General features: G+C 36.0%; 3 protein-coding genes across 10 annotated transcripts; 2 read left to right on the forward strand and 1 right to left on the reverse strand.

Moving 5' to 3' along the window:
- The first annotated feature begins 13,769 nt into the window (after positions 1-13,769).
- On the forward strand, positions 13,770-42,638 carry LOC104605886 (transcription factor TGA1-like). 8 transcript variants are annotated; one of them, XM_088892260.1, is made up of 10 exons: positions 13,770-14,278; positions 17,258-17,318; positions 17,470-17,632; positions 17,731-17,805; positions 30,149-30,208; positions 30,292-30,366; positions 30,469-30,535; positions 31,327-31,598; positions 33,490-33,717; positions 42,052-42,638. In XM_088892260.1, exons 3-10 carry the CDS (start codon positions 17,480-17,482, stop codon positions 42,202-42,204), a joined length of 1,083 nt encoding a protein of 360 aa, XP_088748386.1. In that variant the 5' UTR covers positions 13,770-14,278; positions 17,258-17,318; positions 17,470-17,479; the 3' UTR covers positions 42,205-42,638. The 8 variants fall into 8 exon arrangements, with proteins under 8 accessions (XP_088748386.1, XP_088748390.1, XP_088748382.1 ...); XM_088892264.1 differs by having other exon boundaries at positions 13,770-14,026; XM_088892256.1 differs by having other exon boundaries at positions 17,258-17,632.
- Positions 22,477-27,480, forward strand: LOC148803690 (uncharacterized). Its single transcript, XM_088892267.1, has 2 exons — positions 22,477-23,566; positions 23,856-27,480. Exon 1 carries the CDS (start codon positions 22,477-22,479, stop codon positions 23,461-23,463), a length of 987 nt encoding a protein of 328 aa, XP_088748393.1. The 3' UTR covers positions 23,464-23,566; positions 23,856-27,480.
- Positions 42,639-59,454: 16,816 nt separating the features above from the next.
- Positions 59,455-67,651, reverse strand: AGT2 (alanine:glyoxylate aminotransferase 2). Its single transcript, XM_010270820.3, has 9 exons — positions 67,326-67,651; positions 66,426-66,656; positions 65,109-65,279; positions 62,980-63,123; positions 62,688-62,867; positions 62,358-62,583; positions 59,918-60,031; positions 59,745-59,831; positions 59,455-59,613 (listed from the first exon to the last, which is right to left on the reverse strand). The coding sequence occupies exons 1-9, from the start codon at positions 67,536-67,538 to the stop codon at positions 59,570-59,572; spliced, it is 1,410 nt and encodes a 469-aa protein (XP_010269122.1). The 5' UTR covers positions 67,539-67,651; the 3' UTR covers positions 59,455-59,569.
- Between the last annotated feature and the right edge of the window lie 4,438 nt (positions 67,652-72,089).

Consider the following 72,089-nt stretch of genomic DNA (forward strand, 5'->3'; position numbering starts at 1 on the left):
CTGCATAGAAGACCACTAAGACTGCAATTTCTCAGAGTACCACTTGATTCCATTAATATCAAGTACCTATTTTTGTTTTACCAAAAAAGACGTTCCTCTTACTTGATGAAAGTTTGTAAAGTGTTTTGTGGTGGGCCTGTTTATTAAGTGTGTTTGATGATCAAGGACCAGCTTTAATTTATGCTTTTCTTGCCACTGATTATAATTCTATTAACCGTATTGAGTACTGTTCTCTTTCTCTCTAATAGTTGTCTAATGAAATGTTATTCTATGATTCTATCTATGCGCTTAGAGGCAGTGATTGATGCAGCCATGGGGTGTTCAGAGGAGCTTTAAATGGTCCTCTCCATATATCACCAAACAATGATTTATATTTTCCCAACCCAAAAATAGGGTTCCTATAAATGAGGCTTCTTAGACCAAGCCAGAGGTAGCTGAAGGCTACCACATAATGATAAGGTGAAGCAACAAAAACTTGGAGCTTTCATGGACCAGCAAACTCGTTCAACATGTTAATAACAATGAAAAATCGGAGTTTATAATTTTTGTTCTTTTTGGGCCTATTTTGAATAAAATTTGATATTATTGACTTTTCTTATATTGCTTTGCAGTCAGCTGCTCACCTGGAAGACAATACATATGATTGAGCTGAAGAGATTAACATCATAGAGCATACTGGATGGTACTGGAACTTGTCCTAGCATATGAACGGTGATGGCTTCTTTGAACTACCACAACCTTTTATTGATGTTAGGTTAATTTATGGAATTTGTTGTTTCTTTTTTCCCGTCCAGTAATTAATGGAATTTGTTCATTTTTATTCGATTGAACTTCCCATTTGAGTTATGGATATCGGAAAGTTCATTTTTTCCTTGATGTTAGCAGTGAACGGTTCCTTAAATCTGATAAATAAGATGAATAAAGATAAATGATTTTTTTTACTAATTGGTAAAAATTAGGAAAAATAATTGTGATTGAGTTTATGCTATTTTCTTTACTGAACTTGTAATGTTATTTTCTTTACTGAACTTGTAATGTTATTCTTTTCTTTTTTTTTATTGATCTCGATCTTTTATATCAGACAATGCCGATGGATTATTCCATTTTATCTAATTTGGTTGGTCGACTTTGTTTCTTACATTTATGTCGTTATTTGTATATAATTAAGACACCATGTCCAAATAAAATTATTATTTTAAACTTTTTCTGTCTTCTTTACCCATGCTTAGCCAAATTGGTATTGGCTGCCTATTCATTAGCTAATCTTCTTTTTTATTTCATTGGATATGTAGCAAGTTAAAATTTGTACTCATTTCCTATGACTTAATGCACTTTTTTTTGTGTTTTTTCTTCTTCTACTACTAGATTTTACAAAAGAGGTTCAATGTGTGGAGAAGGGTAAGGATCAAAAGGTCAGTTGTATACCCTGTGCATTATGAAGAGAAAGGAGATAGAATTTGGGTAAGGGAAGAGAAAAAAGAGGGAATAGAAAAGGCATGGTATAATGAGAGACTTTGTAGGAACGAAAAGAGGGTAGGGAGAGAAAAATTGAAAGGGATGGACAAAAGAAAAAAGAGAAAATTGGATAGGCTGAGTGAACTTAAATTAAGTTCAAATTAGATGGGTTTTTTTTTGTATAAAAAGACAGGGCTTTATTATCATTGATGTTTCTTTCTAATTGTATAGGATATAACTCTGTTTTCATAAAATTTGGTAAGTGTTCCCTTTAGAATAGTTTCAAGTGTTGAAGGCATTGTTACACAAACAATTGGTTGGTTTACAAGATAAATAGCATGTTATTTTGGGAAGTGTATGTTTAATAATTTTGTTGTAAGATAGTTTTTTTCTGATGCACATAAAATTTGTATTTTTTTGGAAATTATATGTTTAATGACTTTGTAAGATGGGCCTGTTCTCATACATATAAAACTTGTATTTATTTCCTTTTATGTAATATACTAGTGAGTGACTCCGTATTAAGTACGTGAAATCAATAATGTTAAATTTACATTATGGAATCAATAATGTTAAATTTATATTTATTAATATTTTTAAATAATTAAAATTTCAAGAAATATTTATTTCAAAAAATATGTTTTCAATAATTATTAGAATATGGATAGTTTTCTTTTGTTATAATACGTAGAGGGTTAATGATTAACTGAGATCGATAGAATGTAGGCAGAAGTGGTTGTGGATAACCACTTTTGCATTTTCTGCAGTTTTTAGGAATATATTGAAAATGATGGTAGTGGGTTGTGGGTTTTAATAGCAACTTCTCAAAAAATACCACTTGTCTAGCTTTCCAAAAAAATGAGGGCATGTATTTGAATGGTGGGGGGCTATAGCCTGGTAGTGGGTTGTGGGTTTTAGCAGGAACTTCTTAGAAATTTCCACGTGTCTAGCTATCTAGAAAATGAGAAGGCCACTTGTCTGAATGGTGATACTGGGTTATGTGCTTTAACAACTTCTTAGAAAATGCTATGTGTCTAAATTTGAAAAAGCCATGTGTCCGAATGGTGGAGGTTGTAGCCTAAAAACCTTCCTTTAAGTGATTGGTATGATATATTTGCATCCCTACCAAACCACTTTCCCATTTCTATCATTGATGAAAATAATTCTCATTAATCACACTTTTTTATATGATGAATATATAATATTATAGAATGTACCCAAAATTATTGACAACTTTCTACATTTTCTAGAATTTTATGTATTTTATTATTTAATAATAACATTCATTTGACATGGATAGTTTAACCACTAACACACCACTTGGATTAAAAAACCATTTTGCTTTTCTAGTTGATTTAAATCATGTATTCCATTTTCATCATCAATAAAAGTAATTCCTATTTTTGCATTTATTTTTGTTTAATATGGTAAATATATAACAATAGAGTTGTATCGAAATGCTTTATACAAAGCTTATATTTTTGTTTGAGTTTATATGTATGTATGTATGTATATTTAATATTCGTTACTTAGTTATGACATCATAGATTGAGCCATTTGACCCGGAATGTTAGATCATTGACTTACCTACCATCTAGATATAGAAATTGTTTCATTTTCAAACTAGTTTTAAATTTTATTTATATCATTGATAAAATAATTATTATTTATCATACTTATTTTTGTTTATATTATTAGTATACAATATTATAGATGTGCCCAAAATTGTTTTCATATTTTTTTGTACTATTCTATTTTAAAAAAATTATTTTTAATTATACATCATGGGTTAATCTATCTGACCCGAAAGATTAAACCACTAACTCACCCCCTAGATAGGAAGATGGTTTAATTTTCCATCGATTTTAAGTTGTATATTTGATGTCCATCATTAATAAAATTGTCTATTTTATTATAGTTATTTTTTAATATGACAAATATTTAATAATAGAAATGTGTTCAATTTTTTTTTTCAAAATTTATTTTTTATTCTATATTTTTTTGTATTTATTATATTTCTAAATTTGTATTATTTATTTATGACATCATGAAATCATCTATTTGACCTAAATGGTTGAAGTACTTACTCACGACCTAGATGAAAAATATGATTTCATTTTTAGGTTTATTTTAAAAATATAAAATTTCATTTTATTAGTAATTATTGTGTATGGATTAGTGGAATTTAATGATGACAAACAAAATTATTATTTTTTATTTATAAATTTATATTATTTATTTATGATATCATGAAATTATCCATTTGACCCAAATGGTTGAACTACTTACCCACCACCTAGATGAAAATATGACTTCATTTCTATGTTTATTTAAAAAATATAAAATTTCATTATATTAATAATTATTGTGTATGGATTTATTTGTGGAATTTAATGATGATAAATAAAAGTATAAATATTGGATTCAATGAGAGAGAATGTGATTTATTTAATGACTTAAATGTGAGACTAAATGAAAGGTAATTGAATGTACTTAATGGCATTCTCTTAATTACATTTTCTACCCTTTCAATGGAGATGAACTAAATTCAAGAGAAGGGGTATTTTAGTAAAGAAAAATTCCATAAGCCAATACCTCCTCATTCACACTTTTATAAGTAGTATAGATTTCATATATATTTATGTATATTATATATTTTATATTTTTTGTATATTATAAATTAATAAATATGTATTATGTATATAAATATATTTATAATATGTGATATATTATTTATTATATATTTATATATTTTTATAATATATATTGTAAAAATTAAAAAACTGAAAAACCGACGGTTAACTGAACCAGTCAATCGGTTAACCGATTGGCTTTTGTTCAGTTTCAGTTATTGATTTTTCAAAAACTGATAGTACTAGTTCGTTACAAAAAAAAAGGCTCACAGTTCAATTAACCAAACCGTGAATACCCCTACTTACAATTATCAAACCACTTAATCATCAAACATAGCCTAAAAGGGAAAATTGCTCTTAAAAACTAAAAAGTGATTATCTGACAACTTTGTAAAGATCTTTTTTTCTGACCACTAAAGCTAGCCACGTGTGGATTGGAGAACTGTTCGAGCCTTAACCAAAAAGATACCTCTCATACCCATTGATTTGGAGAACCCCGTGAGTCATATACGTGGTCTGGTCCTCTCCAAGTTCTCTGGTCCTCTCCAAGTTCTCTGTAACGACACTATATGTGGCTGGCCACTTTGAACCGCACCAGCACCAAATAAAAGAGAAACCATGCGTACGTGTCAGTTGCTGGCCGACGAGTACCACTCCCTTGGCCCCCTCCATCTTTCTTACTCCCCATCAAACGCACTCGTACCGAGTGGACAAGCCAAAGTTAGAGAAAGAGTAAGAAAAAAAAAAGGACCAACCAAACAACTTGACTTTTATTAAATTCATTAATTCCAGAATAGATTTCTCTTATAGGCACTAATTAGGTTATTATAATAAATCCATGTCTTAAATAAAATAACCAAAACTAATCTCATCTTATTTTTGGGCTGAAATTGTATAGTTTTGGCAATTTAGTATATTTCTCTCTTGCTGAGTTTAGAAGTTTCCAGTTCAGAATTTCATTAATCCGAAACCTACTTATTTGCAGAATACAGAAGCTTCTTTAGGCATTTGGGTGATTAAAATGTCTACCAAATACTACTAATATCCTTACGTGGCGACGTTTAAGTTGTTTTTGAGTTCAGAATCTTTTGCTAATTTGCTTTTGCATACCTCAGCAGTTATCAAACACCACTTTAACCAAATTAATCCTCTATTATTAGCTGATTAGCAATTAAATATTGAAAAAGTGATCATCTGTGTAAACATCATCAGAGACTCATTTCTCGCTCTATCACTAGCTACTTGCCATGTTCAATGCTCGTAGAGTATAATTTCTCAAGTCAAAGTGCTCTCTCTCTCTGTGTTTTATCCCAGGTACATGTGGGTGTCCTGTGTAGTGTGTACTGATCCATTCCTCTCGTTGTCCACGGGCTCCTACTCCTATCTACTTTAACATTCACAAATACTAAAGTATCCCCCTAACTCCATATCAGAAAAGGGAAGGGATAGCTTTCCCTTTAGGCTCAGTTTGGAAGGAGTACAAATACAAATAATGTATAGGTACAAAATATAGGGTTTTGCATATACATATTTGTATTTGTATTCCTTCCAAACTGAGCTTTAACATCTTTCTTCGAATCAATCAATTTACGGCTGCATATGGTATCTAATTATCCAAATTTAAATCAATGGATGCACCCCATCTGATGTATATGATCCAATTCAATTTGATTATATATATATATTAGGGGTGCAATTTTTGTGGGTTAGGATTGAGATTTTATTAAAATTTTAATGGACCCGATCTGAAGCACGAAGTCCAAGCCAATTGACTCAGGCCAACCCGACTTGCACCCGTAGTTAAAATTTATATCGTATTTATTAATAAAGTTGGTTTGAATGTTGCGCAAATCTATCATGAGTACATGTACTAGAAATTGTGGAACAACCACTATGTAAATCTATGATGCAATTAATATGCCTATGGGCTTTCAGAAAATTTTGCATAAATCTATGATGCCACAAAGGTATGATAGAACTTTAATCAATCAAAGCCTCCCATGAAGGTCCAAGAATACCACCTACTTGGTTACCATTTTTATGATGTCAGTTAATTGGTTAGACATTTTTCTGGTGTCATATCCATGTTTTTTTTATATGGCTATGTTTGGTTTGAAGGAAAAAATAGGAAATGGAAGGGGAAGGTAAGAAAACCTATATAAGATTTTAAAGATTTACATTTTCTTACTTTTTTCTTTAAACCAAATACAGCCTAAAATTGTCAGAGGCTTCATTATGTTAACGAAATACAGTTTTAAAGTCATTTTTATTTAATTAATTAATAATGTAAGATATTTTTTTTCATCTTTAGTTTAATTTATTTATATCATTTAATATTCTATTGCTGGAAGCAAAATAGCAAATCCTGCTGGACGAGGGTTGAGGATCAACTAATCTCCATTGTGTAGCCCCATGATACCTAGATATTACAATCCCAATTCAATTTGAATCCGATGTATATACAATTTTCTTTTTGGAAAATATGATTTAAATACATTTGATAAGATTTGATTCGAATTCAAATTTTGATTTAGATCTACCTACATACGATTAGATTCAATCCTTTTATAGCCCTAAGCCAATCAACCCAAACGAGGAGGTCATGGTCCTGGTTTCATTGGTTGAACCAACAATTCAATCATCACCAGTCACCACTTGAACGATTTGTTGGCCCATAATTTACAGCTTGCCAAAGCCACCACCTCTGAATGATGGGATTCTATACACACTGTGAAAGCATGGGAATCTCACCATAAATTAGGAACATCTACGTATGAATTCAGATATTCCCAATGCTCGGTTGGATGCTGTGTGAGTGGAACTTTTACTTGGAGGAGATCAAGGCTCCCTCTAAATGCAACCAAATTTGCTGCCAGTAAAAGCATGCTAACATGTTGACAGCACCGCAGTCCAGCTACACATCATGAATATCTTCCATGCTGTCTGCATTAATTTTAACACACATTTTTGTTGGTAATAGATCCCCTCTTAGTAGACAAAGGAAATTGGAACTAAAAGCAATCCTTCCCAAAATGAGCCACCCACAAGTAGCGGTGCAAATTGGTACCCAACTTTAAGATCTTACATTGCATTGAACTTGTGTTTTCTAGGCTAGGTGCATTCAAGTTTTGACTACCCACACATTTGGAATATCATTAGGGTGGAGCCAGGATATTTTAGGAGAGGGGGGGTGGAAGGGGGAGGGGAGCTAATAAACATCAATTAAGGGGGACAATAGTATTAATATTAATAAACATGGATGGGGCCAACATATAAGTGAAATATAAATAGGATTGTAGGAATTTGGCTCTACTCTACCACCCCTGAATATCTACCCGTGAACAACAACATACATTTATGTTCCCAATATGCAATTGTAGTGTCCTGTTCGAGTCTAGATCTGTTCTTCATAGACGGCTCCTCACACCAACCTCAAAGTATGTCTCAGTCACACATCATTAACATCTCTCATACTTGTATGTAGAGGTGGCTACGAACCAAGCCTTTCACGAGCTATTCGAGTTTGGCTCGTAAAAAGTTTGGTTTGGCTCGGTTTAAACCGAGCTTCGAGCTGAATTTGATTTTGATATATATGTTCGTTTACTAATCGAGCCTAGTGAAGCTCAGTTCGTGAAGCTTGCGAGCCTAGTATTAAATAAATAATATTTTTTTTACATACATACATACAAATATATATATAATAGATAATTTTATTAATATAATATTTTTATTTTTAATGTATAATAGTAAATAATTTTTATAATTCTTAATTTTTTGTCTAAAAAATTAAAAAAATTATACATATAATTTTTATTTTTCAAAAAAAACTTGTCTTATAGTTGAGCTCGAGCTCGAGCTCAAGCTTGAACCTGATACTATTCCTACGAGCCGAGCTCGAATAACCAAGTATTCGGCTCAGCTTGGCTCGAATCCACCCCTACTTGCATGTTGTTATTCATTGGGAGACATTCTCAATACATAGTGGAATGGGATGTGCTGAGAGGTTGGTATGACCATGTGCACAACATATCCACGGTAATGGGATTACTTACTGAGAGGAAACATGATCTCCTCCCAACAAGCCACTATAGCCGTCTATATTGGTTTGATCCGATGTGCGACTCTAATGGCTTCTTGGGAGCTTTGTTAGGAGCGGATCCAAGCTCACCAAAAAGACACTACATATGCTTCACAGAAAAGGACACTACCATGGTGTTTAGTTCTGTGGCTCTTTATTTGAGAAAAGGAGACGGGATCTGCTCCTCACAAATGGGCGCCTCACATGCACATCCATCGTGCATTGAGAACATCTCCCGTGAAAATAATTGATAAGTACGGGAGATGTTCCTAATGCATGATAGGATGTGCATTCGAGGTGCCTGTGAGGCACTAGGTGTGAGGAGTAGATCCGGTCTCTGAGAAAAGGTGTCAGTTCATCGCCATGTAAGCATTTATTGCAAAATGCTATTTGATAAGACTGTTTATTAAATAAGTGTTTTCTTGGTTTGTGTGAGAGCCAGCCATTGGAGATCAGATTCAATCCTCATAAGACCATTTATTAAATAAGTGTTTTCTTGGTTTGTGTGAGAGCCAACCATTGGAGATCGGATTCAATCCTCATAAGACCGTGTTCACAACCACTTGCAACTGTGTATTAGAAATATCTTTGTGCTTGTATGTTTTTAATCATGAGGAGATATTCCCAATACATGGTTGCAAGTGGTTGTGAGTACAGTGTGAGCATAGTCTTGTGAGGATTGAATTTGAGTTCCAGCCATTAAATGGTGTTTCCCCAAACACCTAGTCATTTATTTAATATTCAGCTTATTATCGACCACTATTTTTGTTTTTCAGGATAAATACAATACAAAACATTTGTTAAATAAAGTTCATAGTACTAAACAACACCCACATATGAAGTTGCGGTGGCTTGTTAGATAGGGTTGTCAATGGGTTGGCTTGTCGGGTTTGCCTAACAAAATCAAGTTGAGCGAACCAACCAATTTGATTATATCGGTTATGGTTTTAAAGTTTTGTTCATATTAATAATTGGGCCAGAATCTGTCATTACTATTGTTTCAAATTGATTATATAGCTAATTAAGACTAACAACCCGTTTGGTTTGTAGGAATAGGGATCTGTAATTGGAATGGGAATGAGAATGGTCACTCGAGATTTCCTACTCACTTTTCCTACCCACTCTCTATCCATGTGAATTGGAGCCACACATCTCTATTATGATTTGAGAGATGTGTGGCTGCAATTCACGGTGGGTAAAGAGTGGGTAGGAAAAGTGGGCTCTGGAATGGGGACCATTTTGATTCCAACTTTTGATTGGACAAAATCTGAATCTCATTTCCATTCTTGGTGGAATGGCATTCCCCAATTGAGGGAATGGTCATTTCCTCCCTCTCCTTTGGGAATGAAATCCCATTCCAGCTACTTCCAATTCCTATTGGAACCAAAATAGACTATGAGACCAGACCATTCTAATTCCAATCCCAAAGGATTGTGGTTCCAACTCCGATTTCAACTATGAACCAAATGGATCATAAATATAATTGGTTTGGGTTAGACACAATTGTTTTTGGGTCTATCTTATAATAGCCCCCATTAATAATTGAAACCATGGTTTTCAAATCTGGACTGGACCGGAAAAACCAAGAACTAGTCACTTGATCAATTCTGTTTTACCCTAAAACCACTTTTTGGCAAAAAATCATTAATTTGGTTAGTGAATCATTGACCCAGGTGGTTGAACCATCAACTCAGACAATGGTTTTTGGCTATTTTTTTGTTTTTTATTTTTTCTATCAGATTAGGCCACCCATTCAGATCTGACGGTTGGACCACTTGACTTGGGAACTGGATCCAGAACAGTTCTCTGCCAGTCTAGTTTTAAAAACCTTGATTGAAACAGTACCGATACATACTATCCTGAACCAGACCCAATTGGTTGACTGGTTCATTATTTGGAGGCTTCTAGGGAGCAAATCTGAGGAGATCGGCTTCAGTTAGTGCAATACCAATGCAAGCCTTTACAACCTTGCATTGGGAACATCTCCGTATTTCTGTGTTTTATTTCATGGGGAGATATTCCCAATGCATGGCTATACAAGTTGTTGGAACGGGCCTTGCACTGATTGAATCCGATTTCAAATCTGAGCAAACCCAAATTTCCTGCCCACTTGTTGTACCCACTCTCTCTACCCACAAGACATTGAAGCTCCCCACATGGTCAATTGGTCACATCTCACAATACAAGATGGGCGATGTGCTATTGTAGTTTATCATAGTGGGTAGAGAGTTGCAGGCAGGACATCTAGATACAATCCAAAGTCGTACAAAAGGTCGTCTAGTAAGTTTAAATGTTGGATTGACCGATCAACTACCTAAATATTAAAAAAAAATGGGGATTAATCTATATAAATATATTAAGCTGTAATGTGTACGAAGGAAAACATGAGGATGCAAAAAAATGGAATCTAACAATAACTTTTGCTTTTTTTTCCTTAAAAATTACAAAAATTTCCACATAAAGACAAACCCCCTTATCTGATTGACTTGTAATTGCCCATATGTTATTCGAAAATTACATGACTACCACATATAAGACAAATCTTCCAACTTGTAATTGCGTCTAAGGTATTCGAAAATTACAAGACTATAACATATAAGACAAATCTTTCAATTTAATTGACTCTAAGGCATTCAAAAATTATAGGAATGCCACATATAAGATAAATTCACTCTCTTTACAGCAATGCCTCTATGATATTTGAAAATTACAGCAATGACATATATAATTTACTTACGATTATGCCATCCTACAAAACAAAATGTCATCCCTCTTCTCTCTCGCTTAATTTTCTCTCTCTCTCCTCCTATTCTTTATCTCAACTTTTATTTATTCATTTATTTATTTATTTTTATTATCTAAGAGTTTATTTATTTAATAAATTATTTTAATCAATAAAATAAAGAGGTTTGACATTGAGAGAAATATTTTAATAATTTATTTATTTTATTATTATTATCTAAGCATTTATTTAGTTAATAAATAATTTATAAATCAGTAAATAAAGGAGATTGACATTGAGAGAAAGAATTTAATAGGAATTTATTTATTTATTTATTTATTTATTATTATCTAAGCATTTATTTGTTTAATAAAAATAAATAAATTATTTATAAATCAATAAAATAAAATATATTTAACATTGAGAGAGATTTTAATAGACATTTATTTATTTAATTTATTATTATTATCTAAGAATTTATTTAGTTAATAAAAGTAAATAAATTATTTGTAAATCAGTAAAATAAAGGAGATTTGACATTGAGAAAAAGATTTTAATAGACATTTATTTATTTATTTAGAAATATTTTACTAACAAATTATTCTCTCCCCTTGAGCCTTGAACCCAATATTTAGGTAGGGTTGTTAATGGATTAGGTCCAACTCAACGAACCTAATGGACCCGAACCAGTTGGGCCGATTCTAGTTCCGAGAATTGGAACCAACGAGTCAATTTTGGGTCCTGATATAGGGTTCCAATTACTATTGGTTTAGAATATATATATATAATGTACAATATATTAAATAAATAAATTATATATATACTATACATAATATATATATATTATACATAAATATTTATTTTTATTTATTATAATCGGGTTTGTCGATTCAATTCCGATCCAAAAATTACAAACCCTATGTGTCCGGGTCCTTAACATTTCATGTTGGGCCGGTTCCAGTTCCAACTAGTTCCGACCCAGACCTGATCCATTGGTAGTCCTATATTTAGGGCTATCAATAGGTAGGTTTAAGCCTAATATTTATGAGGGGGGCCAAAATGTAAGTGGAATGGGAGGCCATGGCTTCCCTGGTCCCCTTGGCTCCACTCTTGGGGTTGGGATTAAACATATTAACAGGTCATGTCGGGATGCGACCTTTGCCTTTATATCAATTGAACATATTCAAGTCCAAGTTTGAGCATGATTGAACCATTGGGCCTAGATCTTGAGCCCAAGCCCGATCCTCATATAAAGCCCAAAGCTCGACCAAGAAATTGAGAAAAAAGATTTGTATTCTTTATTTGACAACAAAATTGATTTATTTATATTAAATTGACTTCAAAAGTGAAAATTTTAATTAATTATTTATTGTTTTATTTTATTAAATTAAGTATATTATTATCCATAATTTTTATTTATTTAATTCAACATGTGCCCAATATTTAGGGTTGTCAATGGGTCGGGTTTGGTTCTAGATAACTTGGACCAGTCATGTCCCAATAATAAATGAATAGTTAGTTATTTATTTTATTACAATAAATAATTGATTTATTTATTTTACAAACTTAAGTAAATTATTATCCATAAATTTCTATTTATTAAATTATTCAATTAGTTAATAATTTATTTTACTAACAAATTATTTCTCTTTCTCCCCAAGCCTAATAATTTAGGGCTATCAATAGGTTAGGTTTGCATTGCGAAGGGGCAGAGCTAGGAATTTTTTTATGAGGGGGCTAAAATCTAAGTGGATTGGGGGAGGGGGGGGGGGTAATTTAGGGCTATCAATAGGTTAGGTCTGGGTTGGGCAGGAGAAGAGCTAGGAATTATGAGGGGTGCCAAAATTTAAGTAGATTGGGGGGTAGGGGAATAAAAATGGATGGCCAATTGGGGGTAGGGGCGGGGGGGGGGGGGGGGGGGGAACCATTGGGGTGGGGAGTGGGGAAATATACATGAAGCGTGGGGATTTATTGGGCCATAGGGGGGCATGGCTCCTTGGGGTTCCTCTGTCTCCGCCTGGGGTTGGGATTAAACCAATTAATAGGCCACGCTAGGCTTTGCCTTTATATCAATATAACATATTCATGCCCAAACCTGAGCATGACCAGACCATTGGGCCTAAATTTTGAGCCCAATCTCGGCCCCCTATATAAAGCCCAAAGCCCAGCCAAGAAATTGAGAAAAAAAAAGATTTGTATTCTTTATTTAACAACAAAATTGATTTATTTATATTAAATTGACTTCAAAATTGAAAATTTTATTTATTTATTTATTTAATTTTATTAAATTAAAATATATTATTATTCATAAATTTCTATTTATTTTAAATAAATCATTTTTTCTACGAACTATTAACTAAAAAATTTACCTTTTGTAAATTCATTTTTTTTCTATATTATTCAAGTCTCCACTAGTAATTTAATAAAGACTAATAATAAAATCGGTGATGTGATATCAACACGTTGTCTATGAAGCGGAAAAAAAAGATATCAACAAGTTGTCTTACCTTTATACAATAGAACCCTCAATTGGAGCCATTAGATGTTGGAACAATGATGTCATACACTCCCTTTATGACATAATTATTCTCATTTTCTTTCTTAAAACCTAATTCAATGTCAAGTACAGCGGTTATTCATACTCTCCAGGGAGCAGCGGCTTTTTTGTGTTTTTTCAGGAATGCGTAGGTTAGCGCAAGTACACCCTCCAAGCGAAGTTTAGTGTGCGCCTCTCATGGAAGAATCTCGGCAGCCAGCATGGCATATCCTCGATAGGAGACAGACGACTCGCGTGTTGAACTTTTACCGGAATCTGACACACGAGCTTACGTGTAAAACCGAAACGATAGAACAAATGCCATAAAGATAATCTTTTCTATTAACCATCAACATAAAAATAAAGCAATCACGCTCCACTCCCAGCCAAAGTTTCAAATAACAACGTCAACTAGAAAACAGAAACATCTCCGGCGTATATACCGGTGCCGGCGGGAAGTGACGTCAGAGGAAGAGGGCGGGTAGTGAGTAATGACTGGTGTAAAGATTCAGGGGAGAGAGTGACCTGGTGCGCATTTTCAAAGTTGCGTTGTAGTGGAAATATGACGACGTTAAAGGTTGACTGTAGCAGACGAGAAAAGGGTAATTATAAGGGAATTTCTTTTTCTTCTTTTTTTAAGATGTTGATTTGATTTCGATTCCTTGCGCCCGAGGAATGGATGGTACGGTTTCGCAAATACTAGGGTTTCCAGATGAGCTAAGTGTTGGATTGGGGTATATCGGAATCGAGAATTATGGAATGTTTCAGGAATTTGATGCAGTCTTTGAAGAGTTGAGGTTTGAGCGGAATTCTTCCGGTGATATAAGAATTCAATTTTTGTTTTTTCTTTAAAGGTTTGGCAATTGAATTCCTCTTTCCATGCTGGATTACTACTGTTATGCTTTCTGGTTGAAGTGATCTCTATTTTATATTTTCTTGTTTGAGAAAAAGAACCTTTGCGATTTAATCACTCACTAAGAGTTCCTTTTGGCTTACTTATAAGTTGTTTTCTCTGAATTTCTGTTTTTTAATGCCTTCTTGCTATGAACTTGGTTAATTGGTTAGAGTTGTGTGGTCTAATTGAAAGAAGAAAACGGGATTTTTTATTATCTATTTATTTCTTCTTCTTTTTCTTTGAGTGCTGTTTTAACAACATATTCCAGTTCGTTTCAGTAATTCCCTTGCTCTGTATTTGGGTGAAAATAAAAAGGCTAGTTGGTGCTTCTGAATTGGCTGAATGAAGTTGAGTACTCCTAGAATTGCACGGTTCCTACAAGCTTGGATTCTATTGGTAGCTTAACTTTGATGGCATCAGAATTAAGTCTTCTTATAGTAGGTTGTCTTCATGATATATACAGCAAAATATGTTTTAAACACTTGCTGAACTTTATTGGATGTGAGCTGGAGAAATTAGAGGGCCTTGGAGACATTGATAAGGATTTGAGAATGTGATTGTGTTTAGTGAGTATTCTGTTCCACCTGAACGTCTGTACTTTCTTTTCTACAATATCTCTTAACCTAGTGAGGTGGATCAGGTTCCCTTTGGTTGTCCAGGAGCAACTTTGAAGCTTCAAACCTTGTGATTTATAGAACACAAAGGATGTAGTTATATTTTGGACTTTCATTATTTGATGTCCATATATTAGCTATTGAAAACTATCCTCTTCTCATCTGTCTTTGACATAACCATAATCATCTACCTCCCTGGCATATCTTACCATAAAGTTGTTGCCTTTAGGATTATGCCCTATGTTGGCTATTAAGATATTGAGATTTATTGCTTGGAACCTGATCTGGAAGTTTTTTCTAGGAAGAATAATAAGACCTGGAAGCAATTAAAGTCCAAACCATGGTATATCAAGTTTGCTCAGATCAATGGTAATTCTGTCCAACAACTCAAGTGAAGCAATACTTTTCAGAGTTTTGAAATCCCTTAAAATCCTTCTCAGACCCAGATCCCATCTACACTAATTATCCAAATTTCCAATTAAACGCAAAGTAGAGAAGGATGCCTGTAATGGTAAGGCTTGGTAGTACAGGTTTTAAGTTCCAAGGGGAGAATCTGTTCACTTGGTTTCATTTGTATGGAATATATCATATACAGGCAAAGCCTAGATAATAGAGATTTGTGTCAGGTTTAGCAGAAAACATAAGTACCAACCTTCACTCTTTAGCCAATCCAATATGAGTACCAATCCTCAGTCTTTTGTGCAATTCTAGGGACATGCTGCAAGTTGAAATTGAGGCTGAGTTCAGGTATTATGTACAAGCAAAGGGAGCTCCAATTGCAGAATTCTGTGGTTCTCTTAGGGCATTTTTGTTTTTTATGATGTAGCAGATGTTTTTGTTTTGAAAAGAAAAACCACTCATATTGGTGAAAACCTGCCTTAATTTCTCTGCTTTTCACTTTAAGCAAGTGATGTAGGACAGGTTAGGGGTCCTACAAATGTCAAATCTGGTGATGGGCTTTGTGAGGTGAAAGAGGGAGTTTAGGTGATTAATGAAGAAGAAGATGGATGGAAAAGCAAGTAGACAACTTGCTGTCCACCAAAAATAGCAAGAAATTACAAAGAGAGAGAAGAATTACTTCTAAGTAAACAGCAAAGAGATAGATCACTTTGAAGAGAGAGAAAGTAGACTTAGATGATCTGGTCACATGCATAGAAGACCACCCACAACACAAGTAAGAAAAAAAGGTCAGTTAAAGTTGAAGGGACTACAAGGGCTAGGGGCAGACCAAAAAAACATGGGTCGAAGTAGTAAGGAATGAGTTAAGTGCTCATAACAACGGATATGGTATTAAACAGAATGGAACGGTGAAACAGGATTCATGTAGCCAACCCATATTAGTTGGGATAAGGCTTAGATAATGATAGCAGTGATGATTCATCAAATAAACTCTTCTAAAATTGCAATTACAGTGACTCTGTTTGTAGGCTTAACTTATTAACTCGGATGTCCTGTTACAGACTCCAATTTGGACTTGGAAATTGGCCAAAATCAAATATTAATTGCTTTATAACTAAGACAAATCCACAAGTAACCTATAATGACACTTAAATAAGGACTCTAACTCTAATAACACTATTGTAATTCTACTAAAACTAATTTAATGTAACAACACCAGAAATTATAAAAAATAGTAAGTGTCTTTACTAAAAATAGTAATTATGGGAATTACTATAAACAGTAAGTTCGAATGTTACCATAAATAGTAAGTTTGAAATAACAATAAATTTATGGAAAAATTAAAATCCTATTCTTGATACACCTATAAGTAGAAAATAAAGAAACTCAAGCAATACCGATATCCTATCACAAAAAAAAAATCTAAAATGGGTGTAGGATTGGAAAATTGACTTATCTCCCAATGGTTTCTTTGCTTGCTTCCATATCTGCATCAGAAAGTTTCCTCTTATCAAAATGAGTCTAAATTTTCTTCCTGGTCATGGCAACAAATCTCAAGCTCAGCTGGAGTTGTTGCATGCTTGGAGCTACATGCAAGTAGAGACCCACAGATGTGGTATCAACGTATTGAAGGGATTTATTGCAACCAGAGGTTTGGTTTTCAATGCCTTGCAACCAAAAGTATTAAATTTATACCCCACCTAAATTCTATCCAAAGATATCAAAGTTTTAACCCAGCTAAACTCTATTAGAAAATGTCATTGGATGTTTCTCTACTTAATCATGGCTGATGGTTTGGTCAGCAGATTGTAGCCTTTAAAAATTAGTTAGGATTGTTGTTTACACGGGCAGATTTGTCACACCCAATTTCTTAGTTTTTAGATTGACTCCTTTTTCATATTTTTTTTTCTATATTATTCCTTCAGGTTATCTCTCAATGCATCCACAAAAAAAGATATGGCCTTAGGGTGGAAGAGTCGGAAGGAAGTACAGGATTTTTGTTCTGCTAACTTCACCACCTTTGGAATTTCTTCTATATTTAGAACATTAATTGTTCAGCACCCTTCCTGAATTTTTCATCGTTGCATATTGAAATACTGGGGATCAATAATTTCTTTGCAAAATTTTCTTTCTACAGTCCAAAGAATATGAGCTCTCCATCAACTCAGTTTGCCACCTCAAGAAGGATGGGTATCTATGAGCCAGTCCACCAAATTAGTATGTGGGCAGAACCATTTAGAGGTAATAGCAGTCCAAACACAGCTGTGTCCACAATACAGGGGGATGCAAAGCTGGACAAGGTACAAACTACCGAAACTTACACTTATCTTGGTACTGTTGGGGCTATATTATTTTGATTACCTATCTGTATCTTATGTATCTAATTTAATGTCTGTAGTCTGAAGATACTTCCCAAGGAACAATAGGACCTTTAGAAAATCATGATCAAGAAGCAAATAAACCTTCAGACAAGGTAAAGAGACTGTGTTACAGTCTAGGTCTCACTTTGTCCAATACTTCATTTGATTGTTTATTCTTATTCAACTTTTAATTTCCTAATTGTTTTTGTGGATCCATCATATCATGTCATATGTGCTTGCTTATTATTCTCACGAGAAACTTTTAATCCATCCACTTGTTTGGTTGTCTTTTGGTCCTGAACTGTGGTTTTCATATTTTGTTCAAGACTATTTTCCTGCAGATATAATATTACAGAATTCTCATCTGTTTTTCTAGTCATGTTCAATATTGTTAGCTCATCAAAAAAATATTGACAGGGATCTTTTTGGCTGTTTCTATTGTAAGCATGGATCCTTCTCAACATTTGACTATTCTGGTTACAAACTTAAGCTGTGGAGTATTATTTGATACAAAATTTTCCTTTTCTGTCTACTGGAACTGACTTTTATTAATTTCACAAGTATCGTTTCTTATTCTCTTAGACTCCTTGGATTGTTGGGAAAATATATTTAACTAATCTAATTTAAAGAGAGTAGAAGTTTCTTTAGCAGTTGTGAATTTGTGACAAGGCATTTTAAATGAATTGTTTAATGTGGACAAATTTGTATTTGTATACATACAAGAAGTGTTTGCATTAAAGAAATGGGTTTCCATGGTAAGTTCTGTTTGATGGAACTAGACAACCCACAAATATTACATGTAGAAGCTTTAGATGGCACCACAAAATGGCTCAAGGTTCTCACTACTAAGGAAGAGTTCATAATGGAACAGGCAAATTTGTTTATTTAGACATCAACTTGACTCAAAATTGGAGATGGTTTCAAGCTCATCGTTTCAATTGTGGCATCAGAAATCTAGTCTAGCTCAATTGAGACTCATTTACTTATCCTTCTTAACTACTACATGATTTTTCTTAAGGTTGTGTTTGGTTGTAGTGCAAATTTATTTGCACTTGTACAAATGCATGGGAGTGCAAATGTAAAAAATGCAAATTCTTGTTTAATTTTGTCTTGGATTTTACTTTATTCTGCTTAATGTCTTAATTTACTTCATTTGTACTGCAATCAAACAAAATAAGCTAAAAATTGAAACAAAAATAGGCCAGAATTTACACTCAAATCATTTGCACTGCCATGATTTTGCATTGGTGCAAATTTATTTGCATTGCAACCAAACACAACCTAATGTTCAAACATTTGAGTTCTGATCTTCTCCCAGCTATTAACCTAAGAAGCTAAGTTATTTTTCTTCTAGTTATGTTTTGCATTTTGAGAACCCTTTCCTTTAAGCTTAGCCAATTTGATCAGCCTTTTAACCCTACTCATTTTCTCTCAAAAATACTCATAGGTTATCTTATATCAAGTTTCATTGTTAATTGGTGATTTATACACTAAATGCCCAATCATGGTCGTTTTGGTTTGTAGAATTCCTACATGACCCAAGCATATCCTACATCAGTCTAGTACAAGTGGTTTATTGATGTTTTTATGGAAAATAAAAGATGAATTTCATTAAAATATGTTAGTGGAATTTGTTTAGTATAATTTCTCACATAACATAATTCACCCAATTAGACTAATAACTGGTTTTTTTTTTTTGTTATTTGGGTAATCCCATTCAGGAAATCACGTAGGTGTTTCCTTAGTTACATCTCTGCTAGGGGTAGAGAAAACCTTTTGATTCTAATTCAGAAGTACAAATGAATATACTAAACTTTGAAAATTCTGGTATATATTCCCTTTTTGTTTGAGAGAAAACCAATATATAAATAAGCAAACTTTTTATACATAACAAGTAAATAGGTATCATGAATAGTCATATTTCATCAATAAGGCTACAAATGGCCTTTAAATTTTGGTTATGTGCATTATTATGGTGTGAGGAACCATAATCAACCAAGTTTCATGACAAGGTTGTAGATGTTTTTCCCCCTCACACATAGGTTAATATGTTGTAAAGAACCATAATCATCCAAGTTTCATGAACAAGCTGTAGATGGTTGTAGGAGTATAAGGAAAGACAAAGGTCTAATGGTGGAAGTTGTAGGAGCACGTAATGAAGAGGTGGAGAAGGAATACTGTAATCCCTACCTTCTTCTTTCTCATCTTCTTCCTTTCCTTTACATCACAATCTTCTTTTCTTTCTCCTTTTGCTTGCCTCTTGTTGCTTTAAATTCTATCAACTGAATAGCTTTAGCCAACAAAATGGCATTAGCCCCTTCTCCTTGTTGGAGAGGAGTTTATATAGAGGAGGGAGGTGGTAAGTAACTCCTCACTCCTTTTTTCTTAGGGTGCCAAGTGTCACCGCACTTAAAATGAGTTAAGGAGGAAAAAGAAAATTCTTCCTAAGGTGACAAGTGTGCCCTCACTTAAAGTGGTTAGAGGAGGGAAAATAATTCTCTCCTCTAGGGTGTGACATGTGTCCCTCCACTTAAAGTGGTTAGAGGAGGGAAAATAACTTTCTCTCTTAGGGTGACATGTGTCCTCCCACTTAAAGTGGTTAGAGGAGGGAAAATAACTATCTTGTTAGAATAGGACAAGTGGCATCTCCTTATAAATGAATGGGACACCTCACAAGAAAATTAATTAATATAGATTTAGTTCTTTTAGGGCTTGTTGTCCCATTAAATGGGCTCTATTGTAGGCCCATTAAATGCTTATTGCATTACAAACAAGCCCAATTAATTTGGGGCCTATTGTTTACTAAATTAGACTACAAGCCCCTTTCTTTACTAAAAAGCTTTAGCCCGCCAATAGGATTGACTGGGCTAAAAAGAAAGCCCTTTTTCTCCTTTTTTTTTTTTTAAAAGCTATGACTAGGAGTACCTTAATAACCTCTCCCAGTCCAGCAAACTTAAGGACTTAACAAAATAAAATAAAGAAGATTACAATAAAAAGTGGGTTCATCCACAAAAACCAACAAGAACAAACTACAAAAGGGGTATTAACAAGTAAATCAAATCCACCCCCAAAGTTGAGCTCAAGAGTCTTCCAAAATTAATAGTACTTGATCTAGCTTGAAGAGTGGCTCTGGAACTTATAGTCAATAGATGATGTAGGACCAATAGCTTTAATACCAAACTGATGGTAGGATGTGCAGTGGAGTTTTAAAAAAAAGTGCTCTATTATCAATTTATTGTGGGGTTAATGGAAAATGGGCTAAGTATGGCTATATTGAAGTCAAAAGTGAAATGTAGGGATTTAAAAAACTAATGTTTAAACAAAGGTATGGATTTAGGATGAACTAATCTAGTAAGAAGGTTAATGAATGGAGTTTAGGAATAAAAGTTCCCGGGATGAAGTATAGAGAAAGAAATGGACCAATTCAGAGGTTTTCTAGAGAGAGACATTAAGAGCTATAAAATAAAAATCTTGAAAATTTACTGGCTTGTGAATGAATTTCCGGTCTATGGTGCAGATTAATCCACTTCTTCAAGTCTTAAACTATTATCATTGAGCTGTATAGCTGCAAGAATAAGGAAATTGGAAATAGAAGAGAAGAGAAGAAATCCCAAAGTCACTCAACAGAGGCCTAGAATCACTTTAGGATTTGGGAATTACTCAATAAATTCATAATTCAAGAAATATCTTCATAATCAAGTAACATTGTTGGCTGCTTGCAACCCATTTGTTAGCTCCACTTTGTCAGCTTCTTGTTGCTTTCTCCGCTGTAGAGAAGATGGGTCGAGTGGCCCATAGGTTGCTTATTCTTTCTTGTTATTTATGTTTCTTTTCTGTAATGGGCCTTATTCTGGGTCCATCCTATCAATATTAAGTTCTGTGTAAATTCTTGCCCAACTAAGGGCCTCCTTGTAATTATTCAAATATTTCTAATAAAACAGTGTTAGGGGGCTGAGAGAGGGAGAGTTCGAAATCCTCTTCTCAGACCCTCATTGCCTAACCCTCAACTCTCTTCTCTTCAGTTTTTTTCATGGTATCAGAGCATACCTGAACTTCAGTATCCTAGGGCTGGAAGCTTGACTCATGTTGCCTGATTCTTGGAGGTCATTGGAAGTGCCCAAGACTTGAATCTCTTGGAGAAGTGGTTCGATGGCTAGGAAGAATCAGAGAAAAGAAAAAGGGGAAGAGGAACAGTTTGGTTTTGTTGAAGCTCAAAACTGTAAGTTGTACTCAGATTTCTGGTTCGAAACTGTAAGTTGTACTCGGATTTCTGGGTTCAGTTTTCTTTCGGTTGTTCTGTATTGCTTTCGACTATGTTTGGACTGTTGAACTGTCCGAAAGCTTTGGTTGTTCTGTACTACCTTCGGCTGCCATTGAATCTGGTTTAACCCAGAAATTTCTGGGCTGTTTTTTCACTCCTTATTGGACTGTCAAACAGCCGAAACATCCCTGTAACAAGGCTGTGGATTGTTGCTTATATCTGGCTGTTTTTGGGGGGCTGTACGAACTATTCTTGAGGCCTTTTTTTCTCTTGACAGTGGGGTTGTCTCTATTGCCCACACTGTGTTTGTAAAAAGGGTACTTCGGCTGAGTGCCAAGTGGTATTTACTTTGAAGTCTAGATTTGAAAAGGGTACTTCGGCTGAGTATCTAGAAGTTTCTGTTTTACTTCTTGAAGGCTGAACTCAGTGTATTGCCTTCTTGTGGTCGGCTGAACTCTGTTCTTGCTTGTCCTTATTCAGTATACTTGTAGAAGTCATCTGAAATCATATTTAGAGTGTTTACATGATGTACTCCTCAGAGTTTGAAAACAAAAGTGGTGCTGAATATGGACTGGTTCAGGGGACTCCAAGTGACTCCTTATTGACTGTGACCACAGCTAAACTAGATGGAACTAATTATCTGGCATGGTCACAATCAGTAAAGATTGATGTATGTAGTAGAGGAAAATGGGGGTTCATTTCCGGGAGTAAGAAGGCTCCCCTAGAAGATGATCCATCCTACGAGAAGTGGATGCAAGAAAATTACACTGTCATTGGGTGGCTTGTGAACTCAATGCAGCCACAAATCAGTCAACACTACCTATGGATGAATTCAGCAAAGGAAATTTGGGACAGTGTTGCAGAAACCTATTCCCAAAAACTCAATGTGGCCCGGGCATATAAATTGAGAAGTGATGTAAAGAATTTAAGGCAAGGAGAGAAACCTCTTGCTGTATATTTCTCAACCCTTAAGTCCCTATGGCAAGAGATTGACCTAATAGAAGCTGTAACTTGGGACACCACCAATGATGCAGAGACCTACAGAAAATTGGTTGAAAGGAACAGGGTTTTTGAGTTCTTAACTGGACTAAACCCAGAATATGATATCACAAAACAGAATATTCTTTCCAAGGAGTGTGTCTCTTTGTCACAAGCTTATGCATTGGTGAGTAGTGAAGAGAGCAGAAGGGCTGTTCAGGTTCAAGGGGCTGATATTAATGATCACTTTGCCAATATGGGGATTAAACCTAAAGGTAATGCTGGAACTTCTAGTGGCACAGGAAAGAAAGAAGTTATATGTGAGTATTGCAAGAAGCCGAAGCACACCAAAGACAAGTGTTGGAAGTTACATCCTAATCTTGTTCCCATTCGGTTTCAGAAAAAACATGATAGTAAAAGATCAGGAAGTGCAAATGTAGCTGCTGGGCCAGATAGTGAAGAGATGTCTGCTTCTGCACAGTTGGCAGCCATGAGAGCAGAATATGAAAAGTTTGGGAAGATGATCAGTTAGCTGAGTGATGTGACCTCTCCTTCCAACCCTTCAGGAAATTCTACTGCTTCAGCATTTGCTCATTCAGGTATAAGGGCTTCTGCCAATCATGCTACATCTTCAGGTAATCTCAAGATTCCTTGGATTATTGACTCAGGTGCTTCTGACCATATGACCAATCTGTCTACCTTGTTTGTTTCATATGACTTACTTCCTGGACGTGATAAAATCACTTTAGTTGATGGTTCACTTGCCCCTAACTTTGGTAAGGGAACCATCAAGGCTACGAATTCCTTGTACCTACCTTCTGCCCTTCATGTACCTAAACTAAATACAAATCTGTTGTCTGTGAGTAGTTTAACCAAGTCACTAACTGTTGTGTAACTTTTTTTCCTTCCTACTATGTTTTTCAGGATCTGGAGTCTCAGAAGGTGATTGGGAGTGGCCATGAGGTGAACGGAATATACCTGCTTGATACTTCGGGACAATGCACTGATCATCTTGGGAATGTTGCTCTTGGATGTGTCTCTTCAGAGTCTGTTAGTCGGATTATGTTGTGTCATTATCGTTTTGGTCATCTGTCTTTTTCTGCCTTGAGTCATCTATTCCCTGAACTGTTTAAGGGAATTAGTTTGTCCAGTCTACATTGTGAGTCTTGTGAATTGTCAAAGCATTGTAGAAGCAATTATCCTTTGAGCAATAAAAGATCTTCTGTTCCTTTTAATATTGTGCATTCTGATGTGTGGGGACCTTACCACTTACCCTCCATGTGTGGCTACAAATATTTTATCCTGTTTATTGATGACTTTTCACGGTTCACTTGGATATTCCTGATGAAATCCCGTGATGAAGTTCCAAGACTTGTAAAACAATTCCATGAATTTGTTCTAACCCAATTTGATACCAGGATTAAGATCTTCAGATCGGACAATGCAAAAGAATACTTTGAGAAAATCTATCCTGTTATCTTTCTGACATGGGGGTTATTCATCAAAGCTCATGTGCTAGGACCCTAGAACAGAATGGGGTTGCTGAGAGGAAAAACAAGCATATTGTTGAGGTTGCAAGAAGTATTTTATTTGCCTCACATGTTCCTACCAAGTTTTGGGGTGATGCTATACTTACTGCTACCTACCTTATAAACCGCATGCCATCCAGGGTTTTGGGGTTTAAGTCTCCCTTCACTCTTCTTCATCCGGACAAGGATCTTTTTCTTGTTCCTATTCGTGTCTTTGGCTGCACCTGTTATGTACATGTTCCAAGTGTCCAAAGGCATAAATTTGAACCCAAAGCTCAAAAGTGTATCTTCCTTGGTTATCCCCCACATAAAAGGGTTATTGTTGTTTTGATCCAAAGTCTGGCAATCGGTATGTCTCAATGGATGTCACCTTTGATGAGCTTTCCCCCTTTTATGGTTCCTCTCCAGAAGGACATTGTTCACAGGGGGAGAATTTGACACAGGTGTTTGCTCTTCCTCTTCCTGTCCCTGTTAAGTCTCTTGATGTGTCTGCCTTTCCTTCAAATGAATCAAGGGTGGATTAGTCGCTCCATTCTCCTTGTCCCAGTTCTCTACTTCCTCGTCCTATCCTCAATCCCAAGTGTATCACAAGCAAAGATCCAGAAATGTGCAGGTTGTTTCTCCTACAACACATGAGCCTCATACACTTCCAGTCACAGAAGAGACAACAAATACTATTTCAGCACCTTTGGATTCATCCTTTCCTGACCTTGATATTCCCATTGCTGTTAGAAAAGGAAAACGGAAGTGCACTGCACACTGCATTTCCAAGCACATTTCTTACAGTTTGCTTTCACCTTCATACTTTGCTTATCTCTCTTCTGTTGCTTCTCATCCTATTCCCAGGTCTATGTCAGAAGCTCTTAAGCTTCCAAAATGGAGGGATGCTATGAGATCTGAAATCGATGCCCTACACAAGAATGACACATGGGAAGTGGTGGATTTGCCTGAAGGGAAGGATCCTGTTGGTTGCAAGTGGGTCTTTACTATCAAATACAGAGCTGATGGCACCATTGAAAGGTACAAGGCCAGGCTGGTTGCAAAAGGCTATACACAGACGTATGGGATTGATTATTTAGAGACTTTTGCCCCTGTTGCCAAGATGACATCTGTGAGGGTTCTTCTATCTTTAGCTGTTCACTTTGACTGGCCCCTTTATCAATTGGATGTGAAGAATGCATTTCTGAATGGTGAGTTACATGAGGAGGTTTACATTGTCTCTTCCTCCAGGGATGTATGAAACTGATATGAAAGGGAAGGTATGCAGGCTGAAAAAATCTCTTTATGGACTAAAACAGTCCCCTAGAGCATGGTTTGAGAGATTTAGAACAACACTTGTTAACTTTGGTTATGTGCAGACACAATCCGATCATACTCTTTGTGAAGAGGAGTGGACCTCTGGCAGTATACCTCATTGTGTATGTAGATGATATTGTAGTGACTGGTAATGATGTCTCAAGAATTCATGATCTAAAATCTTTTCTACATACAGAGTTTGAGATTAAAGATTTGGGGGGATTGAGATACTTTCTTGGCATAGAAGTGGCTCGATCCAAGGACGGGATTCTTATCTCCCAAAGGAAGTATGTTCTTGACTTACTCTCTGAAACTGAAAAGATGGGTGCTAGACCAATTGCTACTTCTATTGATATGAGTTATAAACTCTCAGCCTCAGAAGGGACATTGTTAGAAGACAAAGGAATCTTTCAGAGACTTCTTGGGAAACTTTTGTACCTATGCATGACTCGGCCAGATATTGCATATGCAGTCAGTTGCATTAGCCAATTCATGCATGCTTTCCGAGGCACTCATATGGCAGCTGTAGAGAGAATCCTATGTTATTTGAAGGGCTCCCCAGGAAAGGGTATTCTGTTTGCCAAGCATGGTCATATGAAACTTGAAGCCTACACCGATGCTGACTGGGCCGGGAACATTGATGACAGAAGATCTACCTCTGGGTATTGCACCTTGGTAGCTGGTAATGTTGTTTCTTGGAGAAGCAAGAAACAATCGGTTGTTGCTCGGTCTTCTGCTGAAGCAGAATACAGGGCCATGGCACATGGGATTTCTGAATTATTATGGCTAAAATCTTTGATGGAAGAACTTGAAGTTGAATATGACAAGCCAATGATGTTGTACTGTGATAATCAGGCTGCCATCAACATTGCTCACAACCCAGTGCAACATGATAGAACCAAGCATATTGAAGTTGATTGACACTTCATTAGGGAAAGGATCTCTTCGGGTGAAGTGTGTCTTCCTTTCATCACATCTGAAGGACAGTTGGCAGATTTTCTCACCAAAGGCATTCCCAAGGCAAAACTTTAGCATGATACCAACAAGCTTGGCATGATTGACATCTATGCTCAGCTTGAGGGGGAGTGTAGAGAAGATGGGCCGAATGGCCCATAGGTTGCTTATTCTTTCTTGTTATTTATGTTTCTTTTCTGTAATGGGCCTTATTCTGGGTCCATCCTGTCAATATTAAGTTCTGTGTAAATTCTTGCCCAACTAAGGGCCTCCTTGTAATTATTCAAATATTTCTAATAAAACAGTGTTAGGGGGCTGAGAGAGGGAGAGTTCGAAATCCTCTTCTCAGACCCTCATTGCCTAACCCTCAACTCTCTTCTCTTCAGTTTTCTTCATCCGCTTTGGTCAGCTGGTTGTTGGCTACTTGTTGCCTTTTCCACTCTTGTCAGTTTCTTGTCAACTACAAAGGGTTTAAGGTTTACAGTTATAGGGTTTTGGGTTTGGGGTTTGATTTAGGGTTTTAGGGATTGGGGTTAGTGTTTATGATTTAGGTTTTATGGTTAGGGTTTAGGGTTTATGTATTTCCTTTTGAGTTAATATTTCCTTACAATCAAAGAGTTGATGTTTACAGATGCAGAAAATAATCTAAAAAAAATTAAAATAATAGTGCAGAAAGTGAGATGAGAAGAGAGATAAGGAAGAAAAGCACTCCTAATCATGGGACTCAATGTGAGATCCCATTACTTTTTGTATTAACTTCTCATAAGTAAAAACATAATTATAGAATTACCTTAAGTGGTTGGCTGTACAAAGAAATAAAATAAGAGATTAAACTAGTCCCCAGGCTAACAGTGCCAACAACTGTCCTAACTAATAAATGAGACAGCAATAACGGTCCCATAAAAGATAACAAAAAAAAAGATATGATAGTTTGATCTATCAACACAAACAAATCAAATATAGAAATGAATTCACATAAGCATTACTAGGATCATCCAATCCTCATATCTGAACAACTCTGGAGAAAAAAACCAAAGTACCGAATATATTGTTCTAATACGACAGATGTAAAATTGTCCTTCAAATCTGATAATTAAACGTGATCACAGCAATAAAAAGAAAAAGAAAAAGAGGTGATTACAGCAGAAGGAAGAAGAAGATGGAGAAGAAGAAGAGAAAGGAGAAGACAGTTCGATGGTTTCCTTCTCTCTCTCTTAATCTTTTATTAAACTCACTTAACTATGATTAATTACATCTCTGCCCTTAAGTGGGCGGCCAGCACTTAAATAACTTAAAAGAAACACAAAAAAAATTAACAGGCCTCAGGCCCATAATGAAAAAGGCCATTAACACAAAATGTAAACATGATGCTACTTAAAACATAAAAAAGTACTAGGGCCAATTCAGCCCAGTCTCTCTACAATGGCTCTATCACTCTATTAGGTGAACCTTAAGGCTCAAACCCACTTACAATATTCAAAATTACCAAACCAAAAAAGTATAAAATACATAAAACAATCAGAAATCCCCATAATTGACTATTTGGCTTCTCTGTCATAGGATAAACTTTCTATTGATGTTCTGGTTTTTTTCCCTTTTTTTTTGTGTGTGTGTGTGGTGGTGGTGGTGGGGGGGGGTTGGGGTTGGAGGGGTTCTCTTGTATGATACCATTATCAGTTTATTTTGCCAAACTTTATGAGGTTGTGAGACATCATCATAGTCTAAGTATTTCTTCTTCATTACAAAAGAAATAAATGAGAAAAAGAACCATGGTGAATGATGGAAAAAACCCGCATGAAGAGGATTTACAATCCATCCTGTCTTGGTTGCTTAGTTAGCAAAGATGAGCAACCTTAGTCTCAGATCAGGCCCATTATTTATGCAATCTTGTTTTGAGCATCAGGAATCCAGATCAGCTCATGTCCAGCTGAAGTTGAAAGTTCACCAAGTTGTTGGTTTTCTTGCACAGCCACATCCATGTTCAAGACTACTGGAGTGGGCCAGACATGTAAATTTTGGAAATCAAAATTGTAATAAAATGAAGGGGTCGAATAGAAATTTTAGTCATAAGAATCACAACTTTCATGATTCCAGATCCAAGACCACCAAAGGCAGGCATGGAGGACAACCACAGCATCAATAGAGAAATGACATTGAAAGGGGGAAAGAAAACTGTATATTGTTTTCCCCAGCACCAGAGTTGAGTTGTAGTGTTTCTGGGTTGAGTCTTCAGTTAATAAAAGTTGCAAATGGTGAAACATTGTCATATTCTAACTTGTCAAAAAAACAATCATGTTCTATGATGCCAGAATAGGTCAACAAGGAAATGGTACATGTCAGGTCCCTATAGTAATCGAGGAAGGAAATTCTTAGATGCAGGGACAGCAAGTGTGGTTTAGCCAGATTTTTGGTAGTTTGCAAATATATTTATACTTGAGATTACTCTTACCAGGAACTTTGAAAGTAAGGTGCTTAGCTGTGATAGACACTTTTGGCACTTCTTGTAGCATCTCTTTGATGCTCCAAGTAAAATTTGGCATAAAACCTCAGCAGTTAGTACTCATAAACAAGATCACAAGAAAGGATGCATCCAATAATAAGTCCATACTTAAATATCCTTGTGTGTTTTTAAATTTTTAATTATTTATGTAATCTAACATTATTCATCAACATGTCCCTGTTGCACATGCTGGACACCACTAAGATTGTTGCTTACAACCCCCCCCCTCTATACCCCAGGCAAATCTATGTACCTACTTGATGCTGGTTCTCAGGTCCTTCATTAGCTCTTTGATCTCCCTAAGCATGTATCTGTAACTCCAATTACCAACCTTAGTGCTTCCCAGCTACCCTGTTACAACCTGTGGGTCCCCCTCAATTATGAGGTTTCTGCAGTTCAATAATTTTACTCTCCTAAGGACAATAAAAGCAGCACAAAGCTCTATTTTGGTCGAGTCCCTGACCCCCTCAGTTAAAGTTATTATTGTATTATGCATTAGACTGTTTGCATGTGATTGTGATAATCATCATGTGTTATGACCATTTGGATGTTGAATGCTTGTTTCTACAAAGCTTTAGAAAAATCCACTGTCTAAAATTGATCCAGACAGCTTTTAACTAAAGTTTAGAATGAAGTCATCTCAGATTTTATTGACAATGAACTCATTTAGTTTTCTCTAACAGTCTGAAGTGAGTCCATTTCAGGAAAAGATGGTATAGGTTCAAATGCCATCTGAAACTAACAGTTAATTTGTTCTATTTTTAATATGTCACCAAAAACATGCTATAAATAGTTTGTCTCACAATTTTAAACATCTCCAGGTGAACATTCAGTATTGGTGAGTGTTGGTCCAGATTTGTGGTGGGATATTTCTTTGTTCCTCCAGTATAATATTATTGTTGGTTCCCAGTTCCATTAATGTGCTAATTCATGTACAGGTATTAAGACGACTTGCACAAAATCGTGAGGCTGCCCGTAAAAGCCGTTTACGGAAAAAGGTAGGAAGGCATAAACCCATTATTGTATGTCTGTCTATGGACATTCTTAACGACTTGGTAACTTGATCTAAATTATGTTCAAGGCTTATATTCAACAATTGGAGACAAGTCGTTTGAAGCTGACACAAGTGGAGCAAGAGCTTGAACGAGCTAGACAACAGTTATGGGACTATATTTTTTCCTCTATTGTGTCTATTAATTTTCTAATTAAGAAAGTTATCATTTTTTCCTTGTCTAACAATTTTGATAATGCATTACTGCAGGGAGTATACATAGGTGGTGCATTAGATACTAGTCATCTAGGATTGTCTGGAACTGTTAATTCAGGTTTGTCATTTCTTGTTCTAGTAGTTACCATTTTCAATTTGACCTCCTTACTACCTAAATGTTGCACCAGTAGTAAATATTATATGCGAGTTTTTAATCGGTAGATAAGCTGTGCATTGAGCATGCATAATAACTTGCTATTTTGCACTTCGAAAGTATCTCAACCTGCCAATGAGGGTTGATGACCCAGTAGTTCAGTTGGTTACTTGGTATTCCTCCCTTTAGGAGGTTTAGGTTCAATCCCGTGGAAGGGAAGGCTCACTGTGTAGTGAATGCCAGTGGGGCCACACATGTACTCTGCCACCACTAATCCAGTAACTTGCTAACTGGGTTTAGTATATAGCACCCCTCCCCTATTAGGGGCAAAGCTGCATCACATGTACAGAAAATGAAAAGAACTTGTCAATGGGGAAGTCCATGTAATGAACTATCCATTGCCAAAATTCAGCTCTAACAAACCATTTGTCCTTTTATTATTTTCATTTTGATAGTCTGGGGGGAGGGGGGGAGATTCTACTTAAGCTAAAGAGTTTCTGGATATTTATTTGAATATTATATGGTTAAAATTCATCATGTTGATTTGGTGTAAGATGCCTTTTAGGTTGGACTGGTTTACTGGGCATTCCCTATTTCTCTTAACATGCAACATGTGGCAAATTATGGGGCCTAAACTGCATCTTGAGTCCTGTGGCAGGATGCTCCCATTTTTCTTTTATTATTTCATTTGGGTTTTCATTCACTTCATTGTACTTCTAGTCATATTCCTAAGATTGATCTTGGGAATCTTGTAGGCATTGCTACATTTGAAATGGAGTATGGACACTGGGTTGAAGAACAGAATAGACAGAATCATGAACTAAGAACTGCTTTGCAAGCTCATGTATCTGATATAGAGCTTCGCATACTTGTAGATAGTGGCATAAACCACTATTGTGATCTGTTCCGCATGAAAGGAGCTGCTGCAAAGGCTGATGTCTTCTATTTAATGTCTGGCATGTGGAAAACCTCAGCTGAGCGTTTTTTCCTGTGGATTGGAGGATTTCGTCCATCAGAGCTTCTAAAGGTGATGAACAGTTCAGTTGAAGCTATCAGTTGTGAATCTCCTAGGAGCCATTTGATAACAGTTGAAGAGGCTGAACTGAATAACTTATTGCTTTTTCTTTTAGTGGATAAAATAATTAAAAATACAATATTTGAGGGTATAGTAATCAATCTAACTTAAGTTTCATTCAATTATTAAGGAGTTTGCAACCTCCTTAATAACTTATTCATTAAAAGACAAAACAACAAGTCCTTTGCGTTCATCCACTTCATCTGTTATCAAACGGCTCCTTGATGTTTAATTCTTATTCTTTATGCACAAGTTGTTTGTACAGCCCATAATGGTCGATCGTCAATGTACTCTGGATAAAAAACTACTCTATATTTATTAATCCCCTTCGTCCTATTACTTTCTTTTTTGCATTAATGGTTATAGTATATACCTACTAGAAGAATGCTATTTTTCTGTAGCTACTTTTTTAATCTCTAAGGTGGTTCCAATTTTTTCTCAATATTTTCTCCATTCTCTTTTCCACAAGAAGCAGAACTTTTATTTAGGAATTTTTCCATGTTATCAGAATATTTCTGCTGCACCTGACCTATAGTTGCATTCTAGAGTCATTATTTATGGACAAGAAATAACCATCTTGTGCAAATATAAAGCATGAATGGCACTAGTGAAAAGTGCTCTGTACTCCTGGTCTGAACTTTCCTTATTTCCATTCTAGATATCTCCTACATCAATCCGTCTTTTTTCATTTGTTCATATAGTTTCAGTAGATCAAATATGAAGTTTCAGTTGTCTAACCATCATCTGTTTTGTTTTATTTATTCTTATCTAAGATGTATCATTGTAGCCTTAATTTAATCATGCATTTGAAACCCTCACTTGTACCAATCTGTTTTGAACTCTATTTACCTGTTTTTGAACTATTCTTTAGTAATCTTAACAGTACAGTGACATGATGAGATCTTCACCATTGAAAAGTGTAGCTGAAAGATTTGCTTCATGAGGATAGCTTCTCACAAATAGCATCATTAATTTTTCTTCAGATGTGGTCCATCAATTCATGAATATATTATATTAGATCAGCCTCTTTTCTCATATGCATACTAATGAATTCCGTCCTCCATATATGTGGGGATGTTATAGATGGTGAGCTTCTTAGTGATGACACACTACAATAACTTAATCCAAAGAACCACATCAATGATAAATTTCAATAAGGTTACTATGTTGTACTACTCTTGGTTTGGGTTGACTCAGTGAGAAATGATTTAAGCGCCCGTAATTTAATAGTGGATATAGCATTGAACAATGCAGAATGGCAGAATAGGGTTCATGTGTCCAACCCCATATAATTGGAACCAAGGTTCAAATTTTCATCACGTTTTGATCAATACATAGTGTATTGGTGGGTCACTAATACGCCAAATATATAAGCTTTAGTGTTTTGACCTGTTTCAAGGGGTAGAAAAGCCTTAAACGGATCCCTCTGAACAGGTTTTGAAAAAAAATAAAAAATAAAAAAAGGGGGTGTGTGAGGTCGAAACTCCCAATATGCCCCATCCGGCGTATCAGTGTGTATCAATACTTGGAACCTTGATTGGAACAAGGGTTAGTTGAGTTGGTTATTGTATTACTCTTGGTTTGAATGAAATACTTGTAGTTCTTTGTTCTGTTAGTCTGTTAAACACTTCATTTATCATAACATTCTTGTGTCAAGTTTTAGTTGACATACCATGCTTCAAATGTATGAACATTTAGATTCTACTTTTATCCTGCAGAAAACTTTAGTGCTTGTATTCTTGTCTGGGATTTTGGGGTGATTCCATTCATCAAATTCTGAAATTTCTATTCTCTCTCTCTCTCTCTCTTATTTATTTATTTTTTTGGTTTATGCTGGACACAGGTTCTCATGCCCCAACTTGAACCATTATCAGAACAACAACTGCTGGATGTAGGTAACCTGCAACAGTCATCTCAGCAAGCTGAAGATGCTCTTTCACAAGGGATGCTTAAACTGCAGCAAACTCTAGCTGAAACTTTAGCAAGTGATCCAGTGGGTGAAGACAGTTACATGTCACAGATGGCTACGGCAATGGGAAAGTTGGAAGCTCTAGTGAGCTTTGTGAACCAGGTATTAATCACTTTTTCATATCAGGTAGTTCATTTTGCATTTTCTTACCCTGAGTTCACATGATACCTCTACCTACCAGCTTTTTCATACGTTAAATTGCTTGAAATATTTGATCATCCTTTTCATACAGTAGATTATATACGTGAATAAGCATTCAGGTACAGGAAATGAGTATAGCAATAAAGAAATACATCTCTATCTGTTTAAGATTGTTTTCTAAAATAAAGGATCACTTTTACTGTTGAGATGCTCAGCTTGAGGGGGAGTTTTGAGATGTAGGGCTGTAGGAGTTTCTTTTTTTATTGGGCTTCATTTTTTTATGTTTATAATTGGGCTGGTTATATAGTGGGCTGTCTGGGCCTCTTTTCTTATTGCTGCCACCTACTAGGGGAAGAGACATAATTTTATTTGCTTTTATTACCATCTCATATAAAATACAGCAGGACTACAATAAAGCCCATTATTCGACTTCTCTAAGAACATTATTCTTCTCTTCTTTTTCTCCTATTCTCTTCCTTCTATTCTCATTATTTTTTTATGCTTTAAATACACATAAGAATCTCAAGAATTATTGTTGTTTTAATTCTCATCTTGGTATAAGAACATACCTCTTTGTTTTTAAGATCCATACATACTAGGATCAACGGGGTATGCGGGGTTTTGAGTAGCAGATCATTGCTACATGAGATTGCCTGGTTGATAGAGGATTATCCAGAAGATGAGAAGAGGAGGAAGAGAGAAGGGAGTAGAGAAAAAAAGATTTGAGAGCCAAAAAGTTAGGCTAGCGGCGTCATCTTTCAGTATTTATATTAGGGCGACATAAACAAATAAAAGAAAGGGAGAAGTTACAACAGTAGCCCTGTGGTACTAATTTGAGTATACTAACAGACTTTTAACACTCCCCCTCAAGTTGGGACATAGATATCAATCATGCCCAACTTGTCACATAAATCATGATGCCGCAAGTGATGTAACCCCTTTGTGAAGATGTCTACAAGTTGGTCTTCAGAACTGACATAGGGTGTATACACTTCCCCTTTGATAACCTTTTCTCAGATAAAATGTTTGTCGACTTCAATATGTTTAGTTCTATCATGCAGCACTGGATTAGCAACAATGTTTATGGCTGCTTTGTTATCACAATATTAGGTCATAGGTTCATCAACTGCAAATCCCAACTCACTCAACAAGTTTTTTAGCCACATAATTTCAACCATTCCATGAGACATTGCCCTATATTCAGCTTCAACACTAGACCTAGCCACCACATTCTGTTTTATGCAAATTTGCTTCTCCATGTGGCTAGTAGGTTCCCTCCTACAAAAGTACAATAGTCGCTTATAGATTTCCTAACACTTAGGGATCCTGCCCAATCTACATTGATATACACTTCAACCTTCAAATGCTCATGCTTTTGGAACAATAAACCTACATCTGGAAATTTCTTTAAGAGATCTGAGGATTCTTTCAGCTGCTTCAAGTAAGAACACCCATTGCATAAGCAATGTCTGGCTGAGTCATGGATAGATATAGCAATCTTCCTACAAGTCTCTAAAATTGTTTCACGTCCTTGATGAATTCACCTTGACAATCACCTAATTTGTGATTAGGATCAATGGGAGAATCAATAGGTTTCACTCCCAATTTTCCTGTATCTTGGAGTAGACCTAAGACATACTTTCTCTGGGAAATGAAGATACCCTTTGTAAGCGGGTAGCTTCAATTCCAAGGAAATACCTTAAAGGACCTAGATCTTTCACCTCAAACTGAGTAGCAAGAAATCCCTTCAACTTTTGAATTTCATCTTTCTAATCACCAGTGATAATTATATCATCAACATACACTATTAAGGCTGCAATTTTTCATTCCCCTCTTTTCACAAACAATGTGTGATCAAATTGACACTTCTTGTAGCCTTTTTGTTGAACAACTACATGAAACCTGTTGAACTAGGCTCTTGGTGATTGTTTCAGGCTATATAATGACTTTTTTAACCTACACACTTTCTGTTCATCACCTTGAGCCCAGAAACCAGGGGGTTGTACCATGTACATTTTTTCTTCAAGATCACCATTTAGAAATGCATTCTTGATATCTAGTTGATGAAGGTCCCAATCGAGATTAGTGGCTGAAGAGAAAAGGACTCTAATGGAATTTATCTTAGCAACTGGTGCAAAGGTTTCTGCATAATCCACTCCATACACATGTGTAAACCCTTTTGCCACTAAACGAGCTTTATACCGTTCCATTGTGCCATCAACCCTATGTTTTACTGTGAAAACCCATTTACATCCAACCGGTTCCTTCCCCTTTGGAAGATCTACCAATTCCCATGTGCCATTTTAATGCAAAGCATTAATTTCTTCCTTCATAGCATTTGTCCATTTAGGCACCAACAAAGCTTTTGCCACATTCTTAAGAATATGAACACTGTCAATGGAAGAAAGAAAGGCTTGAAAGGAAGGTGAAATGTTCTCATAGGAAACAAAATGGGAAATGGGATGTTTAGTGGTGCAAGACCTAATACCCTTCCGGTGAGTAATAGGAAGGTCAAGGTCTTCGGCAATAGAGGTACCAATAGCAATAGGGTTAGGAACATCAATGGGAACCAAGGTACCTGGTTGGGTAGGATCCACCCCCGGAGAGTTTGATGTCATTGGTGGTACAATTTCTAGGTGCTCCACAGCTCTTGAACATGGCTGGCCTTTGTAACGACGAAAGAAACACAAAAGAGAGAAGAACCAGGGAGAGGAGGGAGCTGAACTGGTTTTCCTCATTCCTACACCCCCCTGAGGAGAAACAAGGAAGAAAGGCTCACTCTCAAAGAAAGAGACATCCATAGAAATGTAATATTTCCGAGAGATTGGATCAAATCACTGATACCCCTTCCGAGTTGTGGAGTACCCCAAGAAGATACAAGGAATAGCATGAGGATCCAATTTTCCACGGGTGGGTGACAGGTTTGTGAACAATGCAACGACAACCAAACACACGTGGAGGAATAGAAAGGAAAAGAGATTTGGGAAAAAGGAGCTGATGTGGGGCTTTGCACTCTAACCGGTGAGAGGGCATATAATTAATGAGATAAGTAGCACAAAGAACAGCCTTAAGCCAAAAACGTTTTGGGACATTCATATGATTCGGTAACCCCCTAGCCACTTCAAGAAGATGACAGTTCTTTCTTTTAGCAACACCATTTTGTTGGGGTGTTCGGGCACATGACCTACGGTGAAGTGATCCATGCGAAGCAAAGAACTCCGTGAGATCATTATGAAAGTATTCTTTGGCATTATCGGATTGGAAGACTTGGATTTCAGTTTGAAATTGGGTGAAAATCATTCGTTGGAAAGTTTGGATAATTTTTGGTACTTCATCCCTAGTTCGCATGGGATACACCCATGTATATCTGGAGTATCATCAATAAAGGTAATAAAATACTTGTAGCCACTCTTAGATGGTAAAGTAACAGGGCCCCAACGGCCAAACATAAATGAATAATATGGGAAGGAAATTCAGATTTATTATTCTTTGAAGAAAAATGAGTTCTACAATGTTTACTCAATTGATATGTTTGACACGTAAACTTTGACATGGACACTGACTTAAACAACTCTGGGAATACCAGTTTCAAAGACTCAAAAGATAAATGACCAAGACAACTGTGCCATAAACAAACATGACTCTTACAGGACTGACTCTTAGACTCTATGACTATAAGACCAGCCTTATTCTCCAGCATGTAGAGTCCATCCACCATACGTCCTCTACCAATCGTCTTCCCCGAGGCCAAATCCTGGATCACACAATAAGAAGGGAAAAAGGTCACAGAGTAGTTTAATGACTAACAGAGAACAAGTTAATAGGGAATTTTGGAACATGTAAAACATTAGAAAGAGTAAGATCAAAGGGAAGAGAAATGGTTTCTTGACCAGCTATGATAGTGTATGACCCATCATCTAGTCTCACCTTGTCTCTTCCAGAGAGAAGATGATAGGTCTAAAAGTAAGTGGACTTGCCAATCATATGATTTGATGCTCCAGAATCAATTATCCAAGGAGAGTCAGGGGAATGAGACAATACATGAAAAGCTGTGGCAGAATTACCTGATGTAGACGCAAATGAGGTTGAGGGAGGAGGAGCATCCATTTAACGAATGACCCTACCATGGAGTTCTAAATGGTCACGAAAGGAATTAATGATATCCTCCCTAGGGCCTGGACCAGAGGTGTGTATCTAAGTAACAGTAGTAGTAGGGGGCTGATTCTCTTGAGTAGAGCCATGCTTGCCATAGTGAGTTTTCCCGGACTTTGCTGTCCTGATTTCTTATTCAGATCTGAACCTTGTTTCTCACTCAATTCCTAAGCCCATTTTGGCTTCCCATGAAGTTCCCAACATGTATCATATGTCGAGACTTCTGGAAATGGGTGCACCATAGTTTGTCTTTCTCATCCACCCTTTTTTGAAAGTCTCCTTTCTTAAAGGGATTTCCCCCATTTATAACAACATTCCCTTTCGTTGCCAAACCAACTGCATCCCCCCCCCCCCTGAATTATTCATCAAATTTCTACTACTTTCCTCTGACTATACTGCTTTTGCATCTTCATCACACTTCTAGTCCACACTCTGATAGTGATCTAACTCCTTCCAGATGGAGGTCAAGTCTGAATAGTACACAGGTAGACTCCTTTCCATGTTTGCAAGTAGATGATTCTGTCTGTTATTGATAAATATTTGCATAGTGGCGCAATTCAGAATAGGTGGAATTTGCTTGTTCCCAAATCTCATAAGCCGTTTCAGCCCACAAAATTTCTTTTCACCTGAGGTTGGATAGAGACTAAAAGCTAGGACATGACCATGCTGTTTTCCTGGTTCCATTTATCATATTCAGCACTGCCAGAATTAGGTTCTTTAATTCTCCCATTTATATATCTTATCTTTCCCCTTGCAGTAATGTACAACTTGATCCCCTTCGACCATTCTACGTAATTCAGACCATCAAGAGGTATGACAGCCATAGGGAAGGATAAATCCATACCCCACTCAGTCCATTCTACATTGAGGAAACATCAGATGTGGTAGAATCTTCACCACTCATGATAACTGTTTCAGGTCACACCCAAAGTAGTCACAAAACCCTAAAACAGTACAGTCCAACACCCCAGAAAGTCAATGTTTATTTAATTTTTTCTCCAGTTCACACAATTCCCCCCTTCACACACTGTATTGCTGTTAAAAAAAGTCTTTGCACCGGGAAACTAGAAACAACCACCTTTCAGTTCAAACACAGCCTTTCAATCATCAAAGAAGAAAAGTCTACTGCTGTTACAGTAGATACAGGTCATCTCCTGACCTACAAACAGACTATAGGACTGCTGTCAAAGCATATATAGGTCATCACCGACATACAAATCATCATAGGGATCAACCAATCCCACATAAAAGGAAAGAAGAGGTGCTGATCACCTCACATCAGTTAAGTGAACCTATTACAGGTTCTGTCCTGGTACACGACCAGAAAAAAAAATAAAAAAAGAATGGAGTGAACCTACTTCTGGAACAGTCCGATGCTGTACTCTGGATCTTCAGTAAAACCAACAGCAGCTGGTGAAGAGAGAAGACAGAAGAAGAAGACTTGCTTGATCTCCTTTCAGATCTAATAGTCCCACTCTGATACCATATTGTCCAAAAGACGAGAAGAAGAACAGAAGGAAGAGAGAAGAGAGAAAAAAGATTTGAGAACCAAAAAGTTAGGCTGGCGGTGCCAGCTTTCAGTATTTATATTAGGGCGACATAAACAAATAAAAGAAAGGGAGAAATTACAACAGTACCCCTGCGGTACTAATCTGAGTATACTAACAGACTTTTAACAGATTTCATAGAGACTTGATTGCAATTTTGAAGCCCAGTAGTTATTCCTGTAGTCTTTGCCTGAAATCAGAAGCAATCTTAGAAACAGGACTAGTATCAAATCAAAGACCAAAGAGACATTGGGGTTGGCGCTCAGGGATTTCGTGGAACAGTTTGAAACCATATTGAGATGAACAACCATTGAAGGACCTTTTGTGAAGGCTTGTAAGAGCATCTGCACCTTCTCCCTTTTCTCTCAAGTTTCAGGGTTGGTAAAAACCTGAGTTCTCTATGTTGGCTTGATTGCAAGGCAAGGGATTGAAGTTGAATAGACTTCTTTAATCTTTCAAACGCCTGTATATTGTTTTTAATCAACAGACCATTTTGGAACTGATTTCCAGTAGAATTTGGATTGTGTGGTTGTTTCCATTGGTCTGTACTTTGTAGGGAACCCTGTAACTACGATTAGACCGGATGGAACCAATTACTTAGAGTGGGCACAGTCTATCTGCATCTATATTGGTGGTCGTCACAAATTGTAGTACATCATAGGTTGTGTGGTTGGTTGTTGTAAGGTGCCTCTCATGATAGGTGAGTGTAGGAATACTACATGATTATGTCCTAGCTTGTGAATTCCATGCAACAGCATATTAGCAGGAACTATTTATGGATCAAAGCATGATCTAGAGAAAGCATATGATAGAGTTTCTAGAGAGATAATAGTGTCTTGAAAAAGAAAGGATTCCAAATAGGTACATAGATATATTTGAGAGTGCAACAACTAATGTTAGAACACATGTGAAAGAGACGTCAGATTTTATAGTTTTGATGGATTTTCACCAAGGTTCAACACTTTGCCCTTATTTGTTTGCACTGCTCATAGATGAATTTAGGTAGAGGTCCATCGTGTATATTGTTTGTTGATGACATTGTTTTAATTGATGAAATTAATGAAGGATTAAATGCAAAATTAAGCTTACAGACAAATGCCTTAGAAACAAGTGGTTTTGAAATAATATTTATAATAATAATAATAATAGTAATAATAATAATAATAACTAGGGAGAGAACTCAATGTGACCTTTTCCTATACCTTGGTTCAATAGTTCATAACTAGGGAGAGATAGAGGAGGACGTCACCCATAGAAGCAAGATGAGCAAAATTCAGGAATGCATCTAGAGTTTTATGAAATAGGAGAATACCACTTAGATTAAAAGGAAAATTCCATAAAATTCTAAGGCCCAGCTATGCTGTATGGAGCAAAGTGTTGGGCAGCCAAGAAACATGTCCAAAAACTGAATGTGGTAGAAATGTGTATGCTGAGATGGATGAGTGGAAACTAGAAAGGATAGGACCAGAAATGAAGCCATTCATAGGAATTATGATCAAAATTTGCACCTGGTTCAGTTTTTCTTTCAATTGTTTGTAATAATGGTTTGCACTCCTACATGATACAAAATTTTTAGTAGTGCAAATATTGCATCTTACCTTATTCCTACACAGATAACAACCCTCTATCTCCATTCTCTTTCATTTAAAGTGGATGTGACTTCATTTTACTTCTCACAAATAAATAAAACAAAGTCAAATCTGAAGCAAAAGTAAACTGGAATTTGCACTCATTTTTGTACTCCCATACATTTACACCAGTGAATCATAAAAAAAAAAGCATTTACACCAGTGCAAATGAAACTTGTACTGCAACCAAACTCAGCCTTAGGGGTAGCTCCAATGGGTGATAAAATGAGAGAAAGTAGACTTGAATGGTTTGGTCATGTGCATAGAAGACCATTAACAACACCTGTAAGAAGTGATTTGTTATGAGTTGAAGGGACTAGAAAGGCTAGACAGACAAAAATGGTTGGAAGTAGTAAAAAATGACTTTTAAGCGTCAGTAATTTAACAATGGATATAACTTTAAACAGAAGAGAATGATTAAACAGGATTTGTGTAGCTGATCTCATATAGTTGGGATAAGGCTTGGGTGATGATGATGATGATTTATGGATCAAAACAGCTAAAGAAGTGTGGGGTAATGTAGTAGAAACTCATTCCTAGGCAATGGATGTGGCAAGGGCATATTAACTGAGAAGTGAAGTTAACAATCTGAGATGAGGAGGCAAGTCTCGTCTTATACTCTTCCTATACTCCGAAAAATCTAATTGGCAAGAATCAGATCACTTGGAGAATATAGAATGAGGGTGCCCAAAGGATACTATTGCCTACAGAAAATTAGAGAGAAACAACGTGTTTGAGTTTCTCACCAGCTTGGGTGTGTGCAACTTGACCATTCAAAGGCTATCAATCCACTTATATATTTTCATATGTTGGATAGGTTTTATTTATTAGCTATTTGTTTGACTGCAATTCTGAGGTTACAGCTCTACTTTAGCATGTAAAATTGGAACGTATACCTTAACAATGTAAGCAATTTCTAAGTTGCTCATTTATCATTAGACTGATTTCAGTCTTCTTTCTCCAAACAGGCGGACCACCTTCGGCAGCAGACTTTACTGCAAATGTCTCGTATCCTTACTATCCATCAAGCAGCTCGAGGCCTGCTAGTCTTGGGAGATTTTTTTCATCGTTTTCGGGCCCTGAGTTCACTTTGGGCTGCTCGTCCTCGCGAACCAGCCTAAGCTATGGAGGATGCATAACCTGTCAGTCAGACATGATCACTAGCTAGAGATCAACCACCTTTAGCAGCAAGGAAAATGCTCCTAGCTTAACAGAATCCACTTGGTAGTGGTCATCATCATCTTAACGGCCATGCGTAATTAAGCTGCTGACATTTTTGAAGCAGCCTCCAGAATTGGAAGAATGTTGTAAATATGAAGCTCCTTTCACCATTTATCAATAGAACATTTTGTTCATTAAGTTAATTTTCCAATTCAAATCATGTAATATATGTTATAAGAGAAGATTGTGTGAAGTGTAACTGATGTTTTGACTTTTGAGCAGTCAACTGGTACTTGTGTAAAATTGTTGAATAGTTTCGGTCCTTTTTGGTCAAGACGCTTGTCCTCAAATAGTCGCAGCAGAGGTGATAGTAAATGGCTTCTTTGGACTTTAACTTTTTCTTTTCTAGCTATCATCCTGGGAGATCTTTGGACTCGGGATCCTTGGATCTTGGGGGTGGGATGGGGAAAGGGCATGAGATGAATTATATGTTTCGACATCCGATCGATTATCTTGGATATCTTAGATTGAATAATACATTTATGGAATTGGATTGGATCCGATTATCTTGGATATCTTAGTACTTGACCAACCATGGCTTTCGGCAAAGCACCCATAACAGATCATCTTACCTCTTAAAATATATTCAGAGCCAGAGCACATCGCCCTGTGGATATTTAGAAACTTGCTTGCAACTTATTTCATTTGCATTACCCCACATTTCCGGCGGCCGACGCAATTCCACCTAAACGAAGCTATGCAATTTCTTTTTGCTTCATTGCCCTCAAAAGTCTCTTTTATCTCTTTATGTGTAAATTAAATTATGAAGAACATTTTCTTTTGACTTCTCTCTCAACTTTTCTTTGTTGTTCTCACACCATGGGGATTTTACATTCTGTGAATTGTGCTCTTGTAGTTGTAGGTTGCCTTTGCTTTTGAATCCGTATCAATACACCTCTTATTCTTTCCTGTTCGTTTTGACTGCTTACCTCAAATTAACAGCTCCTTTTTCAAACATCAAATGTGTTTTCCCTCTCTATGCAACTTGCTAGCTGTTTTAGATTTCTCTATGATAACATTACTTTCTAGGATGCATTTTTTCTTTCTCTTCAAATTCCACTTTTTATTCTAGAATGCATTCTTTTGTGAGTGGCTAAGCTGTGTTTGTTAGTTCTGTAAGGTGTTTTAATTTTCTACTATTTTCTTTTATTTATTTATTTGTTCTATTCTATTGTTTACCTAACTCTGCTCTTTGAAACTGACTCAATCAAGTGTAGAAAAAAGAGAGGAAAAAGAAAAAAAAAGGAAGAAGAGAAAGACAGAGAATGAGATGGGTATCTTGGCAATTTCAATGTACCTGTTATTAGAAAACTACTGGAGGAGAGGTATTTGAACCTTTTTCAAAACATCAAGGGAAGTTTTTGTTAAGGTCAAAATACAAGGGAGGTTTATAGGATTTCTAGAAATGCCAAGGAAGGTTTTATTGTTTTTTTTTTTTTTAAGCCGGTTGTTGTGTATGAATAAACTAGGAAATATGCAAATTAAATAGATAGATTGAAATAAGTTGTACTGGAATAAATTATAAATCTCTTCTATAACATCTGTCATCCGATAAAATGCAGAACCTAAAATTAAGATTTGTGCAAGTAATCCTACACTTCTAATGCCATTAATCAACCCAATCCAACATTATTGTCAAATCTAGATTTGAACAAATGCTCCTCACATCTGGTTGTAACTCGTAACATGTTGGATTTATTTAACCCCCTCCAGCTCAAGTAAGAGTATGGATGGAACCATCAGTCATCCATTGGGTGGGCATTCCAATGTATAAGATTTGGATTCAAAGACATAAACCCAATTAGCCCTGTAGAAAATCTTTTTGGATTGGCCACATGAGCTGTAGTAGATGGGATGCCTCAACCCATCCCTTAAAGGCTATGTTTGGTTTGAAGGAAAAGGAAGGGAAAGGTAGGAAAGGTAGAGAAGTTCATACAAGGTTTGTAAATGTTTCCCTACATTTTCTTTCAAACCAAACACAGCCTAAATTTCACAGGTTCCATTTAGGAAGAAGAAGAGAGAAGAAATAGTTGTAGAGTTGAAATCAAGTGCCAAGAGATCTACTTATTTATGGGAATGTTGGATCTAATGTCAAGCTAAAAAAATCATCTACAGTTCTTGGTACACCAACCTTGATTCTTCACAACTTTGATATGGAATAATCCAATGCATCCAGAAGGAAATCTGCATCAAAGCTCAGTTTGGAAGTACAAATACAAATATGTAGTGTAAAACCTTGTAATTTGTATTATTTTGTATGTATTTGCACTGTTCATATTTGTATTTGTCTTCTTTCCAAACCGAGCCTTATCCTGCATTTGGTTGCAGTACAATTTTATTTGCACTAGTACAAATGCATGTGAGTACAAATGAAAAAAATGCAAATTCTCGTTTCATTTTATTTGGGGGTTTTACTTTATTCTGTTTCATGTCTTAATTTATTTCATTTGTATTACAATCAAACAAAATAAGCTAAAATTTAAAACAAAAATAGGTCAAAATTTGCAGTCACATCATTTGCACTGTCATAATTTTGCATCAGTGCAAATTTATTTGCATTGCAGCCAAACACAACCTAAAGAACAAATCATATAAAAACAGAGTGAAGATAATTATAAGGTATCAGATACAATAAAAACATAGACAGACATGTGTGTGCAGAGAGAGAGAGAGAGAGAGAGAGAGAGAGAAAATACCTGCATCATGTTTTAGTCTCTCAAACAGTACAAAACTGTCATTGCTGCCTTTGTAGGCATGTTTTCCTTCCTATTGCTATCAATGACAAGTTCTATCCCCACCATTAAGTCCCTATCAAGGTTCAAAATATCGTTACGTATCGACCCGTATGTATCGTATCATGGCCTTCCCGATATGCTCCTATAGGGGTGTTTCGGGTTAGACCATGGTTCAGAGGGTAGCCGGACCTTAAACCAACCGTTCTGAACCAAATTCAAAAAAAAAAAACAAAAAATGCACCGATTTAGGCCGATATGCCTTACATCGACGTATCGGCCTTTATCGATACTTTGAACCTTGGTCCTTGCCTCTCACATCTCCAATGACTGAAATCAAACATATCGCTGATGCCGAGCCATAGAATTGGATGGTCCCTGTTGCCTATCCACATGCCACGTGTTGACTTATTATAAACAAATGTGTAGGTAAATCTAATCAGTTTTGATGATGCACAATTTGAACACTCCCTACTAGAAGGCAGCTTGGACGTTGGTCTGCTACGTGGCCAGTCGAACTGCAAGAAAGTGGTATTAGAGGTCTCAGGGTGCTTTACTCGGTGTGAGCACTCCGATGCTCAAGTTAGTGAAGAGTACTTTGTAGAGAGCTTAAGTATTGTGTAGGCTAGTAGAGAGCTAAATCGCGTGTACCTTCTAAGGGTGATGATGGTGCCTTTATATAGGTGAGCTTCCGTAGCCCTCATGAAATATATCCAAGTGTTAGACAGTTATGCCCTTAGCTCCAATCAGATTGGTGTACCTTTTGTCATATATTGTAAATGAATAAAGTACATAATTGATTCGTGTTATTTTGGTATGTTTCTAGGTAATACCCTTAAACTGGACACTTATGAGACTCATGTTAGTTTAGAATCTTCACAGCCATTGGATAGATTTGTGGAGATTATCCTGCCAAGGTTGACACTGATCTGCCGTCAAGTGGGTTGGGGTGGATTGGGGTGGATTGTCTCAGCTGCCAGGGTAAGACCTGAGGTACATGTAGTGTGGGTTTTCTTGAAACCCTGAACCAGACCAAATTCCAATATTGCCCTGGACCTTGGAGATAGATGGGCAAAATTGGAATATTACACCTGACCCCTAGACTCGATTATGGTACTGCACTAGGTGTATGATTGGGTTGTCTTTGATATGCCAATCAATGAGACCCTTAAACGGATCAAAACCTGGGTATGTTGGGGCAGTCCGAGAATTCACCTGAGTGGGTGATCATAGTGACATGATCAACCCCTTTGTCAGACAAAGTGAATGATCAGGGAATGCACTCTCTCTGATGGAAACCTAAACTGCCGGTAGTTGATTTCAAATTGTTGAGATTTTTTTGCAAAATATATTTATATAGAGATATACATATATATTATGGTTTCACAAAATGTTTTCAAAATGTTTTAATTCCCGGGATCCATGTGAGTAGAGAGTGTAACACTGTACCTTGCAGCCAAGGGAGAGGTTTTCTCTTGTTGGGCAGTGTTTGATCAATAAGGACTAAGAGGTTAAGTGTAAGACCATTAAGGGTTATACCTGATGGGCTAATCTTGCATCTGTCTATAGTCCTTGGGCCTTCACAAGATGGTTGGACCCAAGGACCATTTTGTGTAAACGTTGGGCCGATTGAAAGGCCATACTGATGGACTCAGGGGTTTATTGTGTTTTGCAGTGAATTCAGCCAGGCCTTGTAACAAAGGTTGGGCTGAACCCATGTAGCTGATGTATAGATCAATGCTAGGGTCCCATGTCATACAAAGAGAGCCAAACTAACCAGCATTTAAAGGGTAAAGTGAGTAGTGTGACTTAATGAGCCTAAGGCCCATTTCGAACTGGGCTTAAGTGATTTAATTAAATGAGCAAATTTGGGTTTATAATCTGATTAGGATTAGCAGTTGGATAAGTCTTATCCACTTGAGAGTCCAAATCCAAATATCAGATTTGGATCAAGAAACTCATTCCTAATTGGATTAGGAAGTTGATTCAGGAAAGGTTATAAATAAGGGGGCGAATTCTACAGAAAGATCACTTCTTTTTTGCATTCTTTTTCTCCCTCTGCTCTTGTTGCCCTGCCTAGTTCGATCTCCACCTCTTGGAGTGATCAAGAATCATTTTTGATATTGTTTCTTGGTGAAGAAACAATCTGAAGTCGTGCTCACACAACCCTACATGATTCTTGTTGAAGAATCATAAGTTCTTGCTGAAGAACCCTTCTTGTTGATCTTGCCTCAACATTCGTTGTGTCATCTTCAATGGAGGCAGATTTGGTAACCACTTTGGGTGTGAACACCTATGTTGGGAGTTACTGCTATTCTGTATCAGGTATATCCCTACTTGCTTCTTTTTGTTTTCAAATCTGGTCCGGTTTGTTTCAAGAATGAATCTTGAAAAATGCAGTTTTCTAAATTAGGGAATAGGATTCCTGGATGGGAGAAAGAATTTTTTTTGAAAATTTGCCTAGCCACCCTACATGGTCCGGCCATCCATATGATGGATCTCCCATCCCTTCACCGAAATCACTAGTCTGTGTAAACCAGAGTTAGTTTCGCACCCGGAGATGGACTTTGTGTGAGCTAATAAGGCTTATCGAGTCCATCCGATCCGGGCAGGATAAGGATAAGGCTCGCTGACGTGCGGCATGTTCTCAAGGATATTGGAGACAGTTGGCTCCCTTCTAGAAGGATGATACATGGTACCTCGGTAGGTCGGTGTACATTGGTTGCTAGGGACCCTGGTCCTAACTAACTGACCCAAGGTGCTCGAGATGACTTGGATTGCTGAGGTGCTCGAGAAGGTCGACGTGTCGTCTAGTCAATAGGTTGCTCCGCATGTTGTCTTATTATAGGTCGGGCCAAATTATCCCTCATCAATTGCCCCCACTCCTGACCTTGGGGTGATCAACTCAGGGCCAGAGTTCTCAACGAGTTGGATGGATTTAGCCAGCCTCTGGTTCACCTGAGATCCAACCAACGGGTTAGACATGAATGACCCAACCGGTTCAACCTTAAGGGCGAGATTGTGTCTCGGGTATGCACAGACGTCACACGGACTATAAATTTCACGGACATAAAAAACACACTCAACTGAATTTGACCTCGAAATGCGAATAGACACACCCTTGGGAGCCGTTGGATCTGATCGATCTGGACTGTCCATGGTCGGTTATGCTGGCTATAAATAGGGCCCTTGGGGACCCATTTCCTTCGTTCCATTCTGAGCTCTTGCATATCCAAAGGTCGTGAAGTGTGCTATCGTTGCTGTTGTCGCGGTTGTCTTCAGGTCGATCTCTCTTCTCTTTAGGTAAGTTGTTTCCCTTTCTCTATTTCTTTTCCGCTTTCCTTGCTTTAAGTATGTCGGGTAATGGGTCTAGTGAAGATAGGGTCTAGTCCGGTACTGTCGAGGAGGTTGCCGAGGAGGCTGCCTTGGTCCAAGACCGATGATGTTCCCATAAAAGGGCCTTGTCTTCCCACCGGCTAGCTCGTCCTAGAGAACCAGACCACTTTGGTCCCACCTAGATGTCTGCCAAGGAGATTCGTGCCTTGGCCACTCAGCATAGGTTCCCTGACCACTACAACTATTCTCTTCGCATAGGTGGCTTTCCCTGGGAATACGACGATAATGAAATAGTTGTCTTCGCGGAGCACCTGAAGGCCAGGCTCCGCTTTCCACTTCACCCTTTCATTCCCGAACTACTAAAGTTCTACAACGTCATCATCAATCAATTGCACCCGAACTCTGTTGTACCTTGGTCGGTATGATCTCTCTTTTCTTTGACCTCAGCCTCCCTCTTGATATAAAAACCTTTACCTCAGTCTGCCATATCAAACAAAACCCTGCTAGTTCCCCAAACAAATTTAGCTATTATTTGTCCTACCAACTTGGATACAAATTGTTCCACGAGTTCCCTTCAAAGGTCCCCTGGAAAAGTAGATATTTATTTCTCGCCCGAGCTGGGGGTGGCCTTTCCCGACGCATTGGAGAAAGGGCATCAAGGATGTCGGGGAAGACCTAAGTGAGGAGATACAGGCCAAGATGTGGGACCTGGCGGAACGTGAACTACAGTTGGACGACTTATTATCCGAGGAGAAGCTTATTCAGGCCCGGATGAGTCCTCTAGGTAGGTCGTCACCTCAGGTGTGGGTATTCAACTTTGTTACTTTACTCCATATTTTTTTGGATGACTTTCGACTTTCTTTTGCAAGCAACATGTCGGATATCTCGACTATGGGCTTCCTCTCTGACATGAAGAAGAAGAAGAAGAGGAAAAGGAAGGCGTCCCTCAGAGATTCATCTCGGGCACCAATTGCTGAGCCCGTTGCCCCTGCCACGGCTGAGGAGGTTCTGGTCATTAACCTGGTGGAGGAAGACTAGGAGAAGAAGCCATCACACCAACCCGAGGTGGTCCGGTCACCCAAGATGTGCCCTCAACATCCTAGGGACAGCTCTGTGGGGGTAGTACCTGAGGAGGAACAATCCATCATGGATGTCTAGACTTGCCTCTACAAGAGTTGGGGGGCTATCTTTCCTGAGGAGGTCTCCAGTATGACAAAAATGCAGCATTTCGAGTTGGGAACCAAAGTGATGCATTGTGCCATGGTGGTAAGTCCTCGAACCTGTTATTGTGTTGTTGCCGAGGTGTTTTCATGTACTTAACGAATTTCTCTTTCTCCATAGATCAAGTCCATAGCGCATACCTTTGTGAAGTAATCTAAGTGGCACCTTGCGAGGACTCTTGAGGCCGAGGTAGTGGCGGAAGGATATAAGTCCCGAGTGGAGCAAGCTGCTGACCTCGTCGACAAACTGAAGGAGGAGCTGGTGTCTACGAGGAGGCATGTCAGGGAGATGGAGCTTGACAACGCTAAGCTCAAGAAGGACCTCAAGGAGAAAGAAGCCTCCTTTGCTGATCGTAAGGTCCTCCTCATCGACACAATCAAGGAGGCGAAGACTCATGCCATCAAGGAGTACAAAGTCTCGCCGAGTTTTCTTCAAGAAAGGCAGGACTTCGACACTATAACTTTTCGTAAGGGTTTCAAGCTTTGCCGGATGCTCATGATGGCGGTATACCCCGAGCTCGACCTTGGACCCATCATGTCCTCTGTGTGCACCAAGGAAATGACCAACCAGGTTGACCTAGACCCAGACATCAAGGAGGAAGAAGATGGGCTCGACGGGGGGTGTTGGGGAGGAAGCTGGGCGCTGCCACTGCTACTGGAGACAGGGAGGAGGAGCCCCAAGATGTCTGAACACTTTGCCTCTTTTCTTGGACCCCCCTGTAAATATATGTACTGCACTGAGCCTCCGAGCTCAGTCTAGAGAACTCTTCTCTCTCTCTCTCTCTCTTTTTTTACAATACCAATGTAAGTCAAACCGATGCAAGTATGCTGATCTAGAAATGGATGAAAGCTCATTTTTTGTACACCATGTGCTCCTCCGATCTCAACATACCGAAACTTCAAAAATAATTCTAAGTGTAGGTTCACCCGAGGTGCCTAGCCCTCGAAGTGGCTAGACACAGTATGGGATTGACCTGGGGTAATTGTGTACCGAGGCAATTAGGCATGGTATGGGATATAACTCGAATTGCCTATGTTCCAACTAGGTATAATAAAAGATGTACTCAAACTACCTATATGCCGAAGCGCTAGGCTTTGTTAGACCACCGAGGTCACTATTAGGTCAGGACTACGGGCCTTTAGCCATAAAGCGACTTGGCATCCCCATTGAATTCTCTTTGAAATATGATTTGCTGACATGCTTGACTAGATCACCGAAGTGGATAGACTCCCATACTTAGTGAAAATTTTGATTATCTGGTTAAGGTCACGGATGCTTGATTCCTGAGCTCATAGATAGTACTTTCTGAGGTTGTCAACGTTCTGGGCACGGGGTACCTGCCTCCCTTCCAACGTCTTGAGCTCGTACGTCCCTTCTCCGAACACCCATCATAGTCTGTAAGGACCTTCCCAGTTCGGTCCCAACTTACTTACACCAGGCTCAGGCACCATAACCTTCCAGATTACAAGGTTTCCAACTCAAAAGTGGTGTCTCTTGACCCGAACATTATAATACCGAGCTACTCGCTGTTGGTAGGCCATAATTCAGGTATAGGCCAGGTCGCACACTTCTTCGATTAGGTCGAGGTTGGTCCATAGCTCATCGTCATTGGTCTCCTCGTCATACACCTTTAATTGCAGGGTTGGTACTTCGATCTCGGCAGGGATGACAACCTCCATACCATACGTTAAGTTGAATCGGGTCTCTCCAGTCATTGTCTTGATTATAGTCTGGTATGCCCAAAGAACACTGGACAACCTGTCTACCCACAAACCCTTAGCTCGGGAGAGCTGAGCATTGAGTCCGTAGAGGATTGCCCTGTTAGTCACCTTGGCCTATCTATTTGCTTGAGGATGTGCTATCGAAGTAAAATTCTATTGGATCTCCATCTCAGAACACTAGTTCTGGAGCTTTATATGTTCGAACTGCTTCCCATTGTCGGATATCAACACTTTTGGGAGTCTGAATCTGCACACTATATTCTTCCAGAAGAAATTCCGTATGTTCTGGGCTATGATTGTTACCAATGGCTCAACCTCCACCCACTTCGTAAAGTAATCAACTGTCACAACCAAGAACCTTCTTTTCTTAGTCGTTGGTGGGAACAAACCGAGGATGTCTATTCCCCACTAGGCGAAAGACCACGGGTTGGTCAAGTACTTGAGGTTGGCGGCAGGTTGGTAAGGTAGGTTGGCATGTCTCAAACAGTTATCACATTTCCAAATGAGCTCGAATGCATCTGCCTTCATTGTAGGCTAATAGTAGCCTTGCCTTAGTGCCTTTTGGGCTTGCCCCCCCCCCCCAAGTTTCTTCCATAGAGACATTCGTGGATCTCATGTAGCGCATGGTTTGCCTTTGAAGGTCGCATGCAATGTAGGTAGGGGAGTGTAAAGGATCTTCTATACAGATGCCCGCCGATAAGAAGATAGTGAGCTGACTGACGCTCTACCCTTTTAGTTGCGTTGTGATCTGCTAGTAGAGTGCTGTGGAGCAGATACTCAATAAGTAGATCCATCCAGCTCAGTTCTGCTGTCAACACAGGAACGACCTCTTTTGTCGTCCTCTCAATGCTAGGCCGTGACAGGTCTTCAATATACACCATCCTTTTTGTGACGTCGCTTGCATTGGCTGATGCACTTTGGTCCCCGAACTTTAAAATGTGACAATCCAGTACCCAAACTTTCAAAATGTGACAATCTAGTACCTGCCATTAACCAGTCCCTTAATCAGCCGTTAAGTAACATTTGAAAAGTCAAAAATTCCCTTCAAATGCCATCTAATTCTCTTTATTAACCATCCAAACATTGACAAAAAACTGAGCAGTCCCAAATCCTTGCCTCTTTTATTCAAAAAAGTTGGTGACTGTTTAGAAGAATCTAGAATTTGGGACTATTTATTTTACTGTCAATGTTTGGGTGGTTGATAAAGAGAATTAGATGCATTCTTAGGGTGTTTTTTACTTTTCAAATGTCACTTAATGGCTGATTAACGAACTGTTTAATGGAAGGTATTGGGTTGTCACATTTTGAAAGTTCAAGTACTGGATTGTCACATTTTGAAAGTTTGAATACTAAATTATGGCATTTTAATATTCAGAGACCAAAGTACTGGGTATTGATCATGAATTTTCTCATATTTTTATTTGAAAAGCAACGAGGAATGATGGTTGCTGAAACTATTTCCATCCCACGTCTCTCTTTCACATCACCTCTCACCACCCCTTCTCTCTCTTGCTCCTCTCCAGCTAGGTATCACCTATATTTTACCCATTATAAATTCATTTTTTTTAATCTCTTTGGAGTATGAACCGGGGAGGAGTGACTAGAGACGTGACTGGTTTTTATTTGTTCTTTGTCCCTATTTTTCTCAATGCAAAATGCACATTACCCCTAGGGGTGTAAACGGATTGAATTCGAATCGGATCAGGCAATATTCGAATTCGAATTCGATTAGAAAATCCGATATCCGAATTCGATTCGATATCCGACAGATATTGAAAATTAATATCCGAATTCGAATCCGATTAAATATTCGAATATTCGAATATCCGATTCGATTCGAATTTGATTAATTAATTATTTTAGATAATTAATAAATATATAAAATAAATATTTGATTGATATAAAGTATATAAATATATAAATTATTTATATAACTTAAATTATATATATTATATAAAATATTTTATATATTATATATAAGAATTAAATAATTGGTCAAATTCAGGTATTTATCGAATCGAATCAGGTCATCCGAATTCGAATCCGATTAACTATTCGGTAAGAATAGGATATCCGAATTTGACTGATTAGATATTCGAATTATCCGAATTCGATTCAAGAATTCGAAATTGAATTTTCCAATATCGTTGACACCCCTAATTACCCCCTTTTATTTAAGAAGTAATGATGGAAATGACAAGTTGTCATGTCTTCTCTATCTTCAATCACGTCAGCCCCTCCCTCTTTCTCTCCCCGTAATAACTCATTCATTTAATAATAATGTGAACTTAAATCAATTAATCAATTTATATTTTTAGTTTTATTTAATGCAATTAATTTAATAATTTTAAGAATAAATATAATAATTTCATTTTACTTTATTTTATTAATTAATTTATATTTTCTAATGCTATTAATAACCTAATTCTTATATTATTCATTATTTTTTATATTAAATATTATACTAACAACATTTCAATATATTTTCCATTTAATCAAGTGAAACTAGATCAATTAATCAATTTATTTTTTAATATTGCTAATAACGTAATTCTTTTACTTCTTCATTATTTTCTATATTTTTAATATTATACTAACAATCTTCTTTAAAATATTTTATATTTCTTAGTTATTTTTAATAAAATATTATGATTTTCTTTAGAACTTGTGATATATATAATCCCATTATGACCATGAGAATTAAGGTGAAAATGACATGACCAGATCTTTGCTGATGGAGGCATCTCCCTCTTTCTCTTCACTTTTTTTATTACTTTTAATATTTTGTTTCAAGTCATATTCATTAGTGATGTGAACGAAAGATTTTTCTGAAAAAAAATTGATAATTTATTAGTAAAGTAATAATATTTAAAAGTGATTCCTTAATTAAAACCTCTATATTAAGTTAGTTAATTTGAATGAATTGCTTTAATTTGAATAATTAAAATAACTAATTATTTAGACTTATTCACTTAATTGCTAAAACTATGGTAGCTATTTATTTAGACTTATTCACTTAAATAATAGCTATTTAAACTATATATGGTAGCTTACTTTAAACTTTTGAAATTACCTAAACCCTAAATAACAATTATTAAAACTTTTAAAAATTTTAAATTAAGTTATATACTTTATAATAATAATAATAATAATAATAATAATAATAATAATAATAAATGAATAAATAAATAAATAACCTAAATGACTGGGAAGGCATTGGACCATAGGATGTTGGCCAGTTTTATAAGTGTTTAACCTTCATTGGATTGCTCACTCCAGTTTTATAATTTTATTTTATTTCAGCTTTGATTTCAAAATGACTGGGACATCAGTTTATCTATGGTGCTACATTATTACACTTCCTCTCATGTCAGCTCGCTCTCTCTCTCTCTCAACACCTACACTTATACTACATGTGACAAGAGAGTGAAAGACCCAACTGCAATGGGATCTCCTTCAAGTAAAATTACCAGATCTGCTTCTCACACGGTGCGCCTTACACCAATTTCATCGTATATTGGAAATGTCTTCCATATTTAAGTATTATTATTTATAAGAAATGTTTCCAATGCAAAGTGGGATGTATCTGTAAGGTCAGTGTGAGGCACGCTGTGTATAGAGCAGATCCCAATTGCAAAATAAGCTATAATACAATAATAGGGGTATTGGCATTTTCATCCTGTTACTTTTATTTTGGATCATCTTTTTTTAGTTAATTTGTTTGCAAGATACTTGGATGGTGCCTCTATATCCGTAACGTAATTAGCTAATATGTTTTACAAAATAGCTTTGCCAAAAATAAGATGTACATAATTAAAATGAAGGTCATTGACAGCAAATGGAAGGACCGAAGGAGTTAATTGGTTTAAGATAGAGTGCCTTAATCAGAAGAAAGGCATGCTGAGAAGGGAATGTTTAGGCTACAGGCTCAATACATTAACAAGAAATGTAACTCTGAATAAAATAGATGGTTACTGTGTAGCTCTAATCAGGAACTGTTTGGGCTTTCAAAAAAGAAAAAGAAAGCAAATGGGACAATTAATTCCATTACCCCAATCCAAGCTGCCAGTTTAGGCTGTTGTGATATCATGTTTCTTTACTTCTAGTATGAATGGACGAAATCTTTCAATAAATGGAGCATAGGCAATATCCACTTCCACATATTTTCACTTGGGAACTGAACCAGAGTTCCACAACAAATCAAGGATAAAACATGGCTCCATATATTCAACTCTCTACTTACCATATCAATTCAACACATTACGCCACTGACGTGCTCATATTTCACTGAGGGGTCATTGGTTTATTCTGCGACCAGGGTCCCAGGTAATGTTTCTCTGCAAAAATAAATAAATAAATAAAAAGGCCTTTGATGAAAAAAAGGCACATCGATACGGCATTATTGGTTCCAAACATGGCGTCAGTCTCACCTGCGATACCAAGAGATGTTAGTAGCGTTCTTCAATCAGTGGCCACTCCGAGTTCCTATCATCCCTTTTTCCCACTGGGTTCACCAACAAAAAAGGTCATCGTTTGGTGGGTATTTTCTGCTGATCTTTCTTAACCATAGAACTATTGGACTTAAGATTAGTGTCTACATGGTTCCACATATCTCTCTCTCATTCTCTCCATTCCTTTCTGGTGGTTATTGATTAATGAATTTAAATCTACATCATCTGAGGGAATACAATAAAAACAAGCTTAAGCTTATGTTTTTAGGCTGAATGATTCTTTGAAATGGTATTAGAGTCTTATCCCATAAATTCAATGTAAGGAAAGGATGAGCTTATGATTGTTTACGCTTGAAGCCTTATGGGCGTTCAGGTGAGGTGGCGTGTTAGAAAATAAAAACTTATTAAGGACCTCACTAACAGCTAAAAGCTTACACGTGGAACGGTTCTTTTGAGAAGCTAGTTAGAGAATCCATTGGCTGAAACAATGTTTTACAAAATGATTCTGAAATGGAACTGTTTTGACCACTGGTTTTCAGGTCGACGATCCGACTATCCAGTTTAGACGAACGGCCCATTCTAATAATAAAATTAAAAATAATTAAAAAAATAGAAAAACGATCAAAAACCGTTGAATGGATCAACGGTTCAACCACCTGGATCAACGGTTTGTTGACTCTTTCAATGGTTTTTGACCAGATTTCATATTTAGGGTAAAACGGAACCGATTGCCTGAACAGTTCCCAGGCCGAACAGTCCGACCGTCTGGGTCAACGGTGGTTCCAAAACGTTGGGCTGAAATGAGCTCGACCACCTTCTTCACCTACCATTTGGATAGCCAAACTATGGTTATGGCGTCAATGTATTCATCATCATTGATACAGATTATCCCCGTAACCCCCGGAGCTCCACAGCGATAACAAGTGATTGGCAACTTTTCACTACCTAAAATCTAGCTTTCTCACATGCCTTTCAACGGGTTTAATACCAGATTCCTAGTGACAATGGACGTCAGTTCCCATCTCCGCATGCAAAATGAAGCGGGGGTAGTACTTGACTGACCATGGTCGGCAAAGCATCCATAACAGATCATCTTCATTCTTAAAATATATTCAGAGCCAGAGCACATCGCCCTCTGTGGATATTTAGAAACTTGCTTGCAACTATTTTCATTTGCATTACCCCACATTTCCGACGCAATTCCACCAAAACGAAGCTATGCAATTTCTTTGCTTCATTGCGCTCAAAGTCTCTTTCTCTCTCTGTGTAAATTACGAAGAACATTTTCTTTGACTTCTCTCTCAACTTTTCTTGCTTCTTCTCACACGAGTCCAGTGAAACATTGCATGCGTTTTATTTGTTATTTTTTCAAAAAACGTTCTGGAAATTTGTCTCTCCTTTGAAAATTGAAATAATCCGACTCAATAGCAAAAAAAATCATTTCTTTTATGCTATACATCAATGGTTCTTCGTTTTCGGATTTTGTTTTCAATCCTACGAGTCGAAACCATGGAGATTTTGCATTCTATGAATTATGCTTTGTTAGGTGAGATCGGCTTCAGTGCTCACAAAACTGTACTCACACTGTTCGCAATCTTTATAGCCTTGCATTGGGAATTTCTCTATACTTATATCATTATATGCTTTCTTTTACGAGGAGATATTCTGTACAAACGATGTGAGCATGGTCTTGTTAGCAATGAAGCGAATTTCATTACCGGTTCATTTTGACTGCTTGCCTCAAATATGTTGAATTTAACGGCTCCTTTTTCAAACATCATATTGTGTTTTTCCTCTCTTTGCAACTTGCTAGCTGTTTTAGGTTTCTCTATGATAACATTACTTTCTAGGATACATTTTTCTTTATCTTCAAATTCCACTTTCATTCTAGAATGCATTCTTTTGTGAGTGTAAGGTGTTTTAGTTTCTTACTATTTTCTTTTATTTATTTACTCATTTGTTCTATTCTATTGATTACCCAACTCTGCTTGCTTGTTTGTTCTGTAAGGTGTTTAGATTTTCTACTACTTTCTTTTATTTATTTATTTTTGTTATATTCTATTGCCTACCTAAGTCTGCTCTATCTTTGTAGCTGATTCAGCCTCGCTGGAAGAGAGTGAAGTGGGTATTTCGATAATTTCAAGGTCCTTGTTTTTGGTGGAATACTACTGAAAGGGAGGTATTTGAATCCTTTTTCAAAGTATCAAGGGAAGTTTTTGTTAGGGTCAAAATACAATGGAGGTTTATAGGATTTCTAGAAAGGCCAAGTGAGGTTTTTATATTTTACCCTTATTTTGATTAATGAAAATGGAACACAAAATTTGAACCAACTAGAAAGGATATATATATATATATACGGCAGGTTAGCAGTTTTACCAACAAAGTAAATAGGTCAAGCCATGACATCATAAATAAATAGTAAAATATGAAAAATAGATAAAACATCAAAGATACAAAAATTTGTAGAAAAAAAAATTGGTCATGTCTAATATTATAGATTCATCGTACTAAAGAAAATAAGTGTAATAAATAAGAATAATAACAGTTCAACCATCTAATTCAAATGGGTTAACCCATAATATCATAGTTAAATAATAAAATTTGAAAAATGGTAGAAATACAAAATATTACAGAAAGTTTATAAAAAAATATGGGCACATCTATAATATTATATATTCACCATATTAAACACAAATAAATGTCATAAACAATAATTATTTTTATTGATAATGAAAATGGAATAGAAAATTTAAAACTAACATAGAAATGAAGTCATTTTTTTATTCAGGTCAAATGAGCTAATGTCATAAATAAATAATAAAAATTTAAAACTAAATGGAAATTCAAAAACTGCAAAAAATAGAGAAAGTTGTAGAAAAATATAGGTGTATCTCTAAATAGGTGACGTTGAAAAAACTAGAAAGAAAAAATTATTTAGTTTGTTGTTGTTGTTGTTATTATTGTTGTGAATGAATAAATAGGAACTATGCAAATTAAATAGATAGATTAATCTAAGTTGTAGTGGAATTAATTATAAATATATTCTACGACATCTGTGGCATCCAATAAAATGCAAAGGCTAAAATTAAGATTTGCGCAAGCAATTCTACACCTCTAATGCCATTAATCAACCCAATCCAACATGACTCTCAAGTCTAGATTTGAACAAATGCTCTTCTCACATCTGGTTGTAACTTGTAACATGTTGGATTCATCTGACAGCCTCCAGCTCAAGTAAGCAAATGGATCGAGCCATCAGTCATCCAATGGGCGGACATTTCATGTATGAGATTACATGATAAGTATTAAATGAAAAGCCTATCATGTTTTATGCCATTTAGATTCAAACACATAAACCCAATTGCCCTGTAGAAAATCCTTTTGGATTGGCTACATGAGCTCTCCTGAGAATGACTCCCATTGGCATGGTATTTTATTCTTTGACTTTTCCTAATGAAAAGGGTCCATGGCTACTACATTTATATTGTGACATGATAGAGGTGGCAAAACAGGTTGAAACTTTCAGCCTGGCTCCTGAGCTATTAAAATGTGAAAGGCCAATAATTCAGATTTTTTGAACGGTAAGGGTTTAGGATTTATCACTAGTAGTAGATGGAATTCCTAAATCCATCCCCTAAACTTCACAGGATCCATTTAGGAAGAAGAAGAGAGAAGAAATAGTTCTAGAATTGAAATCAAGTGCCAAGAGATCTACTTATTTATGGGAATGTTGGATCTAATGTCACAGAGTTTGTAGGCTAAAAAAAACATCTACAGCTCTCTTGGTACACCAACTTTGATTCTTCACAACTTTGATATGGAATAGTCCAATGCATCCACAAGGAAATCTGCATTAAAGAAACAAATCATATAAAAACAGAGTGAAGATAATTATAAGGTATCAGATAAAACAGAAACATAGACAGACGTGTGTGCAGGTGCGCACACACAGATACAGAGAGAGAGAGAGAGAGAGTACCTGCATCATCTTTTGTGAAACACATTGGCGGTTTTATTCTGAAAACATTTCCATGTAGTCCTCCCTTCCCAACTAGCACTCCCAGCTCTTGAGAAGTACAAACCATAAAAATACTAAGGAGATATTATAGAGAACAACACATTCTGCATAAAAATAGAATTAATATTATCTACCTCTTAGTTTCTCAAACAGAGCTGCTGTTTCTGCTTTTGCAGGCATCTTTTCCTTCCTATCAGTGACAAGTTCTATCCCCACCATTAAGCCCCTGCCTCTCACATCTCCAATGACTGAAATCAACATTACATTGACATGAGATGAATTCACTAGGGATCCTCTATATTACATAATAAACCACATATCCTTACATTATCCATTATCATCAACATAAGAAATTGATTTTAATAACAATGTTATTCATCTATAAAGAATGCATATAGCCAATCATGAAGATTATCAACTTTGTTTTTTTTTTTTTTTGGAAAAAGGAGTGATAACCTCTCAATTGAGTTGGATGTAGTAATGAGAAAATGAGTACTGGTAATCTGGGTATAACAATGTATGCCCATAGAAGTACTTTATATGACAATAAAACATAGTACTGTGAGAATCATTGACGTGACGCTGCAAATGTGGGCTCAGCGGTGCTATGTTGATGTAAACGAAGAAAAATGCACCTTGTATCATATTTGTGCACCTCAACTTATATTAAATTTCCCTTTGCATATCTCAGTTCATATGCATGCTCAATAAAATACATATCCCAACCCAAGGTCAATAATAACGTTTTGTCTTAAATTATGCAGAACAAAGACAACCTCATAATATGCAAATTGGGCATCATATTCCAACAAGTGAAAAACTTCAAAGCAAGGCTCAAAATATCGATACAGGGCGATATGCCGGTAGGGCGTATCAGCCTGTATCGGTACTGTTTTTATGTTTTTTTTTAATTTTTTTTGAAACTGGTTAAGAGGGGCCGGTTTAAGGCCGGTCTACCCCCTGTAGGGGCGTATCAGGAAGGCTTCGATATGTGACAAAATTTTGATCCTTGCTTCAAAGTTCAAACTCGAATTTCATTACCAGGAAAGTCCCCCATATATTTACCTAAATTTCTATGACCTTTCTCTGCTTTGTGAATTCATTTGATTTTCACACTTCAAGTTTGTCTATATTGGTTCATCGAAAAGCACAATCTTTAAAAAATAAAAGAAAAGACACAAAGTAAATCCCTAACAAATTTTTGCGTCCTTTAGTGATAATAAAATTAAAAAAACAAATAAATTTGACAACTTTTAAGGCCAAAACTTCACAAAAAATATCTTAAGTATAAATCCTACTTCAATTAAGATTCCTATTATGTGCAAATATTCTTTCTGGGGCAACTTATATACCCATAAACATTGGTTCCATAAAATATAATTATTGTACATATCATCCACATAATGCATATGACATTCTAGCAACCCAAACATACCACAAACTGCCAACTTATATAAATTAAAAGATAAATTACAGAAGACTAAACCCAAAAAACTGTGTTCATTCTAGGATTCAAATCAGGAACCACAAAACAAGTCAAACCAAGCAATCCTGCAAACTAGTACTTATGGTTTGTCTACATCAATTGGTATTTGAAGGATCAAAAACAGTAAACATCTTATAATAAACCCTTCATCAAATCCAGAGGATTGGTCATTTATCAAAGCCCCCTTGATACCCTGGACAAGATCCACAAAACCCAAGGAAATGCCTAACTTGCCAAGTTAGGTGTATAGAAAGTTCAAGAAATGATTTGGAGATAACCAACATGTCTACACATGATAAAATCTTAGACTAACAGCTTGTACCTCAAGAGACACCAATTTTACCATCTATTAAAAATATGTCCTTAGAATGGTTTCATATCCTGCAGATGTTCAAGCTGGTTCAGACCTTGCCTATAGGTTCTTCACAAGTTCACATATCAAATCCCAAGACCAACAGAAAACCCTTAATAGTTTATTTATTTATTTATTTTTTTTTGAAGAAGGTAATGTATTGTATTGCAAAAGAAAATCAACCACAACAGCCCATGTACAATGAGAACCTGTACATTGGGAATTTACAAAAAGATCTGAGAAATCAGATAAAGAAAGGTCCAGCTTGCAAAAAAGGAAAAAGCTGAATTCCAATGAAAGCTCTTCGTACACTTAACCAGGAACACTGAAAACCTATAAATTTGTTCTGGACTGAAACTATGTCATTGGAAAGATTGTCAAAAATCTGTCTATTCCTTTCCTTAATAGTTCTCTGGCATAAAATGATTTCTCTGGATGAAAAATCAGTGAGCAAGACTAAATTGGACTATGCAATGCACCACAGACGCAATTAAGACACACACTTTCATGGGTGCATCTAAAAATAAAATTACAAAGCTTAAATTTTCATTCATGATTTGCATTTGGTCTGTCCATTGGCATTAATATTTTCAATCATGATTTGTATGTCCAAAAGCCCAATAATTACTTGTAAATGCAGTTGCATGACTCAGAAAGTAAGAGCACAAAGCTTATCAATGAAAATATAAAGACCTAAGAAATGTATATGGAAATATCAAGGTTGCAGGGTGTTTACTTTCATGTTTCTGCTGAAGAGCTCTCAAACGCTCTATTAAGTGAGAACCAACATCAGCACAATGTGCTTGACGCTTCTCCTTGTCAAGAACCCTAAGCACTGCAAGTCCACCAGCAGAACATACAGGGTTTCCACCAAAGGTATTGAACTGAACTTTCTGGGCCATCACATTTGCTATTTCTGGTGTTGTTACCACTGCACCTAATGGTAATCCATTTCCAATACCCTGTTAAATTCATTAGAGTAAATTTAACATGAAAAGTACAAAAAAAAAAAAACGTCAATTTGGCAAGACTAAGCTACAAAATTCTAAGTGACAATAGGAGAGACCTTTGCCATGGTAACTATGTCAGGAATGACACCTTGTGTTTCAAAACCCCAGTAATGACTTCCTGTTCGACCAAATCCAGTTTGCACTTCATCAGCTATGCAAACACCACCAGCCTTACGTACAATGTCATACACCAATTTCAAGTATCCTGGGGCCAACTCAACTGCTCCTCCTACTCCCTAGAATTTGTAAAGACAAGAAACTTCTATTACTGTAGAATAATGAAATAATAATTTGGTAATACAAGGAAAGAACAGACACTAGACCAAAACATATAACTTCTGGTCCAACCTGAATAGTTTCTGCAATAAAGCCAGCAACTTTTCCAGAAGTACCATAGTTGATGTGATCTTGAACATCCTTGGCATACCTACTGGCATCAGAGCCAAAGACCCCATGATATGGATCTGGGTTTATAACATGATGAATTTCACCCTGTAAAACAGTTTAATAAAAGATATTGGTGGCATGATACCTCATCATCAGTAATCTTTCTGAGGTTCTTCTCTTCATAAATTGTTTAATCAGAAATTATCTTTCTGTAGGATCAAGATATCCACCATGCTATGCAAGAGAATGGTAACCCAACTAAAAAATATTCACCAACTTCCCAACTCCTAGTAGCTAAGCTATGAACAAGAAATAAGAACTAGGATGATATTCCTTGGAGAGGGAAAAAAAAAAAAGAGAAAGGTCATTACCTAATGTTGGTCCCAGATAACTGGGGTATTGACCTATTGGGAGGGGTAGACTGAATATGGCCTTAACCTTTGGCATATTGTATGATATTTAAGTTCATCTTAGAATAGGCATACAACACCATCAGTTAAAAGGGTGCACCTTAAGCATGAAGTTTACAGCCAAATATTTAAGGTGTCAACATGGGCTTCACACCAACTTTACATGCATGGATAATGTAAAGGAAAATATTAATAAGATAAATCTGAAATCATTTTGAAAATGTGCAAATGAAACACTCGAACTGATTGACTATTCAGCTTATTCATTCACTGTCAAAGCACTGCGAAGATTTGGTTCTTCTTTCCGAAATCCATGAATGTAAGCAGGACCTTCCCAAGGCAAGCAAGGAGGAACTAGAAGGATGGCATATTTGCAGTTTGCCTATGAAGGGGAAGAAATTTTGGAAGACAATCCTTGCAGCTATAATATGGATGATGTGAAAAGACGAGATGCCAAGGAATATCACTGCAACAACATATAATTGGTTATCTGCAGCAAGAATGTTCAGCAATGTTGCCTTTGAAAGAGTTTTTCTTTAGATGTTTTGTTAAGCCCACTTAAAGTGTTTGAATAAAATTATATAATTTTCCTTTCTAAAAACAAGTGGAAAAAATTGACTGTACAAGTCAACAGTCATGCATGGGTATGGGTAGCCCTGTAACACATTATACTGTAAAAGGAAAATTAACTGAAAGTCTAAGATGCTCAGCTGTAGTAATAGAAATTTGTGATTTTTTATTTATTTAACCTTGGAGGTCTTATACAACATACCTGACAAGCCTATACATGAAGCAGTTTTCTTTCTCTAGGTGAATTCATTATTAGTGAACCTAGTATACAACAATCACAAAATTTATCAACATGTAAATAATATTCGCATGCATCACAAACTACACCTAAGGAGATGCCCTTTCCCTGTTCAACATTTTAAGAGGACTGAAGATTCCCACTAGTTATTCATTTAAGTCTTGTAGATAAACTGTATGCCCTAAACCTATCTGTTTCCCCATGAATGAGAATAGACAATATGCTCTATGAGGACTTACCAGGAACTACCCAGTGGGATTCATTGGTTTTAATTGATTTTTTTATCAATGTTGGTTTTAATGGATATCCACAACCATTAAATGGAAATTAATGGAGTGATGATTAAAAAAAGAAAAGTGTTGAATATTTAGGATAGATTTCTAATATGCCTATTTATCTTTGCATAACTGACGTATCCCTTCCTCGATCAAGTTTGGATGCCATGCTTATTGAACAATGATGTTGTAAACATAGAAGGTTGGGACATAAGTATTTAATGGTGCATGATTGTTAGAGTTCCAACTTGAAAATTGCCAGAATTTCATGGTTGTCATCTTCCCCTCACTGGCTTCTTACATGGTCAATGAAATGTTACAAAGAAGGATAACCTCAGATGTATGTGCACTTGAGTATAAACTAATTATAAGTTTCAGGAACATTTGCAATTTGGCCAATGACCTTATTTTCATCAGAGATGAAAGGAGTGGAATGAAGAAAATATTTACAATCCAACTTACGAAGAAACTCTAGGTAATTACTATCTATATTATGCCAAGAGTTTATTCCTTTTTATCTCTATGGAAAAATATTAATTTGTGCATTTTAAACAGAAAGATATTACAAAACAAAAGTTACAGAATAAGCTGGGGAACCTGTGGTATTGAGTACTTCCAGGTGTTTAGAGCCGTCAGTCCAATTGTCCCAGAACTTCCACCGTGGTATGCATTTCTCAAGGCAATCATACCAAGGTTACCACTATAAAGTCGAGCCATTAACATTGCTAACTCATTTGCTTCAGTTCCAGAGTTGACAAAATAAACAACCTGCTTTTATTAAAGATAAATTATCAGTATATTGAAACGAATTACTGTTAACATCTGCATACAGAATTTTTATATGAAACAAAATACATTTTTTACATTAAAACTAAACAAGGTTCATATTATTTACATCCAGGGGCCACAAACCCCACGTCAGTTATAAAATTGCCATTAGCAGACAAGCAGGAACCCAAAGAATGTTCTAATTCTGTACATAAACCCATGGATGATAGTCCAGAGGCAGTTTCATCTTCTTGTCTACCTAAATTTAAACATTAATCTTTATTTTAATGTATATACATCTCTATGTACAATTCCTCATTGTTTACACGCATTCCTTGTATCTAATAGTCTATGCAAGTCATTCTTAAAATGTAAGTTTCATATATAGCATGTTCACAATTTCTTTTGGCATATTTAGAGTAGGAGTTTAGACAAATGCAGTAGCAGCAAGTGGATGCCTAAAACTTCAGTGTAGTTTTGATAACTACTGTATCTCATGCCTGGCAGTTTAGATGTCAGCCAAAAGGTCTTAGTTGTCCCATACCACCCTCTCCTCATGTGGAAAGTTTCAGCTCAAGACATCTCCCCCTCCCCAGCTTCTCAAAGGAGAACATATGGCCATAATAAAACATGTTTTGGGATTTACTTATTCCTATATTTTATACTTCATGATGTGCATTTCTGATTTCCTAGGTATAGGATCCAAATATCCAATATACAGTGGATAGCAAGACCAACAGGGAATAAGGGTAATGCAGAGCCAATCCAGAAGGAAGGAGACCAGCAGATGACAAGCTGGACATGGACACACAATCTCTGCTAAGGAGTGGCCATGTAACCCATCGATGTGGCTAACATCTGGCTGCAGGGAGGCCTGGAGGGATCATCAAATGAAGGAGATTGTATGACTAGTACATAAAATCATTACCCCAAGAACAATACTATGGTGGTAGGGTCTCTAGCCACTCACTCGTGATCTAGTTTTATTTGAAATTAGCTTTCATTGGAAAAAAGAGAATCCTTGTTCAAATACACACACTGTTAAAGAGGCTTTTTCCTTTAAGTTGCTCTATCAATATTTTATTTAAATTTTTTCACAACTTTGAACTGCAAGTTAGAAAACATGTAAAAGACCAAAAGGCAAACCTTTAAGTTTCCAGGCATTTTCGATGCTAATGCCTCTGCGAAATCAGCTATAGCATGGTGCAAGTAGATGGTTGTAGCATGCTGGAGAAGCTTGCTCTGCTCCACAACAGCATTCAGAACATCTGGATGACAATGTCCACAAGACACGGTGACTATTCCAGCAAATGCATCAAGATAACGCCTACCAGTGTCGTCAAATAAATACTGCATCTTCCCTTCGACAATATTGAGCTGCTCAAAAAAAAAAAATCAGTTCCTGAAATCACTAGAAATGATCCATAACATCCCCAACTAATACAAGATGTAACTAAATGAAAGAACGTTGAAGACAGTAAGGACAGTCCTGAATCAGAACTTTAGCCTCAGCAGAAAAATTCATTAGAAAATCTCAGGACGACTTCATCAAATCGTGAAAAAGTAAATTTCATATTACATCACCGAACAATAGAGAATGAATGTGGATGCACCATTTAATCAGCCAACAAATTCTCGTTTTCCTTTTCATTTTAAAGGATAAAATGGGGATAAAGACAAACTCCAACCAGATACATCTAATGAACAAAACTGTAAACAACCAGCATCCTCTCTAATAGAATGGCAGAGCCAGAGCAATCCAATAAGTTCTGCGTCAAATCTATATTATCAATAGCCCAAAGGAACCTACACTATCAACAGCCAAAAGCAACCCATAAACCTTTCTGATCAAAACTGCCACAAATTACATTTCCTTCCACAGATTCGGGAAGAATGGCATCGCCAAAAACACTGGAATTTTCAACTCATGGGTAAATTCGAATCACATAAACATCAAATATCAAACCCAAATCAGCCTGGAAATCCTAACGCCAACAACTTCGTTGTTTCCAGAGATTCACAGAGAGAAAGTAAGAGACAACTCACAGGCTTCTGATAGTAGTAAAACAGAGATGGACCAAGAAACTTCTTCCGTTTCTCAAGAACTTCATCTGCTGAAGGTCCTTTGTAAGGCTTCGGTTCGTAATCAAATGGAGGGAGCTTTGGAGCAGAAATGGAAGAAAAATCACAGAGCAGAAGATGGCGAAACTTCTCCTTTGTTTGAAGACTTTGCTTCAAGATATTTCTCCGCAACGCCATCGTCAATCGGATTCAAGGTAAAGCAGTTCGGCAGTGCGATACAGACGACCTTGGGAGATCGAAGAGATGCTTTAAAACCAATTTTGAGTGGGATAGGACAGCAAATGCTGATGTGTACTTTGCTATTCTAATTGAATTGGTGGGGACTGATGTACCGTTTCCGTTATTCCCAGTGCAGACGATAAAGAGCAGATTCGTCTCGGATTGACCGTGTCTCTTCTCATCCACGTTCCAAAGTCCAAACCAAATTCATGCAATCGCCTTCGTAAGAATGTTTCGCCACGTGACAATCAAAATTTTTACCTTAAATGCAATTTGAAAGGACTACAAATACAAATATCTAAAATACAAAACCTTGTATTTTGTATTATTTTTTATATATTTATACGCTTTCAAACCGAGCCTTTAATTAGGTCGTCTGGCCGACGCTGGAGGGCATAAATCCTCAAATGCATTTCCTATTCTAAGATGGTTTGGGCATACGGATAGAAGACCACCGAATGTACCACTTGGATTTATTTTTGGTAACAATGCACCAATTATAATTGATTTATTATATATTAAAAGGGGCTTGGTGTGAAAAAATTGACATGGGTGGAAGTGGGAAAAAATGATTTAAACACTAATAATTTAACATTAGATATAACTTTAAATTGAATAGATGAGTGAAACAAGATTCATGTAAAGGGCCCCATATAGTTGGAATAAGGCATGGATGATGATCATATAATTACAGGGGTGCCAACGATATTCTAAAATCTGGTTTCGAATTTGAAATTCAATATAATTGAATCAAATTGGGATAATTTAAATATCATAACTGGTCAAATCTGGATATTCTATTCATACCATTTAAGTAAATGAATCAAATTCATATATGACTTGATTCGATTCAATAAATATCCGAATTTGACTTATTATTTAATTTTTATATGTAATATATAAAACATTTAATTTTTTATATAATTTCTATATATAATATTTAAATTATATAAATAATATATATACTTATATACTTTATATAAATAAAACATCTATTTTATATTTATTAATTACCTAAAATAATTAATCAGTCAAATTTAAATTGAAATGAATATTTGAATATTTAATCAAATTCGAATTTGAACATTGTTCTTCAATATCAGTTGGATATTAAAGCGAATTCGAATATCAATTTTTTTTTAAATTGGATTCAAATTCGGATATTACCTGATTCATTTTTGAATTTGATCCATTTACACCCCTATATATGAACTTATCATTCATATTTAACTTTATTTGATTTATTTGGAGATGCAATGAAGGGATGAAAATTTTGCATCGTTTTTTTATGCAAAATTTTAACGGCTAATCTAGGTGAGAAATTGTGGGTTTACAGGTACAAAACTTTATGCATAACAGGACTTTTCCGAGGATAATGCAAATCAAAATATAAGATTATTTTATTTTGGTCACGTGTGAATGTCCACCCCTTTTAAAAAGATTGGGAAACAATGAGTGAATAACTACAGTTCTATTCGTAATACGGAACCAATCACAATGCTCTACATCATTTCTACCTCACAAGGATGCCGGTTGTTGCCTTCACTAACAAAGAGTCTTAAACAAACTTGATGGAGACATTGATCGGAGCATTTCCATGCCTAAACAGCTGATCTGAATGGGCCTTGCATTGCATCGGTACCTTAATGGACCCTTCCATTTATTTTTAGTCGGAGTTTTCAAAAGCATATCAGATTATTAAGAGGCTATTTGATATGTGGGTATTGATCATGAACTGTTTTGTCGGCAGTTAATGCCAATAGTGTTGAGAAAATAAATTCATATTTGGTTGAGATCAAATCTCTCTACCACTAATCAATTGAGAGGTGCCTCGTTGGTAAGTTAGTAGGTCCAAGTATTGATCTGGAATCAATTCTCAAGAGTAACTACTAATTTGAGAAAAGGGTGTGTGGCACTAATATATAAAAAAAAAAAAAAAATCCCTACCACGAAGGTGTTTATAATTAAAAAAAGGAAAATTAAAAAAAAATCAAAATGAATAAATGAAACTGAATAAAAATAACTGGTTAACGGTATCAATTAGTTCGGTTTTGGTTCAATATTTTTCGAAAAACTGAAAGACTGATTTGGTTTTAGATTAACCTAAAATACAAGATGTTAACCAAACTGACTGGTATATATATATATATAGCGAATCAGTCCATGTGTCACTTCCCTCATCTTCAAAATTGCTCCAAAATCTTCATTCTAATTTCCTGGATCTTTTGAACTTTTTATTTTTTAAATCCATATAATTGTGCATGTTTAACCAATCAGGTTTCTCTATCTCCTTTAACCAAGTCAACACTCTCTCTCTCTTTCCCCATTCCTCTCCTTTTCCATTCCGATTACCTAAAATTATTCTTAAAATATCTCTCACAATATCTTCCCTCTTAAAATTAGCTTACTTCCCTCTTACCCCTAAACCAGCGCATGCTTGATTTATCAATAAACATTTATATTTCCTTTAATATCTTCATTAATGATGGATTGATGGGCTCGGTTGATCATGTTAACAAGGATCGTAATTGCTGTTGCTCCTCAATTAGCCATTTACAGGTCTATTTTTCTGTGATGGCACTCTTAAAGCAAATTAGGCTATGTCCTATTGGGTGTTGTTCGATGGATCAAGGGACTTTGTTGAAGTGAGTGTTTAACCTTCGCCAGTGTTTGATGTGGATTTGCTATTTTTAGTTATTTCAGTAATTAATAATATTACTAGTTAATACTTTTCAATAATTATTTTTAGTTATTTTCAGTAATTAACAATATTAGCAAATAGTAAGTAGGGTTGTTCATAGAATGTCAAAAACTGACTAAATCGACCAGACCGACCCAACTCGACCCAATGTGATCGGTTTTTAACTTAATTTGATTTGTTTCGATTTAGAAATACGCATAACCCAATTGATTGGTTTGGTTGTGGGTTATAGTTTTGTAAACCAAAGTAAGCCAATCAGAATCGACCATATGAATGACGCTTTCGTGTCCTACTTCAATCTTTTCAAAAAAAAAAACAAAAAGCCAAAAAAGATAAAAATCTTTTTATGAGATAACATGCAAGAGGGTGGAACTGTGAAGTCTAATCTGAATCTTAGGCCTAACCCTCATGTATAATACAATAAGTCTGAAGTTTTAAATGCTAAAATAAGACTATTATGTATTATTTTTTTACTTTTTCCTTTTCCTACCTACAATTGTGTTTTCAATTAAGCTGATTTGTATATGGAGTGATATAAAAGAATAAAATTTCTTGGGTTGTGGGCTTTAAGTCCTATAAATAACAATAAGAGGAGGTAGGAGGTCTTGGTTTGGTTGAAACCGAACAAACCGACCAACCGATAGTTTCTATTACAAGTCGGGTTTTTATTTCTTTAGGTCGGTTTTGGTTGATTTAGTAGTCAACCCGATATATTTGGTTTGGTTGACAAAACTATGTATAACCAAACCGAACCAACCCATGTACAACACTATTTGTAAGTAAACCATTTTAATAACAAATTGTTCGGTTTCATCTTTTAGAACCAGTCCAAACCAATATAACTATTAATAACCGGTCCAGTTTTGCCTTTTAACCAATAACTATTAATAACCAATTATTAATGTTAATTTCTCAAATTAATTAATAAATAATCATAATTACATTATTTAATAAATAATAATTACTTATTAATTCATAATCTAATAGCTAGTTATTAATTTTTAATTAATAGCTATTAATAACCAATTACTACTATTAAATTTTGAAAATAATCATTACATTAGTAATTTTAATATTTTTAGTAATTAAAGATTTTTAGTTATTCCAGTAAATAATAATATTTGTAGTTAAATTTTCAGTAATTAAATAATTCTAATATTATTTATTTATTTTTTATATTTTGTATTTATTTGATTTAATTCTTTCATTAGTCATTTATTTTTATTATTTTTGTATTTTAATATTTTTTAAGTTTTAGTTACTATTTTTAGTTATTTCATAGATTAATATTTTTAGTAATTAAAATTTGCAGTGATTAATATTTTCAGTAATTCAGTAATTCTAACATTTTTCAGTAGTTATTTGTTTTAATACTTCCGGTAATTAGTTATTAATACTATTTTTGTATTTTAATATTTTAAAATACAAATATTGAAACTTTATTAATATTTCAATAAATTATTCATTATTTTTTATTTTTTTTTGTGTTTCAAATTATACCTGTTAGTAATTTTATTTTTTTCAGTAATTAATATTTTTCAATTATTTCATATTAAAACTTTTTAATATTACTAAAAATATTAAGATTTTTCATTTATTATAAATTAGTTTAATTTCAAAAAATTAAAGAATTTTGAAAGTTTTTTGTATAATTAATGAAGAATTACTGATAAATTACTGAATTATTGATATTTATAAAAATTACACATTTTCAAGAAATAATTTATTGATATTTGAATAAATTAATCATTATTTTTATATTATTTTTTGTATTTGAAATTATAATTTTAATATTTTAGTGTATAATA

Source organism: Nelumbo nucifera, chromosome 1 (genome assembly GCF_055504915.1).
Source record: "Nelumbo nucifera cultivar China Antique chromosome 1, China Antique-T2T, whole genome shotgun sequence".
NCBI lineage: Eukaryota > Viridiplantae > Streptophyta > Magnoliopsida > Proteales > Nelumbonaceae > Nelumbo > Nelumbo nucifera.

Excerpts from the sequence above, each read along its gene's own strand:
- LOC104605886 (XM_088892250.1), top strand. The coding sequence starts at position 14,100 with ATGGATGGTACGGTTTCGCAAATACTAGGGTTTCCAGATGAGCTAAGT. Across the intron at positions 30,536-31,326 it reads GTCTGGAACTGTTAATTCAG|GCATTGCTACATTTGAAATG; the intron begins GTTTGTCATTTC and ends GGAATCTTGTAG. Across the intron at positions 31,599-33,489 it reads GTCCATCAGAGCTTCTAAAG|GTTCTCATGCCCCAACTTGA; the intron begins GTGATGAACAGT and ends TGCTGGACACAG.
- LOC148803690 (XM_088892267.1), top strand. The coding sequence starts at position 22,477 with ATGATGTACTCCTCAGAGTTTGAAAACAAAAGTGGTGCTGAATATGGA.
- AGT2 (XM_010270820.3), bottom strand. The coding sequence starts at position 67,538 with ATGGCGTTGCGGAGAAATATCTTGAAGCAAAGTCTTCAAACAAAGGAG. Across the intron at positions 66,657-67,325 it reads TTTACTACTATCAGAAGCCT|CTCAATATTGTCGAAGGGAA; the intron begins GTGAGTTGTCTC and ends TTTTTTGAGCAG. Across the intron at positions 62,584-62,687 it reads ACATAGTTACCATGGCAAAG|GGTATTGGAAATGGATTACC; the intron begins GTCTCTCCTATT and ends TGAATTTAACAG.